The 60,195-nt window shown below is 34.8% G+C and overlaps 2 protein-coding genes across 2 annotated transcripts; one reads left to right on the forward strand and one right to left on the reverse strand.

Annotated features, from left to right (window-relative positions):
- The first annotated feature begins 291 nt into the window (after window positions 1-291).
- LOC138334584 (protein mono-ADP-ribosyltransferase PARP14-like) lies at window positions 292-24,940 on the forward strand. Its single transcript, XM_069283235.1, has 20 exons — window positions 292-1,561; window positions 2,453-2,614; window positions 3,601-3,828; window positions 4,735-4,971; window positions 5,335-7,056; window positions 7,411-7,893; window positions 8,383-8,576; window positions 9,594-9,827; window positions 10,891-11,112; window positions 11,573-11,630; window positions 12,849-12,971; window positions 13,161-13,226; window positions 14,432-14,611; window positions 14,996-15,206; window positions 16,341-16,357; window positions 16,748-16,962; window positions 17,518-17,932; window positions 18,221-18,354; window positions 18,822-18,990; window positions 19,735-24,940. The coding sequence occupies exons 1-20, from the start codon at window positions 292-294 to the stop codon at window positions 20,013-20,015; spliced, it is 6,621 nt and encodes a 2,206-aa protein (XP_069139336.1). The 3' UTR covers window positions 20,016-24,940.
- A 4,549-nt stretch (window positions 24,941-29,489) lies between these two features.
- On the reverse strand, window positions 29,490-54,855 carry LOC138335380 (terepressin/terephysin-like). The gene is made up of 3 exons (XM_069284438.1): window positions 54,454-54,855; window positions 30,540-30,744; window positions 29,490-30,066 (listed from the first exon to the last, which is right to left on the reverse strand). The coding sequence occupies exons 1-3, from the start codon at window positions 54,601-54,603 to the stop codon at window positions 29,957-29,959; spliced, it is 465 nt and encodes a 154-aa protein (XP_069140539.1). The 5' UTR covers window positions 54,604-54,855; the 3' UTR covers window positions 29,490-29,956.
- Between the last annotated feature and the right edge of the window lie 5,340 nt (window positions 54,856-60,195).

Below are 60,195 nucleotides of genomic sequence, written 5' to 3' on the forward strand. Positions count from 1 at the left end.
GGCCAGATCATAGGTCCTGATCATCTGCATGTTCAATATGGGAATTTCCCTCAAGGTATTCCAGGGACTGCTGAACGGGGTCAGAGCTCACAACATGGTACACCCTCATGGCAAGGTCCACAATATTATCCACCCTCACAACAAATTGGTCCATCTTCACAACAAGGCCCAGAGTCACTACAGGATCCGCAGTCACTACATGGTCTACCCACACAACAAGTTCCAATCTCACAACCTGGTTCACTCACACAACATGGTCCATCAGTCACAAAGAAGTTCACACTTCACAACATGGATCCACAACCACAACATGGTCCACAACCACAACATGTTCCAACTTCACAACATGGTCAATCTGCACAGCATGGTCCACCATGCACAATTTGGTCCACCGTACAACAAGTTCCACCTTTACAACATGGTCCACCCTTACAACATGGTCCACCTTCACAACATGGTCCCACCTGCACAATATGGTCCACCTCACAACATGGTCCACCCTCACAACATGGTTCACAGCCACATCATGGTCCACAGCCACAACATGGTCCAACCTCATACCAATGTCCACCCTTACAACATAGTCCAACTTCACGACAAGACCCAAAATATTATCTCCCCTCACAATCAGTTCCAACCTCACAACATGGTCCACCCTCAGAACATGGTCTATTCTCACAACATGGTCCACAGCCACAACATGGTCCACCCTCACATCACCAAGTTCCAACCTCACAACATGATACACCCTCACAACATGGTCCACAGCCACAATATGGTCCACAGTTCACAACAGGTCCAAACACAGAACATTACAGTTCACCCTCACAACATGGTCCACCCGTCCACCACCACAACAAGGTCCAACCACAGAACATAGTCCACAGTCACAACATGGTCCACCTTCATATACAGGTCCAACCCAGAACATCGGGTCCACCCTCACAGCATGGTCCACCTTCACGACAAGGTCCAACCTCAGAACACGGTCCAACCTCACAGCATGGTCCAACCTCATATTACAGTTCACCCTCACAGCGTGGTTTTCCGACACATTTAAGCAGGGTTCCAACTTATGATTTACCCTTACAACCTAGTGCACCCCCAATGTATGATCAACCTTCATTCCGTAACTACAACCAATTCTCTAGGATGCCCGGCCCTAGGTTTTGTCAACTACCTTTTCATCAAGCTGACAAATCGTATGACAGCACATCCCCAAAGAATGATCAAACTGTGACACCCCAAGGGAAAAACTACCAAGATGGTGGTAACAAGTTTCAAAGTCAAGGTCAACACTATGAGGGTCCAGGTTACCAAGGTCAAGGCTACCAAGGTCAAGGTCATCTAGGTCAAGAAGTTCCACATCAAGGAATGCACTGGCAAAATATTTGTCAGGCCTGGGGACCAAACCCGCAGTACTCCCAGGAGTATGATTGGCATCAAAAGACAGAAACTACTGCCCCACGTGACACTGCTCAGAAGACAGGAAGTGGAGACACACTCCAGCCGGAAAAGGAAGTACATCAGAAGAGCTCCTCTGAACAGACCAAAGAAAATGGTGAGATATGTTGTTATGGTTCATAGTTGTGAACTTAACTGATGGTATCCTTACTATAACTTTTCTGTGAAAAAATTTGAAGGTTACATCATGTATGATGTTTTAGAATTTGAAAGATGTTCAATGCTTATTTTCATGAAAATTATATATACAAATCTCCTCGTCCTGGTAGATAATCTGATAATTAGATAGATGTAAACAAAAGACTGATTGATGTACCTGTGGGCAATTGTTCACTGTTGTTGTGTGCGGGAATGTGAGGCACTGCTAGGTGTGAAGTCATCAGGTAAATGTGCCCTTGGTTGCAATCAAGGGGTCAATAAATGTTAATCAGTAGTCATTTGGACTATGAGAAGTGGTCGAAATATGGAATAGCAGGGTGGTCGTAATACTGAAATGACCAATACAAAGACATATAGAGAGAAAAATTGGGACTGAAAACAAGTGCCCGTAATAGCGAGTTGGTCATAATATTGAGGTTGTTGTAAGATGAGATTTTGCTTCTCTAAATAAATTTGACTCTAAAAGGTATTTCATCTTTACATATAACAGAGTTACTTCCCTTGTGGTAGGTATTGATTGTGACGTCATGTGTTTGTGGGCATAACGTCATATCTTTCAGAGAAAATGACGTGAGTTTCGCTAACAAAAGAAAAACGTCACCATGGATACCTACCCACAAGGGAGATAACTCTGTAATGTAGTAAAATGGCTGAATACTAATTTCATAGAATAACTGATTTGCTCCAAAATTATATCTGAGTTACAATATCCTACATATGTCATTCTAAAGAGAAAACATTTCATAATCCAAATGACTATGTTACCAGGTAGAATGAGTAAAAAAGTATGAAAATTTTATAAAATATGTCGGCGGAAAATGTCCTTCAGATAAACAGGAAGCCATCCTGGTGACATTTACCAGTATCATTAGTGAAGACACCCTGGATAATTACTTTGAGAATGAGAAACGGTCTGGCGGAGGAGAGATAGACATAATGGACTACAGCGAGGATAGACTGGAGGCCTTCATCACATTTCTGGACAGTACAGGTGAGGTCAAGGTCACATCTAAATGTTAAGGTCATAGGTGAATCAAGGACCCCATGGGGACAAGGACAGATGGATCGAGACTGCATAAATTTACAGTTTTAACTCATTTACCCCTAAAAACCCATTTGAGTTCTTCTAATTCAAAGACCGGAATAGTCCATTATGAGTGTTTAGGGGTGACTGAGTCTTACAGGGTTTGCTTTGGCTGGTGATGATCAAGACTGTAGTATCAAATTATTGTCATAGGTTTCATGTGGTTATGTTTGAAACAAAATGACCACTCTTTTTTACATATATGTTACTGTAAATTGGGATATTTTTGATTTGGTCATGCATATTTTGTCTTATTTGGCAAATTTTGACAATGTCTGTATAAAAAAATTCAAATCCCAGACTCATAGCTTTTGACTCTATATAGGTAGTCTACCTGAAGTGTATTATTCTATCCATCTCTCTATATAATTGTTTTGTTGTTTATTGTTTATTTTTTAAATTATACATAAAAACAAACAGATTGACATTGAAATGCCAAATTTAACCAACCAAATCATACCCAAACTATTTTGGTATAAAAACTCCAAAATATCTTTATTTACAGTATTGTATGAACATATATATTTTGACAGCAGAGTAATATATGAAGATTTTTTTCCTAAACAAGTTTGTCTGTCTTTTCTTTTCATTTTATTTACCTATTACACTCTTGTGAAGCTGACATTGATAATACTTAAAGTTTAGAATAAAATTTGAATAAATTACAGGAAACAATTACCATATTCGACCAAATAAGGGACTATATCCCTATAAGCACCCCTCCCCCATTGAGGCCTCAATTTCAATTTGCTCGGGCATAAATAAAGACCAAAGCTATATAGGTTTGCAATGATTCGGTCTTAGGAAGAACCTTTTCATTTTATTCAATTTTTTATACACCCTGGGCGCTTATTTGGTCGAATACGGTAATGTTTTTTTATCTCAATTTTCAGTGATTAGCCGAGTTCTCGGGAAGGTAAAACATGTGATTGGAGGAAAGAAATTGAAAGTCAGAAGAGTTTTTCTGGAGGCAAATACTTACCTGATAGAGAACATTAGTCATTGTACTGACGACGATAAGCTAATCAGCTTCCTAGAAAATCGCACCAACTGTATGGGTGAGATGGACGTTATTGAGTTCCACACAGGATGTGCCATTGTGAAATTTGAAGACAAAATTGGTATCATTTTTTTATTATTAATATTGCTAATACATTAATTAATTATATCTACTGCAACCAAATTAGAAGAATAATTACTTGACAATGGTTTCCTTGAGTAAATATCATGATGTTTTCTTCATGAAGTTGCAAGTACATGTACATGTAAGTGACACTGTTGCTGGGTCTTCTTGAATTTATTATATAAAATTATCTCTGTTTACTTTTACATGTTTGTTGAATCAGTTTTGACTTGTTGATAAATAATTCTACCTCAAAGTCAGTTTAAATTGGAATTTAAAAGGTAAAAATTAGATATTGAAGGGGAGATAACTCAAATGGTGAAATCTTTTGGGGTTTATTGTAGAAAATTATCTCCCTTTGCTTTAATATTTGATCAGTTTTCACTTTTTGATAAATAATGCCACCTCGAAATCAGTTTAAATTTTACCATTATAGATAAAAATTGGTTATCAAAGGAGAGATAACTCAAATAAATTAATGTGACCTCAAGAAGTGACAAAAATATCTAAAACATAAAATCTATAAATGTAGCATGTCCTTGTATTCATGGCAATAAATAGGCCTATAAAAAACAATTAGTGAAATAAATCTGCACTAAATATTTATTACATATGTAAGTAAAAAAGAACCATGTCCATGTGATGGTTTCCATATATATAAAAAGAAAACACAACTATAAAACAGGGAGGAAAAAACTGTTATATAGTTGTGTTTTCTTTTTATGTATTACATGTATTAAAATTATGGTCATGGGGTTACACAAATATTGCAATATATAGAGTAATACTTTAATTATAATTTGTTATTCATATCTTAAAATTCATGTAGACAAAAGGAATTAATTAATAATATCATAATATGAACAAATTGTTTTTGAATGCATTCATTTTATTTTGAATTAAGATTTGAAAACACTACAAAAAGCATGTGAGAAGAAGATGTTGGATAAGCATCATTTACAAGTATCCAGAGTAGCTGAGACAAGTTGTATGAAAGTCACTGGCCTCTCCGAGTGCCACACTCACGACACACTGGAGATGTTCTTCTCAAATGAGCGGAGATGCGGAGGTGGTGATATTGACGATTTTGAGATGATTGATAGATTCAATTTGTGTATAATCACATACAGTAAACCAGAAGGTAGGTGTAATTTAAGAATTTTATTTGATGGATATGAAACCAAAGATTTTGTTAATTTTTCAAGCCAACATTGCTTATTATATCCCTTGCAACAAAGTTAAGGAGGTATATTGGAATCAGGTTGTCTCTGTCTGTCTGTCCGTAGATACAACTTTGTCTGGCCAACTCCTCCTAAACTACTAGACAGATTTCGATAATATTTGGTACAACGAACCCTTACATCAAGGGGAGTTGAGTAAACTATATAAGGTTCTGCAATGTCCCTTCTGATTAATGGAGTTATTAGTAAATTTTGCAGTGGGGGTATAAGTCTGCCACTCTGGCAACAGTTTAAGTTGATACAAATTTATTTTTCTGTTATAGTGGCCAAGCGTGTCTGCAAAAAGAAACACCAGACTGTTTCGAACCATAAACTGCAAGTGTCTTTATACTATGCTACCATGCGAGATCCAGCCTGGTCAGCTCCACCCACGAAGAAGATTCCCAACCCCATCCAACTGCCAAACATGGAACAATACATACTCCGATTCATCCACAACTCGTCTGTCTATAAATCTAAACTAGAGGCTGAACTTGGTCAAGTAAAAGGTGAAACGGTTTGGAGTAGCTCTGGTGATGAGGTGAATGCACAGGTAAAATGTACTCTGGATTTAGATGATCAGGATTATGATCGTCTAGTTGACAGATGGCAGAAAGATATTGATCAAGTGTCCAGAAAGTTTGCACAGACGATGGATTATCAAATATTGTCGACAGACAATGATACAGAACATTGGGATGTTTTGATGGACAAGTTAATGGATCTTCAGGTGGACAACCATGAACATTTTGCAGTATTGACCAACACAAAATTCCAATTGACAGTAGTTGGGCGACAGGATGTTGTTGAGAATTTGTGTCCAAAACTCAAGAGTATGATTCAGACAGTAAAGGAGGAAAGAGAGAAAGTGGAAGAAGTTTTTGATAAAAATCCAACAAAAGTTTACCTGCTTGTCAAGATGGGCATCAAGGATGAGATAGAAAATACCACTGATGGAATATCTGTTTCCATGGATACAAGAAGTGGGCAGATAACTCTAAACGGTAGAAAAGATGATTTACTTAAAGCAAAGGCAACCATAATGGAAATGATTGGATCCATGGAAATCCAGGAATTGGACCTTCAGCCTGGAATATTTAAAATGATGTCAAAAGAAGAAGCTTTGGATGACCTTTACAGACAAATTGAGAATATCGGGGAATGTGTTGTCATAGAAACCACAGGGGGAAAATGTAAAATCTTCGGAACGGACGAAACAGACTTTTTAAAGGTGAAAGATTTGATAAAGGAATATTTGATGGAAGAGGAAGTTACCTTGGAAGAGATATTTGATCAATGGTGTGACTCAGGAGAATACAAGGAATGCTGTCAAAACCTGGAAGAGCAGTTTTCCTGGAAATTCCACTTGGAAGTGGAAAGAGCACGTCGGAAATTAATTATCACAGCAACCAGTGATATCTTCAAAGAGGCTGTTACCATGGTGACCAGGAATACAGACATGTTTCAAGAAAAACATGGAGTACAGGTGAAATTTGTAGAAGCTGATGAGGCAACGATTGAGTTTATAAAAAGTTACTTGATGGAAGCCTTAGGAGACATACAAGGAAAGAATGTTAGTATCAGGGCAATTCAGCGTGGAAACGCACCTGGATATGAAATACGAGGGAACAAAGAAGCAGTGAAGAAATGCAAGGAAGACCTCAGATTATTAATTAAACACGACATTTATGAGGAAACACATAAAGTTGCTAAACCTGGTATCAAGCGTTTCTTTAAGTCAATGGATGGAAAAAAGAAACTAAAAGATGTTGAAAAACTTCAAAAATGTATTATTCAAGTGGAGGGAGAGGCAACTTCTATAGGACATACGGGTCAGAGACCAGGAAAGACAAAGCTTTTAAAAAAGGCGTCCTGTAATATTGATGGCGTGAAGCTGAAGGTTTTCCAAGGGGACATAACTAAGCTGAAGGTGGCAGCACTAGTCAACTGTGGGAATCCTGGTATGAAACACAAAGCAGGCCTTGCCAAGGCTGTTGTCGAAGCAGGTTAGTTAATGTAGGGATATCAAGTCTGTACGTTGATGAGGAATACCAAATGCAAGTCAGGGCTGAAACACTCGAGTTGTAATATATATGTACCACCGTCGTCACAAGAGTACAAGACATTGATTGATGTGGTGCTCTTGATATATTATAAAACTTGTATTGAAAAATTCATTTCAAATCTAGCATTTTTTTCTATCACATTGTAAAATTAATTTCATATTTCAGTGTTATTAATAAATACACAATACAGATTAAGTTTCTTTTTACATTCCAATTTGTGAGGAAAGTAAAGGCAAAATATTGCCTGAAGTTGGTGAAATGTATTATAATTAAAATGGTTCTTGTTTTTCCTAGGCGGTCAAACAATTCAGACACAGTGTGACCAGCATGTCCGTAAACATGGTGATGTGAAATCTGGTCATGTGATAACAACGTCTGGAGGTGATCTTGATTGCAAAATTGTACTACATGCTGCATTGACAGCCTGGAAGGGAGATAACCAAGGTGACCTTGACACCATAGAAACAGCTGTTGTGGAATGCCTTAAAGAAGCTGCACAAGGTTCCCACAACTCTATAGCTTTCCCAGCATTAGGTTGTGGCAGAATATTTAAGTATCCAACACAGAAAGCAACATGTATGGTTGTCACAACTTTAAAGGAACATCTATTTGGCTGTAAGAGGAACTCTCCAATCAAGGAGGTATATTTATGTGATGTAACTGATGATGCAATTCAAGGTTTCATAAAAGCTTTAACCAGCGAGTGGGGTTCAAAATATGTTAAGGTATTCGATGACCAGGATAATGTAGAGAGCGGAGGACATCATGGAAGACCAGGTATATTTGTACCTTATTTTCCTATTATTAATATTTTATTGGCTCAAACATAAATATTAAATTATTATTTCATTACCATGGTAGCAAAGTATTTCAAAACTGTCACTATCCTATTTGACATACCTCATATCTCATATAATGTATGTAACAATTAAATTATAAGATGTTTTGGTCTTTGCTTACCAATTAAGCTTTATACATACATACGTATATATACATTTTTTTCAGATGGTCCAAAGACCATTAAAATGTCTGTTTCAAAGTTTAGATAAAATACAGATGCTTTCAGATATGTGAGAATAAATAATGATATTCGAATGGCAATCCAATGACAGATGTTATTAAAATACATTTGGAAATCAAATATGAAGATACCAAATAAACCTAGGTCATCGCCAATGAAAGGGTCAGAAATGCATATGTCGAAGAGTATGGTTAAGAACAATCCTTGAAATAAAACCAGTGTTTCAAATTTTCTGTATTTTTAAGCCCAAAGGGGAACTACAAGACATGCACAAGATGACACTGAAGATGATACTCACAGCCCCCAAGGGGCTACAGCAGCGCCTCCAAAGAGGAAAGGATGGGGAGTCGTGAGACCTTCAGCTCAAGGTCAATCAGTTCAATCCAAAAGCCATGGTCATCCAATCCGTTTGGAGATAGGGGACTTAACAAAAATGAAAGTAAGACATTTTAAAACATTTTGATTGAAGTGAGAATATTTGAATCAATTAATTGTTTGAGTTCATCTGACCCGAAGGAACAGGATGACCTATAACCATTGTATTTCGTCCGTCGTGATGCGCTGTGCACCATGCATAGACTTTTCACATTTTGAACTTGATTTTTCTAAAGTTCTACTTGTACGATTTGGCTGAGACTTGCTTAAAATGATCTGGATATGGTCCAGACCAAATGTTGTTATTTTTCGGGTCAATCCAAAATCTAAGATGGCCACTACAGCTGCCATCTTGAAAACGCATTTAAACTTCTTCTTTAAGTTCTACCAGTGCGATTTGGCTGCAAATTGCCTAAACTGATACTGAAACATGTATGGTTCTGACTAAGTGTTCCCAAAACCAATGTTGCCACCATATCTAATTAATTTCCTATAAGACTGTTGCCTAGGTTGTCAGATGACCGTTGATGCCCTTGGGTGTTTTGTTCATTCTTAGAAATATGACATAACTAGGTGGAAATTTTACTCGACATGCAATTGTATCAACACAGATTGTTCATCAGTTACTTGACCTCTTTTGTTTAATTTATGCAATATGTAAGTTTAGATGGAAACATCCATGCAAAGCTCACATTACAATTACTTGCAATATTTGCAATGAAATTGTAGACCACAACTTGGTTTCATGTTCTAACCGTATTCATTTCACTGCACTGAAAAATGTAAATTTAATTGTTTTTGTCAGTACTGTACTGCCAAAATTTCATCACCAGCTCTTATCTGTCTGTGTAAAATAAAAACCTGTGCATTGTAATCTGGTAATGTGGGGGGATAGCCTAGAAATAACTCTCAATTGTAAAAGATAATCATTGTCTCTAATTTTCCAACATCAATTCATCGTTCCACTGTTCTTCATTGTAACTGTGTGAATTGTACGAATATCGCTTTCTGTTATCATTGGATACGTAAATGCATCGTTGCACAAATTCACAATGAAGTGACAAAACCTTTGATGTTGTAGGTTGATGTTATTGTGGATTGTGTCATCCCGACGCTTGACCTTGATGCCACTCTCATGTCCAAGAGTCTTTCTCAAGCTGCTGGACAGTCCATGCAGCAGGAGTGCGCTGATAAATACCAAAGCGGGATTAAGACCGGAGAGGTAGCGGTTACTACTGGTGGTCAACTCAACTGTAAACGTGTTTATCACGTGACAGTTCCAAAATGGGATGGAGTAGCAGGAAATGCACTTAAGGTCAGTCAAAGTCAAATTTTTAATTATTGATTGTAAATTCTTATGAACTTTCAGCGTGGTTACAGCATGCAGTATGAATATAGCATGAAAATGCAGCATGAACACAGCATGGATAAAGCATGCTGCCTATTTTCTTACAATATATATTCTTATTAGCAACAACACGCTGGGATCATGTTTGCATCATGCTTTAGACCATGCTTGGTATCATGCTGCAAACCAAGCTGTCCTGAAGCCTAAGTGCAGGCATGAATGGTACCCTAACTATAGTTACTGTGCATGCTTCGACCATGCTGCTGCTGGTAAGAATATATAGATGAAGACATTGAGCAGCATGCTTCATCCATGCTGTGTTTATGCTTGCTGCATTTTCATGCGGTATTCACACTGCATTTATGTTGTTACCAAGCTGAATACACATTAGTGAATACTCAACCTCATGTGAAATAAATGCATGCAGGTAATCTAAATCATCACTCTAGATATATAGCTAAAGATATTTTCTTTAAACTTGAATATCGATAACAAAAAGGTCACACTAATTAAATATTCAGTTCATTGGAAGGAATTCTGAGTACCGTGTTGGACTCTTTTTACGTATACAATTGAAGAAGAACAGGGAAAATACAAATATAATTCCTGTCGAGTGCCCCGACTAGGAATCCAACCTGGGTGTCCGGTGTGAAAAAGAAGCATGCTTCGTCAGCTGAGTGACTGAGACCGTATTTAACATTACGTACTAACCACACTGACCTGCTCTTTTACACTACTCCTCCTGTTTTCTGGAGATTTCCTAAATCTCAATCCGAGACTCTCTAATCACATTCCATGGGTTATGTAGCTGGGCGCCAATATAGAAGATCAGGAAAAATACACATTTCTGTCGAGTGCCTCGAGCAGGAAGCGAATCCGGTCCCCGATGTGAAGAACTAAGGCTCTGCTGACTGAGCCAAAGAAGCATGCCCCGTCAGCTGAGTGACAGAGGCCGTATTTAACACTATGTACAAACCGCACCAACCCGCTCTTTTTGTTACACAATAAAGAGATACTTTGCATTTTTCAGAGCATTGATGATATTGTTACTAAGTGTTTGACGATGGCGAATAAGTATCAATGCGTATCCATAGCGATACCTGCTATGGGGACAGGGAGGCTACACTATCCTGCAGACCAGGTTGCCACGACGATGTATGGATGTGTAGATAAGTTCTTTCAGAATACCCAGAATCCCTCACTACAGGAAGTACATCTGGTAGTGTTCCATAAAGACTCAGCTACTATTAAGGTACAGTAGCCCTAGTTTGCTAAATATATACATTTTAGTAAAAATGTAGCAATTCCTTGTAATGGTTAACAAAAATTAAGAAAACACAATAAGCGCTTTCGCGGCTTTTGCCATTTTTACTACAGGATTTCAGGGAAAATCCCCTGAAGAACGGCAAGAGCCGCGAAAGCATCTGGGAGAACTTAATCTGTTATATTGTTGTGTTTTTTTTAAAATATATATAACGAGATAGGTAGTTTGTAGTCCTAGAGTAAATAAAAGAATTGGAATTAAAAAAGAGGCTTTATCTAAACTAAAAGTCGGATACAGTTGAAATAATAATAGTATTCATTGTATCTTGAAAGACAGTAGAACGAGGGGGCTAATTGTAGGAAATGAAAGCGGTAACGTCAATAATATATGAACATGCTTTAAAGGTTTTATTTGCTTATTCCGTTATTATTTTTTTTATCCAAACCAGGCTTTCCAGCATGTATCTAACAGATACAAAGTCTCTGGTACAGCTGCAGTAACATCAGGTGAGTTTCCCTTCATCATTAAAAGTCACATTGCTACTGCTATGTAGTTATCATCATCACAGAGTGAATGATTCAATTCAGTTTAATTCAATTGTACTTTTAAATAATATATTTACATGATCATCAGCATCATTTGTCAGTAATATGGAGCAATTTGGCAAGGAGTAAATGTTGATGCTGACACCCTTGTCCATTACGTTTATGGTGAAAATGTTGATTTTGATACCATTTTCCAGTAAATTGATGATGTAAATGTTGATTCTGACACCCTTATCCAGTGTATTGAATGGTGTAAATGTTGAATCAATTGACACCCTTGTCCAGTAAATTGATATTATAAATGTTGATTCGGACACACTTGGCCTGTAAATTGATAATGTAAATGTTGATTCTGACATCATTGTCCATGGAATTGATAGTGTAAATGTTGATTTTGACACCCTTGTCCAGGTATGTTATTAGTGTAAATGTTGATTCTGACATCATTGTCCATGAAATAGATAGTGTAAATGTTGATTCTGACAACCTCGTCCAGTAAATTGATAGTGTAAATGTTGATTCTGATACCTTTGTCCAGGTAAATTGATAGTGTAAATGTTGATTTTGACACCCTTGTCCTGTAAATTGATAATGTAAATGTTGATTCTGACATCATTGTCCATGAAATTGATAGTGTAAATGTTGATTCTGACAACCTCGTCCAGTGTATTGAATTGTGTAAATGTTGATTTTGACACCCTTGTCCAGGTATGTTATTAGTGTAAATGTTGATTCTGACATCATTGTCCATGAAATAGATAGTGTAAATGTTGATTCTGACAACCTCGTCCAGTAAATTGATAGTGTAAATGTTGATTCTGATACCTTTGTCTAGTAAATTGATAGTGTAAATGTTGATTGCGACGCCCTTGCCCAGGAAATTGATAGTGTAAATGTTGATTCTGACACCCTGATCCAGTAAATTAAAAGTGTAGGGTGTCCAGGTGGGCACTACATGTCTGATTGGCTTGTTGTTTTTCTGTGATGAGAAAATATTACCAAAATCATAACTGGTCTGGTCTTGGCAGGTATATATTATTTGATACATCTTTTATATTCTTTATTTACTTTATTTAATGTTTTTGAAGACTAAATCATGTCAAATATAGCAAATACTACTTACGTTTCAGGGTAATTAGTAACTAATCAATCATTGAATATTTTGTCATCTGAATATAGGCAGTGCTGATATACAAGAGAAGTTTGGTAAGGTCAAGGTCACAGTCTCACATGGCGACATCACCAAGGAGACAACAGACGTTATTGTCAACAGTGTTGATGAGAGTTTTGATTTTCGTAAAGGTAAGGGCACCTTATATATTGTATTTGTCTGTGTTTATTGAAACACATAATGAAATGGATGGATAAACAAATGTCAGTAACATTATTTCTTCAAATTTTACAGTTTTAATAAATAAAGTATAAATCAATACATCAACATGATCATATATCATGAACAATATCGTATTAGGATCAATCCTTTTGTTTAAGGACAACTGTCGAAGGCTGTGTTAGCTGCTGCTGGGGATGGTATACTCGATGAATGTAATGATAAAAGTAAGTCACAAACTTATATCTACTTTTTATCATTGTCAGATCTTGCCCTCTTCTCATCATTATATGGCCTATGACTATCATTTTTTTCACAAACTTATTTATAATATGCATGTATATACATGACGTTTTCATGACAAGAGTGATTTGTACAATAAGACAAATGCGGATATACATACGGATAATCTAAAATGTAGTAAAAACCCGAGGCTTGCCGATATCCCTATCCTTCAAATTCACATGTGAAAGAGTATTTTTCTCTCCTACCTCGACGTTTTGATTTAGATTTAACAAATATGGTATTCCGCCATTTTGCAAAAAGTTCGAAGAAAACCGTACCTGGACGTCATTTTCCGTATTGTATGATGTCTTTAACATATATCCTTTTGTTTGTGAACTTAAGAGTAAAACCAGCCCGAAATTCATGTTAAAATTGTACCGTGAAAATAGTAATTTTGTCGACACAGTGACGTTACGAGGTTGTAGTTCATGAGTAGCTATATGATAAAGCCACAGATGTCACGAGTGTATTGCATGTGATGAACCAATATTCTATCCATAGAGAAAATCTCATTAGACATATTATCAGGCAAAGGTGTAAAATTTGTATGAATTTACTTGAAAATGAAATTCGAAGATCGACTCATTTCAGTCCATTAACTGTGACATAGAATTGTATTTCTCGGTGTTTCCGAACAGAAACATGCTATCTTATTATTTTATGACCTCACCGTGTCCTACTTCATTCATTGTGGACCCATATCGAGATGTGAGAGCGCTATGGTTTTTCTTGCCTAGGTCCGTCCCTCCCTCTTCAGTTTTCTTTTTTAGTGCAATTGCTCAAGGATATAAGGTATTTTGTTCTCAAATTTGGTGGAATGATACACCATGCTATCTAGATCTGTTATGGAACATGTTTCGTTATTTGATTTTCAAATGAATTCCCAGCTGCAGTCATATTGCATTTTAGCAATGATATTAACTTGCTACAAACAGTGAGAATTATTTGAAAATAATAAAGCTAATTGATCAAGTTTGAAACGAGACTTTGACGATACTGTAAGCTTTTGATAATAATAGAGAAGATTATTAAAGCAAATGAATTGAACATCACAAAACAACTTGTTGATCAAGTTTCAAAAGAGACTTTAACGATACTGTAATTTCACCAGATTATATCCTTAAATGGATTCATTTTGTTTCTACAGAATATGATATGTACCATGAAGGATTTGTGCGTTCAACACCTGGTCGCCTTAGTTGCAAGGCCATTTTCCACATTAAGACAGAGAAAAATCCTGATGCCTGGGAGACTTCCGTCTCCAAGTGCTTGGAGGAGGCAGAGGAACAGAACTTTACTTCAATAGCATTTCCTGCTCTTGGAACAGGTACATGCATATACAATTAATTGATGGTGAATTCTATATAACATTCATTGATGGTGATTTCTACATATTTGCATTAAATTTTCATTCTTTGTAAACTAAATTTACAATTTTTCATATCTTGTCTGGATTGCATATTTTCATTGATTAAATATATACTGAATTGGTAACGTAGCATTAAATATTTTGAATTAGTACTTGTAAGTAAGTGTTAACCAATTATTTGTTTTTATTTAATATTGGTTTCTAAATACTCTGAGATAATACTTATACTTTGATATAAATGCAAAGCTAGCAAAATCCTTAACATAGAATCTTTCTGTTCTGTTTATTATTATCTCGTCAGTGACATTTTTGTTATTGATATCATACCTCCTATATTGTCAGGACTCCAGCACTGCCCTCCTGCGCATGTCGCTGTTGCTATGATCAAGGCCATCAAGACGTTTTCCTCCAGTGCAAACTATGTACAGGAAGTGAGGATAGTCGTGTTTCAGAAGGGAATGCTCCCTAACTTCCAGTCTGCATTAAAACAGAATTCAGGGTCGGGTGGATTCGGCATCCCAAATTTTATTAAGCGTCTCGAAGCGTCTCCCAGGTAAACTTATTTTTTTGAGTTAATTTCGAAGTCGAAATGATTTATAAATACACACTTTAATGTTTTACTTTCAATTAAGAATATGGTAGGTAGGTGCTTGTTGTGGAGAAAATAACTGACGTATTAAAGTTTTATGTGCCGTATTTTTCATACTCACGAATCAAGATGAGCTTTTAATATGCTATTAATCACCAAAAATTACCAACTTTTTGAAAATTACAGTACTTTCAATGCATAGGTTATAATTTTACATGTACAAATAAGAGCTGAAAATGATTTTTGGCAATTTACATCAATAGTGAAGTAAAATGAGTACATACGGTGAGACCATGAAGCCAACTTGTGGTCTACAATTTCATGTTACATTTTTACAATGTTATTAGTAATTGTAAAGTGATTTCTGCAGGAAAGTTTCCATCTAAATATACATATGGCATAAAAAACAACAATTTTACAGTACAAAATTTCTGTGTTATAACTAACGTTTATCAGTCATATCTGAAACCATTTGAATGATTTTTTACAGCTTTGTTCATCAAACCTTATGGTTTTTAATAGATTAACGATGAAAAAATAGAATGTCAAAATTTTCGCCCAGTAACGGCACATATAACTTTAAGTATATGACTAGTGCCTGGCGAGCCTACATGTAGATGTTCACAACTTTTTAATATCCATTTAACACTTCACTACTCAGCCAATATATGTTTTGTCGATTTGTTCAAATGATATTATCATAAAACAGCAGGATTAATGATTTAAATAAAGTCATCAACATGAACATTTATGATGTAATTTCGAAAAATGTGTATATTGTAATTTACAAAAAAATACACTTTTTTGTGTCGCTTGCAACGCAAGGGCGACACATAGGTATCACTATGTCGGCGTCGTCGATGTCGACGTCGGCGTCGGTGTCCTGAAAACAGTTTCCGCTCGATAACCTTAGTATTTATAGTCCAATTTCAACCAAATTTGGTATATTGCTTTATATCAATAAAATCTAGGATGGAGTGGATACTGGTCAGAATCCGTTTATATTGGCAAGAGTTACGGGACTTGATAACTTCACCCAATTGTTAACAATATTTTTAGCTATAACTACTTTTTGTGATGTTTTAAAATGTTTTGCAGGCGACACATTGACTTCCGTTGAATTCTTGTATGAATATACATGTATATAGAAAAATCGTTTATCCTACTCCCAAATTCTGCCTTATCAGACATAGATTCATGGTGGCCTGCCAACATATTAATTTGCTTTAAAGTTGGCGTCTAAATCATATATATATCCACGTTCATAGTATACTGTAATTGCTAGTACAGACATATCAGACTTCCTATATTTCCGATGAACTTAATTCACAGTCTCCCATTAGCGTTATCATGTATTAATTGGGTGATGTATCTAATTAATGTTTATCTTGATAACATGTAAATGTTCAAACAATATAACATTTATAAACTATAGATCAGCTCATATCATGTCATTATTAAGATGGCCTTGAAAATCAGATTAAATTGTGGGATTTGATTTTTAGGGTTCGGTAGTAAAAAAGAAGAAGACTCACCAGAGATGGTTCCTCAAATAGGCGCACCTTCCCAACAAGACAGCGTGACCTTTTGTATTCTGGCTCGATCCAAGTATACAGCTAAAAATATTAAAAAAGAGCTTGACACTATGTGTGATAAACTATTTAGGACTACAGTCGTGAATACATCACCAGAACCCATCCAAAATCTCTCCCAGAAACAGGTAAGATCATAACCTAAATATTCTTATTTATTTCTAGGTCCAGATTAATTATGCTGTAAGATTTTTCTTTGTTGATTTTCTTGATTTATGTGCCCATCTCTGCATAGTAGAGTGAACTCCCTTGATGGTTAATTGGTATCCATTCTGACGTCATTATTTTGTGTACACAATTCACGTCATTGTCATGACAATTATGACATTGCACGCCAAAACACTTGACGTCACACTCTATATAAACACAGAATAATGTTAAATAATTATGTTCAATCATATCCGTCTTGTCCTGTTCCGTTTTCACCTGGTGGCGCGGTGTTTATGTCTAAAAAGCATGACGAGATCTAAAATAAATTGTGATAATTTTCCCCCTCGCCTGATCGCAAAAATGTATATCGAGAACAATATAAGATTTTGAACCAATGGTACTCATTAATGTTTCACGTGATAGCCTATAACGTTTGTGCGAGACTAGTATCTCCAGTGGAGATGGAAAGTAACTCTTTTTAATCTTTGTGACCGATTACGAATTTACAATTTCTAAATTATCTATTTTAACAGCTGGAATATTTGAAAAAATGTGTTGGTAACGATGTGGAGATAAAAATAGACACAAGGAAAGGAGTGATAAATCTTCAAGGATCTTCTGAGGATACTGCAAATGCAAAAGTAAAAGTTCTGGAATATCTGCACAGCTCTGAAAGAGACAAACTGAAAAAAGACAAAGCTATGATGCTAGCTATGTACGTTCAATGGAGCTATATTGTTAAGGGAAAGAAAAGAGATTTCTACCCAACCACAAATGACGAATTGGAACAGGCTTACAAGGCAAAGAAAGGAGGCGTGGAAATTAAGGACAGAAAAGGAGAAAAATACAATGTAGACTTCCGGAAAATGGAGGAACACTCGGTTAGTAACCCGTCTGAAACTTTCAAAGTTGAGAGAGCTGGTAAGGCTGAAGGCCGTGGTGACAAAGGTAGGTAAAATATGTAGAATAGTAACAAATACACAGACCACTCTGGGTTGGATTACTATTGATCATACCCATATTTAATGTATTGTCTACATGGCTTTACAATTACAAAACAATATTTTCTTACTTCTAAGGAATCAGTAATAAAAAATAACTCGTCAAAATATCTCTTGTTTCTATATCAAAATGATGTGGTCGCAAAAATATGTTCTAACATTTGTTTCCAAAATTAGATTATAGAATACCCACTCACAATTTTTTGATCAGTAAAATATCATTGATATGTTTCAGTCCCAGATACTTGGAAGTCGATGAGTCAGGGCCAACTAGTTGTATTTGTGCCACTACCCACCACAGACAAGGAATACATCCGGGTCAAAGGTGAATTCACCAAGTCGGCTGGGAGATCCGTCAACATCATCAACGTAATTGACTCCTAACGTTATTCTTGTTCTGATCATATGTATAGTGGGGACGTTTGCGGGGTTTTATTTAACTATATTCGCGGGTTTTCCTGAAATCCGTGAATTCAAAACAATTCAAAAAAAAATATTTTGGATTTCACTACTGTGTATTGAAGTGCTAATATTGCATAATTATAATGGGATCGGTGTACCGCGAAATAAAACCCCGCAAATATATATTCCGTTAATGAAATCGCAAAATATACGCTCTTCAAATTTTAATCGCTATATATATCAAATAACAAATTATATTTTTTGCAAGTTGTATTCGTTTGTTTTCTTAAAAGTGTGATATTACTTACAGAATGATATAAAAATTATCACTAATAAGTAGCTGAACTGTATTTACGTTAAATGGATATTTGATTAACTTGTTTGTCCACGTTACATATATTCAAATAATGGCTTTACATATAATTTTATTACAGATACACCGGGTACAGAACAAAACGCTGTACACTCAGTTTGCTGCCAAGAAAAGAGAAATTACCACTAAGAACAAAAAGGACCCAGAGAAGTGGCTATGGCATGGTACAAGTGTAGATGTTATCAAGAAAATCATTAATAATGGTTTTAACAGAAGTTACAGCAAAATGTGTAAGTACAATGCAACTAGTTGTTGTTTAAGGCTGAAGACCCCGTTTAAATTAGTGATTTTTGTATGCATATATATATTAAATATTGGGGTCTTAAACTTAAACGTAAAATTCATCACCAATACAAAATGTAAATGAAAAAATACATGATATAAAGATACCCTCTGAACATACAAGCAATATAAAACATACCTCACCATGCTAGTTAAGGATTTTTTTTTTAAATGAAGAAACAAATCTGTAAAAAATGATAGGGTTTCTAAAATATTTACGCAATAAAATACCAATAATATTATTGACCAGAGAACATTTAACAATGCTTTAACAAACAGTTTTATTGTAAAAAAACAACCATTTTTTCTAAAACATTGTCATTTCAAAACAAAATATTCTAACATAGGAAAAGTAGTGTGCCGCCAGCCGGGATCGAACCCGCGACTACGGACTTAGTAGTCCGCCGCTCTACTAAAGGGATGTTCCCCCTAACGTGAAGACAGAATGTGACTATATCACTATTTACAATTATTTATTTCAAGGGAGGTCACTCTATACATTAAAAGTAACCGTGAGATAAGAACTCACGTTACCCTGAAGTGTAACTGCAATGGACCATTCCTCTACTCTACTGAACAAACCTAGCTAGGAGAACCAGATTTCTAAATTATGAATAAATTAGGGACCGTAACATAGTTTCATAACATCAAAATCGACTGAATGTAAGTCATTACCATATGTATTATTACAGGTTCCATAGGGAATGGTGTTTACTTTGCCGTGAATGCTTCCTATTCCCTGGGCGGATACTGCAAACCGGATAGTAACGGTGTCAACCACATCCTTCTCTCACAGGTTCTAACTGGGGAGACCTGCCAGGGCCAATCAGGGATCATGGTGGCGCCCTCTAAAGGCGGAACTAACTCTGTCGATAGTTATGATTCTGTGACGGACAATCCAGGAAGTCCGGGTATGTTTGTGATATTTCATGACAGTCAGGCATATCCTACTTACCATATCGAGTTCAAGTGACCATCAGGATCGCCAGGCCTATCCTATTTACCATATCGAGTTCAAGTGACCATCGTGATCGCCATGATTAGGGCAAAAATAGCTACACGAGTATGCGTTGTCATGTTTATTGTAATTTACTTTATATGTCTCGATATTACCACAAGCCCTCCAACACTGGCTCAAGTGTTCGAATCCCACGTGGGGCAGTTGGTAGATAATGTGGTTTTCCTCCGGGTACTCCGGCTTTCGTCCACCAACACATCTTGCACGTCCTTACATGGCCCCAGTTGTTAATAGGACGTTAAAGTAGTAAAACCCATAAATGTCATATGTAAACTATTATCTGGTAAGTTTAACTCGTATATGCAGTTGCATATTTGATGTGATGAAATGTAATTAGAATTTGTTTTGTGTGCGCATCAGGTGGCATTGATCTTTTAATATGCAATTTGAAATGCAGGACTCTATATCGGTGCTATGGTAATTTAAATTGCCATTGTTTTCTGTTAAATCTTAATAGGTATGCCTTACGTTATTATAATACTTTTAATCTATATAACACGTCTACGTGTTGTAGTCATATTTGCACACGACCATTGCTCGTTGCATAGTTCTTGTGGCAGTGATATGGTTGTGCTTAATTACTTTAACATATATGGGTTCTAATCAGACGATTCTGTTGCTCTTGGGTGACTGTACTCCTTTTTTTAATGTATTTGGATTTTTATGTCATTTGATGCATCCGTATGTATCCAACATTGTGAGGCATGTTAAGTCAAATTTATTATGTTTATTCCTGATTTATAATCCTATTAAGAATGTTAGTGATTTTCCTGAATGTTATTTGAACACTTCAGTCTACAGATGTCAAATTTATGTCTGTGATCTCATTTCGAATATAACTGTACAGGCGATGTCGGTATATATAACAGTTTTGTTTTGTTTCCGACCAAAATGTTTACTTGTGCATTCTGTTCGAGTTATGTGTTCGTGCTTAAAGAGGTTTTACTGGACAATTTACACAGAAAGCTGTTAAGAAGAAATATCTTATCGTTTAGGATTGATATTTATTTCAGCGTATTTAAAAAAATCGTCCTAACAGACTTCGTAACATTCGAATATAACTGTCAGTACATCGTACAATCCAAATTTGAAGAAATATTTGGATAAAAAAATTGCAAATTAATAATAAGATACATTGTAAAAATGTAAAATGATTTCAGGTAGTAGCGCATATACTGTGAAATCATTATTTTCGTGAGGGTTTTAATTTTCGTGGATTTCTATATAAAACAATCGCAGAATCACTGTTAATATTTGCGGGAATACCGAAACTAAGTTAAAGTTATTACCGTTACACATTCACGTATTAAGGTCTTCTGAGATATATTCTTCCTCTGAAACATATCTCAGAAATGTTCTGTATTAGAAACCAAAGTATCGCTAACATTTTTTAGCAAAGAAAGGAATGGATTGACTCAGAGTATGATTTCTAGTATTTTCTTAAGCCCCTTGTTACTTCTCAGCGAAATCTTGGTTCGTGCTTTTTTCATTTTAGAGAAATTGTTTGCAATATGTTTTTGGTTGTTAAGTTGGTTTAACGGTAATTTATTTATATATTAATATCTATTCACATATTAATTGATTTATAATTACAAATAATACATGTGATGAATATAAATTTATTGTTTAACTGGACATTGTGAACTTTTCCATGTGTTTATCACTGTGTATATGTTAATGGATTCATATGATGTATATACGATTTGTACATAGTGATCAGTACGTATTACATCGTAGATCTTTAACGAGATAAAGTGATAGCTTTTCCATAAATGTACATTAAAGCTTTGTACATGTACATTTATTACTTATATATATTAACGAATTCACGCGACTGTTCAAGTCATTTATCATATTTAACAAGACATCAAATGATACTGAGGTACTTCGTCTTTCTGAACAATCGATAAAAATAATTAGCCACATCCATTGTATGGTTTAAAATTCATAATTATTATCTCATTCTGACTTTGAAACATTAAAATAGACCTCCCCTGCAAGTAGGGCGTTACAAAGCGACTGAATGGAGACTTATCTTACCCAAAACGGGCTCTCTTCTGTTTAACGTCTCCCTTGACACCGCTTCGCTTTTGGCCATTGAGTTAAACGTTCGCCCATGTAAGGTATGCTTTTGGGTCTGTGCCTTGGTCGTTTCACACCATAATTTATCAAAATATTAGTCTCTGTCATTGTTTAGTGTTCAACATAAACTGAGTGAGACTATCGGTTTTCCCGTTGTCGATATAATTTGACCAGGGCGTTCTTATTTTGTGTCAATGGCAGTGTGATTTAGTGAGATAGAACTATGAGTCGCAACATGAACAAAATGCAGTCTTCAAAAACGTTCACGCAAAACATCGCATACACACGTACCGCGGCCTCATATGTCCACGAATGTTAATACTACATTAATGTAATCACACACAACGAATATAGGCATTATTGTTATGTGGTTGATTTTGTTTCATATTGAACAAAGGTGAAGTTAGTGTCGCGTCTGTCTTTGAAATCAGATTTTTTCGTCAGTTACATCAGTATGAAGTAGAACGTTATATTGTTTTAGAGTTAAAAAATCTTGATATTTGGGAATCTGAAAACAAATAATATAGAAAAAATCAATAGAGTGATTATATGGAAGATCTTCATTCCCTTTGTTACCGTGTTAGAAAGAATTTTGCTCCGACCACATTCTTGAATGTTCCATATCGATCGTATTTAATCATAAATGTTTACTTTTATAATCTAGCATTGCTTATTTGTACTTTACGTGTACATAATTTACTAAGCTATTGATGGAGCGCCAGCTGTCAATCACAGTACACGTAACTTTGCATTTTGCATTGTGTATGCTACGTTGTTTGCTTCGACATTGAATAGGCATACGTGCACGTGCCTATAAGGGCACGAGGCGGCGCAATGTTACACCTGACGATCGGTCGAATCGGTGAATTTCTCTATAAGTAGTTATTTTCGTGTTCGAATATTGTCGTTAAGTCAGTTTTAAACTGTTTGTGATGGGGTAATTCCCCCGCTGTACATGTGCTTCTCTAGTCTAATTATTCCTATGTCAAAATGTGCAATCGGTGTAAACAATTCTACTCCGCCAATAATTCTACTTTGTGTTCTGTAGTCGGATGTTTGCTATTTTAATCGCCCCTTTCACAGGCCACGGCATAGCTTAAAACAAGCAATACACGTGTATTTATTGGAGTGCGTTTCACGAGTGTATTTGTCATAAATTCACTGAATATTTAACATTGATTTGTTTGAGTGGCTTTGTCGATATATCAAAATGTGTGAGAATAAATTTCTAGCAATCTGATCCAAATCCTATGTTTATAATTTTCATTATCACCTTGATATGTCAGTACAAAGTACTATAAATCAATTTCTTTCGTGTGATATATTTCCGCGAATTTCACGATCCAAGGTAAATTCCTTACACAATTCTTGCACAATTCAATTCAAATATATCTTCATTCAATTTTAAATCCGCGAAACTTATTTTCCACGACAATATTTTGAAATTGAATCAGCGAAAATTATTAGTGGCGAAATAAAGTTGATTTACAGTACATGCAGCTTATGATTTCAATGAGATCAAAGCTTCTATATATAATGTTTTCGTGTTATGGCTTGTAGGGATATTTAAGTCGACGTCAGTATCATAATTAACAGGAAAATGAAATTGAATGATATATTAATTTCAGTGTTAACTAATGTATCCATGTAGACATATTTGAACTCTCCTGATTAAATGGTTGGAACAGCTTAATATATTTTTCCAGGGTTGAATGAGTTCAATGTTAAACATTTATCCCCGAAGACATATTTGAACTCTCCCGGTTCAAACGTTGGAACATCTTATTTTGAGGGGTTTAACCAGGGTAAAGTATCATGTCTGTAATTTTATGATATTAAAGTTGAGACATTTTGTTATTTTTTTTATTGTTACAATAATATAATGTTTGTTGCAATATCACATGTTACTACAAAGTAATAATACATGTTGATAAAGTGTATGTTATATAAAGAGAGTCTAATGCAGTTTTTTTTTTTTTTTTTGAGAAAGTTAGACTATACCTGTAGTCCCCCATCTTCTGAGTCACTGTATGTAGAAGAATTTGGTGTCGAAGTATAATTGAAGGCAGTTTTGGAGAAAAAATCTGAATAAATCACAGCCTGCAAAGACTTCATTTGACGACTACAGAGAGAGCGACACCTAACGTCAAAGCCACACAGTCAACCACATTGTACTGTTTTCCGATTATTTTGATTACATCAAATGACTAAATTAACTGTTCTGTTCTGTCGCCTCAATTTGTATAATGATATAGTCCAGTGATGGATATAACGACAGTAATAGTAACCCCTGGAGTATCGAGGATGTATCAAGGATAGGTTTTCATTATAGTGTAGACTGAAACAGTACGAGTTGTGCCCCTTATAACACTGTCAGATAAAGCATTATGTATGGACATCTTTAATTATCGATACATTTAATTGCTCTGTTACCTTGAGATTTATTGGCAATTATGTAATCTGTGAATTAAATCTGAGGGATGCCACATCATCTCTTGTCAATGCTCTGTACGTATGTGCTTTTCGGATGACATTCTTACATGTTTTATTTGTTCAATAAATGCCAATTACGATGACAGTTATGATATGTTTGTTATTAAGATCCATTAGAATCGTTTTAATGATGTTAATATTTCTTTAGATAAAGTGTTATTTACATTTGTATCCTTCAAACGTTCTTCTCGTGGCGTTGAATAACGAGACCGTTGTGATAGATTTGTTATTTTAGTAGTTCTTAGCTTGATAGGTTTATTACTGTTATGATTTTCGTTATTAGAATAAAAGATTTATTTCATGGATTTAATTCGTTGTAAATTTACTCACTTGAGAACCCTAATACGCTGTTTGAGCTGAATTTATACATGAAGGTATTTGCATCAAAACGGCATTCGATACAATGGGAGGTTTTGAGAGTCTTCGTTTTGGTTTGAAATAATTATCCTTATGGAAAACGTCTATAGAAAGGATACGAGAAACGAAACGTATTTTCTCGCTACCTAATTTCGTGCTCTTAATGACAAACAACTTTTTACTGCGATTACAGTAATAAAGTACTTGTAATTAGATCGTGGTGATTTATTTTTGCGAAATCTGAACGCCCCGCGAAATTGAACCGCTCGCGAAAAGAAGTTGGTGTAAAAAACGGCGTTTAGAAGTTCAATGATCTTGCAATTTCTCCCGAAAGTTAGAAACTTTCATTGAAAGGCTATTTATTTGACTACAGTGGATTCTGTTTTGAGAATATTTTGTATGGTGTTAGTATTATGATAAATGCAATGATCATTTGAATCTTGAACTATCGATACAGGTATTCAAATTTACTGGTACATGATTCAATTCATATGATGTTATGGAAGTATGAAGTTAGTGTATAAAATGACGATATATCATTCATGTACATATGTAATATATGGAAGTATGAGAGCTTTGACGGAATTAAAAAATGACGATATATCATACATATTTATGATATATATGGAAGTATGAAGTTACGGTTAAAATGACGATATATCATACATATATCATATGTATGGAAGTATGAGAGTTACGGTTAAAAATGACGATATATCATACATATATCATATGTATGGAAGTATGAGAGTTACGGTTAAAAATGACGATATATCATACATATATTCATATGTATGGAAGTATGAGAGTTACGGTTAAAAATGACGATATATCATAACATGTATCATATGTATGGAACGTATGAGAGTTACGGTTAAAAATGACGATATATCATACATATATCATATGTATGGAACTATGAGAGTTACGGTTAAAAATGACGATATATCATACATATATCATATGTATGGAACTATGAGAGTTACGGTTAAAAATGACGATATATCATACATGTATCATATGTATGGAAGTATGAGAGTTACGGTTTAAAAATGACGATATATCATCATAATATCTATGTATGGAATATGAGAGTTATAAAAACGATATATCATACATATCAACATGTATGGAACTATGAGAGTTACGGTTAAAAATGACGATATATCATACATATATCATATGTATGGAACGTATGAGAGTTTCGGTTAAAAAATGACGATATATCATACATGTATCATATGTATATATGGAAGTATGAGAGTTACGGTTAAAAATGACGATATATCATACATGTATCATATGTATGGAAGTATGAGAGTTACGGTTAAAAATGACGATATATCATACATATATCATATGTATATATGGAAGTATGAGAGTTACGGTTAAAAATGACGATATATCATACATATATCATATGTATGGAACTATGAGAGTTACGGTTAAAAATGACGATATATCATACATATATCATATGTATGGAACTATGAGAGTTACGGTTAAAAATGACGATATATCATACATATATCATATGTATGGAACTATGAGAGTTACGGTTAAAAATGACGATATATCATACATATATCATATGTATGGAACTATGAGAGTTACGGTTAAAAAATGACGATATATCATACATGTATCATATGTATATATGGAAGTATGAGAGTTACGGTTAAAAATGACGATATATCATACATGTATCATATGTATGGACGTATGAGAGTTACGGTTAAAAAATGACGATATATCATACATGTATCATATGTATGGAACTATGAGAGTAACGGTTAAAAATGACGATATATCATACATATATCATATGTATGGAACTATGAGAGTTTCGGTTAAAAATGACGATATATCATACATATATCATATGTATGGAAGTATGAGAGTAACGGTTAAAAATGACGATATATCATACATGTATCATATGTATGGAAGTATGAGAGTAACGGTTAAAAATGACGATATATCATACATGTATCATATGTATGGAAGTATGAGAGTAACGGTTAAAAATGACGATATATCATACATATATCATATGTATGGAAGTATGAGAGTAACGGTTAAAAATGACGATATATCATACATGTATCATATGTATGGAAGTATGAGAGTAACGGTTAAAAATGACGATATATCATACATGTATCATATGTATGGAAGTATGAGAGTAACGGTTAAAAATGACGATATATCATACATGTATCATATGTATGGAAGTATGAGAGTAACGGTTAAAAATGACGATATATCATACATGTATCATATGTATGGAAGTATGAGAGTAACGGTTAAAAATGACGATATATCATACATGTATCATATGTATGGAAGTATGAGAGTAACGGTTAAAAATGACGATATATCATACATGTATCATATGTATGGACGTATGAGAGTTACGGTTAAAAAATGACGATATATCATACATGTATCATATGTATGGAAGTATGAGAGTTACGGTTAAAAATGACGATATATCATACATGTATCATATGTATGGAAGTATGAGAGTTACGGTTAAAAATGACGATATATCATACATATATCATATGTATGGAAGTATGAGAGTTACGGTTAAAAATGACGATATATCATACATGTATCATATGTATGGACGTATGAGAGTTACGGTTAAAATGACGATATATCATACATGTATCATATGTATGGAACTATGAGAGTTACGGTTAAAAATGACGATATATCATACATATATCATATGTATGGACGTATGAGAGTTACGGTTAAAAATGACGATATATCATACATGTATCATATGTATGGAAGTATGAGAGTTACGGTTAAAAATGACGATATATCATACATGTATCATATGTATATATGGAAGTATGAGAGTTACGGTTAAAAATGACGATATATCATACATGTATCATATGTATATATGGAAGTATGAGAGTTACGGTTAAAAATGACGATATATCATACATATATCATATGTATATATGGAAGTATGAGAGTTACGGTTAAAAATGACGATATATCATACATGTATTATATGTATGGAAGTATGAGAGTTACGGTTAAAAATGACGATATATCATACATATATCATATGTATATATGGAAGTATGAGAGTTACGGTTAAAAATGACGATATATCATACATGTATCATATGTATGGAAGTATGAGAGTTACGGTTAAAAAATGACGATATATCATACATGTATCATATGTATATATGGAAGTATGAGAGTTACGGTTAAAAATGACGATATATCATACATATATCATATGTATATATGGAAGTATGAGAGTTACGGTTAAAAATGACGATATATCATACATGTATCATATGTATATATGGAAGTATGAATGTTACAGTTAAAAATGACGATATATCATACATATATCATATGTATGGAACTATGAGAGTTACGGTTAAAAATGACGATAAATCATGAATCATATGTATAGAAGTATTACGGATGGGAGTGTATACACTACAAGTGTATAGAGATATATTACATATTATGGGAAAATGATATATACATAGATTTATAAGTGAGAAATGACTGGAAACGTATAAAAAAACACCGAAAAGTTTGCCCGAGTGATTCATTGCGGCAGTGCTCCACAAGCACAAGGGGGCCATTTCGTACCTGGCTGGAAAGCATAATTAGGCCGGATGCGTATATTTGTTCTAACTTTGCGAAGATAGTTTGATAAGTTAGCAGGTTATCTAGGATGTGTAAATTTGATTTTCACTTCATAGATTTTTTTTTCTCTTTGTGAATATAACTGACGTGATAAATCAGTATGAAACTTACACTGTGAAATCACGTACCTCAATAATATCGCGATCAACAGTTGTAGAGAATTAAAGCCAAGAATGTTAACCTTCTAGTTGCCAGTGTAACTCGTGCGAATGGAAGCAGAATTCGTCCTTGGATGGAGAGGGAACTTTTAATGTACAATTGGTAAACTTGTTTCACCAAAAATGTAGATGTTGGTACATGTTAAGTCCAAAAATAAAATGAAACGAAATGGAACAAAACAAAATCAAACAGCATTACACAACAGATTCAAACGAAATATTTATAACATGAATGTTTTTGAAATACTTACGCGGCATTATAAGTGACTATACTTTGTATTTCTTAAGATTCGTTCTTCTCATAAGTTGATTGTTGTAATCATTGGCGTATGCATTCACGCAAGTATAGTAACATCTAGGTTCTTAAGCATTTGTTCTTGACCTGACATAGATTTATGTAGCTCATGTACACCGTGCATGATAATGAACTGACATGAACAACTTGTGAAAACGCTCGAGATCGAAGATGTCGGACAATGGAGCCGATAAAATAGTATGACCAGGTTAGGGGGTATAGAGTAGCATGGAGCCAATGTGACTAAATGTTTGCGTTTAGAAAATATGGCCTAGTAATACAGACATGTATCGTCTGTAATTTTAGGGCAATAAATACCTACCCATACAGTGAAAAAAAACACCTAACTGTTGAGATTCAGTTTTATTTATGTTGCAGCTGCACATTTACAGATGGACATAAATTATATCAAAACTAGATGTAAAATTCATTGAAAATAAAAAAGACCGCTTCGTTCTGAAAACTTCTCCTCATAATGTATTCTTTGGTAGCTAAATATAGCCGCGTTGTTGAGAAAACACATCCTCTTATTTTTATGTTCATAAAGTCATATTTGGTAACCAAATATGACCGAGTTACACTCTTTTTATCCAAAGTTTTTGTTTGGACGCCCGCAATATAAACCCTCAAGTTATTTAATGGGATTACGTTGAAAATGCTCGTTTTTCTGTGTGTTTGATGCTTAAAGTGGTATTCATGTGACTTGCCGTTGCTAGGAGAGTTAGAGAGTACTTAAAATATCGTTGCTAAGAGGGTTAGAGGGTACTCAAAATGGCGACTTGTTGATGGTTGTATCAATAGAGGCGTTGGATGGCTCAGTCGGTGTAATCACCCGTATGTAGTAAACGGTTGAGAAGGGACAAGATCTGTTGGTCTTCCTCTTTTCCGGAGTTTACACGACACTTGCTGTTATAGGAACAGGCATCTGAAAACAAAGTGATAGGTACACTCATCAGTCAGGTGAAGTATATGGTACAACGAGTAAACAGATCGGGAGAGGAAATACCAGGTGCGTCGGGCTATCGTTAATACTATACATGGTAAAAATGTGGCGGAGATAGGAAGTATTGTGCGCTAGGCTCTTTAAATATCACCATCCCGCTTTTTAGCACCTTCAAATGCACATTTGCAAAAATTTCCTTACACATATTAACTTCGTTACACGCTAAAGTTTACTTTAATCACATTTTTAATGATGCTAGATACATTTGTATCAATAGAAGGGTGATTCGATAGATTTTTACCGATTTTTTTATCCAGTCTAACAATGGTCTATGGGCTCTCTGGTGGGTTCAAATAGATAGAAACTGAAAGTAATTCCAGTTCCTTGTGATCAGAGTGGAAGTAAATTTCCCTTATTTATTTATCCCTTATTTAGAGGTTAGAAATGAAACTCACATGCGTCACAACAAAGGCCTTCTGCCACACAGTTACCCTGCCCCATTGTGCCACAGGACTTCCCTCGTATTAAACATGGCTCCGTATCATCGTCTTCTTTCGTACATGCTCGGGAGTCTTCTGTTCCCATCAAACACCCGAAGTCACCACAGCATGTACTCGGGCCAACACACTGTCCACGCATGCCTGGTCCACATGAGGCACACTGAAAAATACGGAGAATGGGGATTTATAAGTCATAAGGCAAAAATAGTCGGTTATTTCCGGTAATGAAAGTGCAAATTTTAGCAAGGTGCATTATTGTCGCACTGTCGCAATGTGACACAGTAATATGACCGAAATCAGTCATATACAAGTTATACAACTTATACAAATAATTTTCGATAGCCCGGGTCTTAGAGTGTGAGGAAACCGCGGGAGTGCCCGGAGAAAACCCATGTGATCGAGTAGGCGACTCCTGAGCTTTTCGCACGATGTCTGGATAAAGTGCAAATTGAACATTAAAACATATATGAAATTATATATTCACATAGTACTAAGTTGCCATAAGGGCTCAAGTTCCAGTGACCTTTTGGATTGGCCAATCATAAAGATGAAATGAAATATCGTCCAGAGCTAACATTATCTTTTTGTATATGTAGTCATTTCTCCCGAACAGCATATGTATGATGTGGCGAAATGGTTTGTTCATCTGATAGTATATCCAGCTAAAGAATACGCATCTCAACCGAGATAAGTGTACACGTTTATGTACTCCGGCGGATCTTTAAGTTTTATTGTAGTTTCTATGACGCTGCAAAGCTTCAAGTTTTTAATGTAGATACTCTAAATAAGGCATGCTAATAATGAATTTTTATGCATTCTGAGATGACCCCTCAAACCAACGAAGTCGTCCTCCGAGTCTGTGTCTCTGTTGATTTTAGAACAAAAAATTTGAGATGATCCCTGAGATGATAACCCGTGGCGCCATCTGGTCAGAATTACTAAACCTTACATGGGTCCAATTAACACTTCTGTGTTTTCTTTTCTTAGCGATGAATGTGTGCTTTAGAACTATGATATTTTTCATAATATGTATGAAACACACCATATTTCTGCCTTCGTTTCAGTTTGTCGAAATTTAAAACACACGTTGTACCTTTTCTTGGTATAACCACACGTTCATAGACTTCTTATCACATACTTGTTTACGATATCCGGAAATATATAAAAATCATTTTAGATGGGATAGATAGGGTACAATCGGTACGTGTCAAAACAGGAAATGAATTTTAATCTAAATTTTGCTTTTATGCATGTTTCGTTAATACTGTTGAAACATCTGTATCAAACTGTCTGTATCAAATACCATCATGCACATTAAAGTACGATTTTAATCAGCAAAAAATTAATGCTAAAACTAAATGTTCTACCTACAAATTTAATTCCTTCAACAGATTAGCATAAAGGCGTTCGCACGAAGTTTATGTGTCGTAAACAACATTGAAATGATGACATTAATCTTTTAAAAACGCCAACAGCTGATTATTTGGTGATTAATTATGTCTTATCGATTTTACGAATAATTTAGTTTTATCGAGTTTTGATTATCATTAAAAGATGGATTATGATCGGGTATGATTTATAATGTACGGGAAATGCCTTTGTTAGGAGGCGTACAGCGCATACGTCGGGCACGTGTGTAATTAGGTGCTGGTAGACCCCTCGGCCGATTCCGGTAGATGCCGGAATCGGCCGAGATTTGCCGAATGGGTAGATGTAATCCAGAGAGTTATTCCCTAACGAAAACACATGCTATTGGAGAAAGCCATGCGTCAGTCTGCCCATGTTGGTTTCCAGATTATCTTCAACCCTTAAAGACCCACTATTTTTCCGAAATGGCTTTTAATTTTTAAAATGGGAATGTTACACGAGATCGATAACTTTGTAGAGTCGCAAAAAAAATCAAAGCGGGTCGTCTTATGTTTGCAGCAATTGTCCTACTATTACTGCGCGATGAAGTTAGATTAAGCAGGAAACCTTGTAACCTCATCTTAGGCCATCAATAATTTTCTCTTATGTTATTAATGTTTTTAAGAAAATTTCATTGTCATTCATTTTTTGTGTTTAAATAGACACTAAACAACGATCAAATTAAGAGATGATAAATACTCCGGTATTCTGGAAGTTGTGTCCTGCCATTCATCGGATTATATTTGCCCTATTTTTCATAGAAGAACATGCAAGGTAAGTCAACACAAGACATTTAGATGTTACAAGGATTCGCTCGGGGGTCGACTTACCGCCCCAAACGGTAATCAAACCCCACAGAAGAACTTGTAAAGGCTTCGATTTTATGTACGCCATCTTGGTTACTACAATTCATTCCACAAACACTGAAGACTGCTATCCGTAAGACTATACCTAGTCAAATGCATTTGTAAGTAAGATAATTGTGTTTTCGAATTGGTATGATAATGTATTTTGCAGCCATTACGAAAGTTTTTATAACGGACCAAAAGGTAATATATCATTTTATGGAAGGCCAAACATTGATGACAAATGTGTTTCTCCCCTTTTTTGCGTAAAATTCGTGTTTGATAAACCTGGAAGGCTATGTAATATGTTTTTGTATTAAATCGTCATAACGTTCTGACAAGCAGTGAAATAAGTACCCCAAGGGATTCATAGCAGTTAACACGGGCAAAATATTAGTCTTTTGGGACCAGTAGAGCTTGTCTGGAGGTCTTTCATTCCCGTTTAGACGCAATAGAAACGCCAATGGAAGCATAAACTACCTTAAAACCAAGTATATCTGGCAATTTGATGCTTTCATATGTGTTCTAGAGAAAATACGGCATCTACCGGCGAACTCATTGTACTGTTCGTGCATGCGTGTGCGTACGTGTTACTCTTAGATCGTTAGGTTATTAATTACATGATTTGTAACATCTACCGTTTGCGGCATGTTAGATCAAGATCATTGCCATTGTTACTAAACCATTAACAGCATATGGTATCAGTTTTACTTAGATGTCCTGTGTCACTGGGCGCAGGTCGGCGTATGGAATCCGGCAAAGCCTCATCTATACTTATATAAAATTATAGGCTAAACACGAAAACTGGGCTAAATTACAATAAACCAGTGCCCTTCTTTACCCTACAGGCCCGTTTAACAAGTTGTTATACCGACGTCGAAACCGTCGAAATGTTTTGTAATTGCACATAAATCCTACGTCCAGCTAACACGTTAAAGTTTAGTTAGATGGTAACTCTTTTCTATTCATATATGTATATGAAATATTCACATGTGTATAAGGTATTCACATGTGTATGAGATGATCTTCTTCAAAATCAGTATCGAAGGAGCAGACTTGTATTAACGCCAACAGAGCGAAACATGAACATTATCGCCTATGGAAACATTTGGTTCTGCAGTAAATGTAAATCTTAGAACCAAACATTCTCGATACTGCAGAGGTTACTATCACTGACGTTATATCCATAGTAAAACTTGGGGCAACAGAACAGAACAATTAATTTAGTCCATCAAAAGAGCCAAATAACGGTACACTGCATGTGGTTGACTTTGTGGCTTTGAATTTTGGCGTTACCCTCTCTCTAATCTTCAAAGGAAGTCTTTGCAGACCTATGATTGGTCGGATTTAGATAATCTTTGTCATGTGTGGATATTCTGTATTTGCATATTACAGAGTTATCTGCCCTTGCGGGTAGGTATTGATTATGACGTCATGTGTTTGCGATCGTAACGTCATGCATTTCGGAGAAAACGACGTGAATTGCGCTCACATAATAATGACGTAACAATCGATACCTACCCGCAAGGGAGCTAACTCTGTAATATGCAAAGACGGAATAACATCAGTGATAGTAATCCCTGGAGTATCGAGGATGAAAACTAACCTGCCTTGACAAACGAGTTGTTACGGACAGCTGGGCTTCAAATTTGTCATGCCGTAGTCAAAGGACGGGCAAAAACCAATCATAGTGTATCCTCGAAATTCCAGGGGTTCCTATCACTTGCGATCTCTACACCCCTGGACTATTTCATAGTAAATTTGGAGGCAACAGAACAGAACAGGTAATTTATTCCTTTGATGTACATCAAAAGTGTCGTATAACGGTACAGTGTGGTTGACTTTGTGGCTTTGAATTTGGGTATCACTCTCTTTGTAATCTCCAAAGGAAGTCTTCGCTGGCCTGTAATTGGTCAGTTATAGATTATCCAGGCGTGGATATAACGTCAGTGATAGTAACCCCTGGAGTATAGAAGATGAAAACTAACCTACCCTGACAAACGAATTGTTACGGACAGCTGGGCTCCAAATTTGCTATGCCATAGTCAAAGAACGGGTAAACCGATCATTTTGATGGGTGATCACGAATCCCTGGGTGACCGCAGATTTATTTTTCCTTGTTAGAAAACTTACATTGTTACACATAACTGGACCAGACATCGAAAACTTTGCATTCTCTTTTTAGCAAATGTTTCTACTTTGTCTCACTTTGAGATTGCTTCACCGACACAAATATTGACAGATAAGTTTTCTAGTTGAATCATGGGGGTACGGAGAAAACGGTCAGACGACATTAAATTGATCATACATTCATGATGTATCACTGTACCATGAGGCGATGATCTTTTAACTTCCTTACGTAATCATGTTTGTTTTACTTATATGTGTAACCGACTGTTTGTTTTAGAGTAGGCCCTTAAATAGCACAGTGATCTATTAGATCAAATTTCAGCGACAGCCATGGGAAACGGAACACGCACCATTTGATATAATTTCCTCTATGCCTTTTCTGCTCTAAAAATCACCATTGATTTTTCTCTGCTGTTAGTAATTTCAAACTAGATTTAACAAATTTGAAAGTGTTGTATTTTTGTAGAGTTAAGAAATTTTATAAAAACCTTAATTAAGCATCCTATAGATAATTACATATGCTACACTGCCTACGAATGGTAAACATTTCATCTATTAAAAAGAGGAGCAGACGAATTAGCATTTTTCTTCAAATACAAAAGTTGTTTATTTTACACTATTTCCATGATTCGAAAATTTGAGCTTCCTTTTTTATTTCAAAATAAAAAGTATTTAAAAATTAGTAATTGTATCCCGAAAAATTCCATGACGCTATGTCCTATATAGAATGAGGTACCAGCTTACAACAAACGCAAAACAAATTGTTTTATATGTGTTTTTGTGTTAATTAGGCATATATGTTTACGCGATTAAACGCACATTATTGTCCAAATGATAAGTATTGTTTATGCTCTGTCGGCGGTGGAGCATCTTAAACAGTAATATAATGACTTAAAAAAAGTTGTTTCTACAGATAATAGTTTTATTATATATCTTTTCTATGATGCAAATAATCCGTGCGCATACTAAGGAATTTCATTTTAAAAAAGTGTTACCAGATCCAATTTAGCAACGGTGTTCTTGGAAACCAATTCATGATATGGAAACAAAATCACACATTTTCTGAAACAAAAAAAATCCAAACGAACACTATCGTAAAATCAATTTCCATACTAAGTTGAACACATGATGACCATTTAAATTGTACGTAAGATATGAAGCATACTCAGGGGAATCTGTTTTTGGATCCTACATGTTGGATTAAGTCACTATTTCAGATATTGAGGTAAATTGATACTTAAAGATACTCCACCGCCGACAGAGCATAAATGATATTTATCAATTGAACAATAATTGGTGTTTAATCGTGTACATATATGCTTAATTAACACAAAAACTAACATAAGATAATTTATTTCGCCTTTGATGCATGCACAATCATTATACTTCATTCAACATAATATATAGTGCCACGGATTTTTTTCGGGATGCATTGATGTGATATAACATTTGGGATTGATAATATGTTCACAATTTTTTTTACTTTATTCCCATTACAGTAAAATGAAGCATTTTATTTCACTTTTTTTTTGCCCTCAATACCTAAAATGTATACATGGTAGATATTTGACTATCCAGAGTATGTAAGTGATATAAGATAAACTGTATATTATGCGAAATGTAGCCATTGAAGTCCAATATATCACTTAATAGACAGTTTGTGGCTTATATCCTACTTTAAAACACAATTGTGATATCCATTATCCAACAGAAACCACAGACCTCACCTGCCACCGTCCAATACGTTACCTTTAGCAGTCCATTATTTACCTGTAGCTTTCCACTAAGTTTGAAATTATTGTACAGCTAAAGGTTTATAATGGACTGTCAAAGGTAACGTATTGGTCAGCACCAGGTGAAGGTTTAGTAGACAGGTGATTTAAATAAACAATAAATAATGTTTACGGAAATTCAAAATCCATGTTTTTCTTAAATATACAAATGGATATGTAAATTCCAATGACCGTATTTTCCGCATACAGGTAATAATTCAAAATGATGACGTATCAAAATATTTATCCAACCATTTTACTATAACAGACACATTCCAGCACGAAATATCTATTGGATCTATATAATTTTGGTAATAAGTCTTCTTGAATGACAGTATTTATGCACTTAAAGAACTTTTTGATTTTGTTTCCTTAGTAGATTGATAATACAAAATATACTACTCCATTCCGGATTTTGCACATCATTGTATATGATACACGCAGTACTTTAATCGTTCCTCTACTTTTGAATGTATGATTTACATATATAAGTGAAGTCTGTATTTCTAATATATATTTATATTTTCACTGCAGTCTCATTTTTTGTAACCTTACCAAACGCAGTTGGCAGTCATATAGACAATTAACTTCAAGCTAATATTATGACGTCATTATCATTGTGACGTCACAATTATCGTGCCAGCGATCACGGAAGACGGCTGTTCAAAAGGCTGTTCCATCCATGACGATAACGAATGATTATTTCATTATAGATGCAAAATTCCTTGGAATTTCATCATAAAACTGTAACCAAATGTAAATATACAGATGCGAATTCAACATGAAAGCTTCATGGAATTTGCCTTTGTTTAGTTTGCATTCATATTGGTTATGAATTCCAAATGAAAGACGTTCAATGCTTAAATTAATCACATTAACTAGTATCTAACAGCACCCTTTGGTAGTAGCCATCATTGGATAGGGAAACAATCTGATCTCCCGTCAAAATAGGTTAACATTCACAGGTTGTATCTCTAGTAGAATGCCTTGTCAATGATAATAGGATAGCGGACAATTCATGTTACTAACGAAACACTATTTAGACCAAACTATCAAAAGTAAAATAAATAATTAAATATTATTGTAAGTTAACGATATATAAAGGTCAAACAATTAGAATAATCTACTGAAGGGTCATCAGAATGTGTTAATAGCAGAGGATTTTTTAAAGTAGAAATATGAACAGGTATTGTCTATTATGCAATTATCATCATAATGCAATCTTTCACTCTCAACCGGCAGACTTACCGTCTTATCTAAAATTTTCAGTTATCAATACTATTTAACTATTTCAAACCGGATATATATTATCCTATTTCATGCTTACAAAGTCAACTTATGGTTTCAATTTGGTCTAAAAAAAACGATATTTTGCAGCATTTACATCGATCCATTCCTAATCAGGGCCCGCTGCCTAATAGAAGCTTAAATATGCTCTACCGCCGACAGAGCATACATGACATTCATCATTTGAACAATAATTGGTGTTCAATCGTATATATATATGTCTAAATAACACAAAAAAATATAATGAAATAATTTATTTTGCCTTTGATGCATGCGCAATCAGTATGTCATTCCATATAGGGAATAGTGACACGAAATTTTTTCAGGATGCACTTAATTATATCTTTATATTTTTAACTTAAAGTAAAATTAGAAGCTCAAACTTTTCATTGGTGGTAATGGTGTAAAGTAAGTAACTTTTGTAACTGAAGAACTATACTAAATCGTTTGCGCATGTTTTTGATAGTGAAAAAATACCATTTGTCATCGGTTGAGCATCTTCAACAGCTGTATAGCCGATATTGGTACTAACTGCCACGCACCTGCATTCTAAATCTATATTTCATAGTTTAATCTAATATCCCACGATGACCTGCCGGTGTATTGGGGTTATATGAGACACTAGAGAGCGCATTTCATGTGAAGTATGTATTTGTGCTTAGGTTACACATACTCCGACACATGTTTGCACTGTCTAGTGATGACCCTTGACCTTCCTATGACCTTGAGTTGAATTTATTGAGTGCGATATGGAGTCATCAAATTAATTGATATTTTACATGACAGTGTGTTTTCGAAATGCTTGAGTCGGTGATGTTACCAGTAATAAGATTAAAGATTTAATGATACAAAGGCTATTTGCTATAATTCCAGAAGAAAAAAAACATAAATTTACATGTCGTTTTGTCATTTCACGAATCACATTAACAAGTGAACAATCAACTAAAACGGAAACGAGGCTAACTATTATCTCCTTTTTCAAGATGCCAAGGATTGGCCACGTGACATGTAGCTGATATGGAAACAGATTAGAATAGGACAATACATAATGTTGTATATAGTACACAGTGGTTTACGCGTTTCATGGGGCAGGCATGACGTCAAGACTGTTTAATAAAAAAAATTAAAAAAAAACAGGTCACAGTTCTTTAGGTCAATTATTGTGCGCATATAAGTTTAGGCAATGCCAAGAAACTATAAGCTTTGCTGATTTTTTCAGATTCTTGAAATTACATGAACAAAAATAGCTATACAGAATGTGTTTGTTATAAAACTCAGATGAACGATATACAGGGACCCGCTTACATATACACGAGCTTTGCATTGGTTAGAGACCGAGAGTTCATAAACTGGTCGGAATGACAGTACAAATGGAGTTAGCTCTCGTCTCACTTGGTGGTGTGGGCACCGCTATTGTAGATCGAATATCACGTGATTTCGAACCGATTTAAACTGCTTCGTGCACTGTCGTCGATATTCTGTCATTAGATTCTATGAATTTAAAAGTACAACTATCTGTAAGTGTGTGTTTAAAGAATTTTCGCTACTTAAACCAAGTTATTCGACTCTAAAAAGTACTTGAGGACGAACCAGCCAGCATCGCGATTGATGATGTCTCGTGGGGACATTTTGACCTGTCAATCATACAACAGACTGGCAGGAAACATTGCTCGTGCAGGCTATCGTGTCAATGGACCAATAGTGGACCATTTTGTCACGTTCATGTTCATACGAACCTCTTTTGTTAGAATGTCTTTGTAAGAAATGGTACTTAGATAAATTCTCCCCGGAAAATACTATACGTATTTGTCTGTGACATTTCACTTTTGTGAAGTTGACATTTAGAATAGATTTCTCTATCATGCGATAGGGATTTTATGAAATAGAAAATTGGATAATCAAGGTCTTTTATACTCTTTAAATTTTAACAGTTGTAATAGATCATAATGACATAAGATATATATCTTAGTAAAACATTCATGTGTCAAACACATCCTATTTATTACTCCGGGTTATGAAATTCACATCTGTCATAAGATAGTGAATCTTTGAAGAGTATACTTGAGGGTTTTGTTTAGTCTATTTGGCCCCGCCCAAAGAACCCTCCAAAAGCGAGCCATTTTTTTTACAATTTTATAAGCTTTAGCATATAGAAGGTTTCTGCAAAATTCAAATGAACTTTGCTTTTAAAGGACTTATTTTGGAGAAGACATTAAATATGTAGATTGTTGACGACAAACGACGGACAAAATGCAATTTGATAGGTCACTTGATCGTAACAGACTTAAAGAAGGTACACCACTTACGAATTCACTATCAAAAACAGGAGCATACGATTTTGTGTATACTTGACACCATTACCGCCATTAGATAGATTACGTCATATGCATTTTTCTGTTAAGTAGACACAAGTATACACGATTTAACATCAGTTATCGTTCAATTGATGAGTATCGTTTTTGCTCTGTCGTCTGTGGATCATCTTTAAAAAAGCGTTATTCTTGAAAGCAAAATGAACGTTTAAATTATCATCAATAACTAAAAAGAAGCTATTTTTTCTCATTGAACATTGTTACTGTTCTTAGTCACAGTTCTCTTACCATTATGTGTCATTTTATTAAGAAGAAAAATACTTAACTACTTCATAACATCGAAAAACGTGATCTTATAATTTGGGTCTTGGAAAGATAGTAATTACGAAATTATCTAAATATGGATGTTTCGACAATCATAATGTCACGTATTTTGTTTAATCAGTTGTCATGTTAATTCAGTTCGTGTTCTGTCGATTGATGATAGAAATATAGTCCATCCACACGACCTGCAATGTATAGGTGTAGATTGGCAGAGTAGGATTTCTCATTCTATGCATGTGTTGATCAAATATCGGACATGTGGGTTCTAAATATGAATCTGATGTATTTTGTCTGTCAATCCCCTACCCCCCAGAGAGGATAGCGTGTACCGCTCCAGGCATCGCTATGACTTGTCCAACACACAATATCACATTTCTAACTGAAGGTAATTAATGTTTTGGGCGACAAATGACACGATTTTTTCACTCTATATTCGATTTGGATGGCGTTATCTGGTTGCAATTTATATAATTTGGGGACTTGTTTAACATGGAGATAGAGGGGAGTCCCCATAATAGGTTTGGACATGAGCACGTGTATTGTAATTCTATGCAATAACTGTATTGTAATTACATGAAATTACAACATGTAATTACTTAATAATATCAGCTGACTTATTGTACCTTGTTCAATTCAGTTCATTTTATTCCAGTGGACCTTACCATAAGTGCAAAATACAACATATGAAATACACAAAATGCTGTTAAGACATTTACCAGTATTGTAATTCTTTAACGTTGTTAACGCTTAACAATTTCACTAATAATTTGAACAATAAAACACTTAGTCGCGATAATATTCTTCTATAAAAATTATACTTCTTTTTTAAATATACGGTGGTCTTAATTTTGGTGTAAATCTACATAATATGGAGTCAAATTCATCTAAAGTCATTTAAATCACAACATGTACACAATATATTCGTTCTTCGGTATTGACAATAGAGTCCCATGTATATAAAGGCGTTGCTACAACAATTAACGTTATTCAAGAGAATGTTGTTAATTGATAAGTAATTATATGTAAACAAATATACAAAAAGCAAGGTATTGACAAATGAGTTTCATGAGTTCTTTTGTGTATTCAGATAGCATGTGTGACATTTATATAATATATAACGTCCATGTTATGGTAATAGTTAGTGGGATTGTAAATATATATACAGAGCTGTTCCATCTACGTAAATTTCGAATGTGGCGTATTCACCTTACCTATATTCTAAGTAATCAGTTATTATTTAATGTGAAAAAAGGAAGATATTTTTTTTATTCATTTTCTATTCATTCATATCGTATTACATGTTCAGTCAGCGGGTATTTGTTTTCTGCTACATACTGCGAGTCTGAGTTAACGAATCCATGTCTCATCTTAAATTACTCCTAATTAGGTTAGATGTTTCATAAAATCATTAATGGTCTCAATATTCCGAATAAAAGTTACTAATTATTAATAAATCTGATAAGGATAGCTATCTAATATCTTATAATTAATTTGTGCGATAACATTATATGCCAATTTTCCAACAATACATTCTAAGAAACGTGTAAAATTAATTATTGATGTTTCATCTTAAAGGTTGTGTTTATACCTTTAGACAAGTAACAAGTATTCATTTTAAAGTTTTATGTGCCATAACCCTGCGAACATATTGGTTTTATTTCGGTAATCTAATGAAATCTATACGATTTGATGATGTAACTTGTGATAATTATTCAACGACACAGACAAAAATGTATGTATGTAATGTTATTAAACAAAATTATATCTTTAATCTATAATTATATTTATGTTGTATATATATTTTAGTCTATTTTAATGTATATGAGGCATTGATTATTCGTGCGAGTGTATTCTATATTGTTTGTTCGGGGTTTTTTGGTGTGTGTTTTTTTTTCAAAATATATTTTTAATCTATGCCATTTTACGCATTCTCGTTAGTGTTTTTCTTAAAGCGATAAGAATTTAATTGATTTTTGGTACCGATACTCTATCGATTTATAGACCGAATAATCGGCGACTCGACTTCGCCTTCGGCCAATCGTTTGACCTAATTGTTGTTACTCATATGGTATCATCGTCGTCTGGACTGTATCGCTACTGTATCAATTATACTGTAGATGTCAAATGAAGAATTCATCTTTTTAGAGCATCGGTAGATAAAGGACACTCGTCAAGGTTTACTAGAGAGAGTGACATCAAGGAGGTCGTCATCTACGTCCTGGTTAACAGAACAAACTTAACACAATTGTGTATCTCATCTATTTTACCTGTTGACTGAAGTGTATGGTTTAAACAACAGGGGCCGCGGTGGCCGAGTGGGTAAGATGTCCCAACATAATACCACAAGCCCTCCACCTCTGGGATGCGGGATCGAATCCCAAGTGGGGCAGTTGCCAGGTACTGACCGCTGGTCGGTGGTTTTTCTCCGAGTACTCCGGCTTTCCTCCACCAACAAACCTGGCACGTCCTTGCATGACTATGGCTGTTAATAGGACGTTAAACTAAAGCCAAACCCTGTATTGTTTAAACAAATGTAGTCTTTAGCAATACTCCTGGCCTGTGATCTCTCTTTAATTCAATACCCGTATAACAGACTTCCTCTTCGGTCGTAATAACTGCCGATAACTCGTAGGATAATATCGTTAAAGTAGATATCTTGTGATGTGATTAACGTCAACCAAACCTCTCAGTGTGTTATTGTGGATAAGTTATGAAGAAATCATGTTTGTGACATAATGTATAGTACTGTATGATGTGTAATATAAAAACACGACAGCTATTTTAACCGTAAATATATACGGGAATCAGCATTGTGTTACAAACCTTCAGTACAGCTTTATACTTGTCTGTGCTATTGCATGAGACCCAGAAGGATCAAAACGATAGACCTGTACTTGTTGTAGCATTGAGCTATTGTTGCGATAGTCTTTTGTGATCTTCGAAATGTGAAAATAAATATATACATATGAGAAAGTGAGGGTAATAAATAAAAGGAATACAACCAGTTACGTGTCAGTGAACGGTTCATGTTTTTGATAAAGGTTGTTTTGGCTAGAGGCTAAAAATAGGAATCACTTGACGTATATAGATATAGAAGAATAAATGAACTAGCATATATTTGTTAAGGTTGAAGAATGAGGGGAAGGATGGATAAAAGGATCTACGAATAAATTAATAAATGAAGGACGGAACGATTAAAACCAAAAGAGTAGATGAAGTCAATCAGCTTTAATAATGGGTCAATATCTCGTAAACATCTCCTTTTACAACGACATAATTGAGTAAATGATAAGAGCCGCAAGACTCACAAGAAAATGCAAAAGGTGACAAGGTATCAAGAAAAAGTAAAATGTAACAAGGTCTGTCTCTAAAACAGTAACAAGATCTGAAGAATTGGTGAGAAGTAACAAGGTGCCCTTTTTGCTCTCCGGACACACATACTATAGGTCACCACTGATATTCAAATTTTTATATTTTTATATTCTTATCATCATTCCCTGAATCATACACCAAACATTAATATTTGTTACCGTCCATTATCATATAGAGCCTTTAACTGTTGATGAGCCATAGAGAATACCAAACCGTTTCCGAAGAGTTATGCATATGCGTTTCGTACTTCGCTGCCAATGTGATCATGGTTAAATATATTCTCATGTTGAGTTTGAAAAGGTTGTTATAGACAAGTTGGAATCTGACACCATAACGGGCTCCAGGCCGAGTTAATGAGCCGTATATATGCCAACTAGCCATTAAACAATGCTCTAGCAGAAAGCGACACCTACCGTTTCACTCCCGAACTAATTATGAGGTGATCATGTATCTGAATATGACGGAACGCATATATCAAAACATATCTCGTATTCTGAAAGCATCCATCATCACCAAATCAGATACGTGTTTTATTAACCATTGGCATATATACGGGGAATCCATGATGGTAACTTTGGACAACTATAATTACCTTATGTACCATATCAAAATAATCAGATAGAAATGCTACACCATATGTTAAAGATTATTTTGATTTCACATAACCAAAATCCGGTGACATGATATTCCAATTGTCCAAATTTGAAATAGGCCTAGTGGATATCCGACGATAAGTGAGATGATGTTGGCGGCAATTCTCAATACAAATCGAAGTGACTATATCTTTGGACATTATTTTGATAGGATCGCGTTTCTCGATTATAATTATAAATATATTAATTAGTGACAGAAGCTAAAAAGTTACATATTGGTTTACTGGTTTTGACGTTCAGCCGGTACCAGTGTTTTGATTTAAGTGCTAGTATACATACACTTTTGCGTGTGAATATTACTTTAAAATCATTTTTGAATTTCTCCCAACGCTCCGTTATCTGTTTTTGAGATACAATGTCATGGCAACCAGCTATATGATAATACAATATTTAGAAGAGGTGTAGTGGTGAAGCCACTCGCCTTTCATGAAGCCGATCGCGGTTTGATCCCCGGCACGGACTCGAACGGGTCAGGGGTCAACTACGCGATCAAGCGGATTTCATCCGCACTCGAGCGCTTACATCTGGGCCATGGGAAGTGGTTTGTATAAGTTGTTTCGCCACCGCCGTAAATGAATTCAGTTTATTATTACAACGGGTTTCAAGTAACAATTAGTTTAACATCGAGCTAGGGAATGAATGGATTTCAAGTAAAAATTTGTTTTTCAATATCGAGCGAGGGCAATAAGTAGTTTAAAGGAACAACTCTTTGACATCGTGCGAGGTAAAGAAGGAGTTTGAAGTCAGAACTGTTTTAATATCGTGTGGAGGAAAGATGGGGCTTCGAGCCACGCCTTTTTAACATCTAGCGAAAGAATGAAAGAAGCAGTTTGAAGTCAGATAATTTTATATTGAGCGAGGGAAAGAAGGAGTTTGAAGTCAGATCTTTTTAATATTGAGCGAGGGAAAGAAGGAGTTTGAAGTCAGATATGTTTATGTTGAGCGAAGGAAAGAAGGAGTTTAAAGTCAGATCTTTTTAAAATCGAGCGAGGGGAAAAGTAGACCAAAGCAAAAACATTTTACCAGGAAACGCGACAATTCAAGTAATAGCATTAACGAGCTCTAAAATGTATTATCTCCTGTGATTCAAAGTAATATGTGTCTTCAGTATACCCACACTAAACAAAGACGTGTATCTTTTTCATTTTTTTGTCAATAACAAAGAAGATGATAGCATGGTAGTGGGCATTAAAGTATCCTAGAAATCAGAAATGATACGTACTTGAATTGTTGTATTATAAAAACAACCCATCAAGCCTTGTGGTAATAGAAGCAGTCAGACTGATACATTTAAATTGTGTTTTGTTATTTCGTCCTATTACAAGTTACGTAATGAAAGTCAATTATATGGCAATTAAACGTCGGGATTTCACTGTACACGACAAATATTAATAGTGTGAAGTCGAGCTTCAGTTGCTAATTAGTACAACAATGTATTGTTTGTCATACTGAAGCTAATAACAATGTCATTTTTATATACAATATAATAATACAGATAAGAAAATCTGTGAAATAAATTTCATCTGGAAAACAAATCCCAAATATACGCATAAATTTAACAAAACAAAACAAAATAAATAAACAATTATGAACGTTGATGCAATTTCGCACGTAATATACAGGTTTATATTTTATATGCTTTGCGAGGCCCTTATCCAAACATGGTTTTGTGTATCAAAAAGAATAAAGAAAATACATAAATTCCAAACGTAATTCATACGTAGGTGTTCGGAAGTATCATAAATCTCAAAAACAATAAAACCATCATGGGGATTTTATGCGAAAGCATCTTAGTAGAAAAACAGCGATATTTGACTGATGTGGATTTCATGGAATTTCTTTCAAAAATCGTTGGTTACCTGATGTATGTTTCAAGAACTATCATTTAAATGGTGACAAATATCGATAATTGACTGATGTGAGTTTAAAGGACTATCATTTGATTGGTATCAAACATCGATATTTGACTGATGTGAGTTTCAAAGACTATCATTTAAATGGCGACAAACATCGATATTTGACTGATGTGGTGTCAAGGACTATCATTTGAATGGACACAAACATCGATAATTGACTGATGTGAGTTTCAAGGACTATCATTTGATTGGTATCAAACATCGATATTTGACTGATGTGAGTTTCAAGGACTATCATTTAAATGGTGACAAACATCGATATTTGACTGATGTGGTGTCAAGGACTATCATTTAAATGGCGACAAACAATGATAATTGACTGATGTGCTTCAAGGACTATCATTTGATTGGTATTAAACAATCGACATTTGACTGATGTGAGTTTCAAGGACTATCATTTAAATGGCGACAAACATCGATATTTGACTGATGTGGTGTCAAGGACTATCATTTGAATGGACACAAACATCGATAATTGACTGATGTGAGTTTCAAGGACTATCATTTGATTGGTATCAAACATCGATATTTGACTGATGTGAGTTTCAAGGACTATCATTTAAATGGTGACAAACATCGATATTTGACTGATGTGGTGTCAAGGACTATCATTTAAATGGCGACAAACAATGATAATTGACTGATGTGCTTCAAGGACTATCATTTGATTGGTATTAAACAATGATATTTGACTGATGTGAGTTTCAAGGACTATCATTTAAATGGTGACAAACATCGATATTTGACTGATGTGGTGTCAAGGACTATCATTTAAATGGTATCAAACAGTGATATTTGACGGATGTGAGTTTCAAGGACTATCATTTAAATAGTACCAAACAATGATATTTGACTGATGTCAAGAACTGTTCACACATGTAGCAGTAAGATACATGACCACTGACTGATAAACATGTAAGTTGCTAAAGCGATAGCATCATCGATACTCCAGGGGTTATTATGACTGGTGTTATATCCAACCATGAGCTACCTCATAGTAAAACAGAAGTCTATTCAGAAGAAAAATAAACTGATAAATCATAGACCTGCAGAAATTTCCTTTGAAGACTACAAAGAGAGCAACACCTAACTTCAAGCCACATTTTCAACCACAGAGTACCGGTATTCGTTTGGTTTGATGGACATCAAAGGATCAAATTACCTGCTTTTTCTGCTGCCTTCGGTTTCACTATGAGATAGTTCAGGGGTGTATGTAACGTCAGTGACACTAACTAACACCTGGAGTATCGAGGATGAACCAACAGAGGGAACTGATAAAAACATATCTTTGTGGTGGTATTAACACTATCGAGCAGCCCTATGATACCGAATATAACTGTATATTATTTTCAATGAGAGGGAGAAATTGTGCCAAACTATTTTGTACTGTGTGATACCACACCGAAGATATGATAAACATACTGCTGCAATCACATATTAAACTCACTTATGATATACATTGAAGGTATTCAATTTTCAGAAAAATAAAAATCTTCAGGGGATGAAGTGCTTACCATAATTCAGAAAATAAACACATGTGATCCTTAATATGGCCTAAAGAAATATCACGTATTTATTATTGGTTATAAGAACTAGTACAAATAGTCCAAAATAATCCACCAAATCTTATGATTATTATTTATCTATAAATCAACTTACATCAACCCTTCTCCTTCTGAATAAAAGACAAGCGAACCCATGGTTGATAATGAATTAGAGGACGAAATACAATGCTTGTTCAGTGGTGCGCCAATCAGTGAAACAAATTCCACTTGTACATATCCATGGCGCGAATCTTAACGAGAATCCTTATAAACGATTTTAAATTTCATTTTCGACCGGGTCTTTTTCGATTTTTCTCTTTTCACTGAGTCGTGTTGTTTTTATTGGGTCATGTGTTTGTGGTATATCCTGTATCCCACAAGTTACATCCAACAAGTCAAAATGTGAAAATGAATCCATAGATAACAACACGACATCTCACTAACATTGATTCGTTAAGCAGTCATAGGTCTAGTTCAGAAAGCAATACAAGAACGCGTGTGACGTTCTTCAAAGCAAAGAGTGTGACAAGTATTGCATACGTGATAGACTGAATCGACACAATAAATTGCTCATTTTTTTCTGATTGTTCATATTATCCTATATTTCCAATATCCACTATATTTTCATTCCATTTCATCTTTCTTGTAACAAGCAAACCAAACCATGACGACACTCTTTATAACGTCGCATGTGATTGGTTGATATTGCGGCGTAGTAATTTCTCAGAGAAAAGAGTTCATCAATTAAAGCGGAATTACACATTAAAAGATTAAATGATAAGAATTAACTTGAATCGCTTTAAGTGGAGATATAACATAAAAATCTCAGTGTACTCTCATCATAAATCGCGTTTATTTAGAGTACATGTACATACATCTACATGTATTGTTTTGTGTAAATCTTTAAACATATAAAGTATATTAAAATTAATCCTTAACCAACGTCCCATAGATTTTTCTGTTTCTTCCATTGTTTTGTTCTGTTTTGTTGCTTTTATCGTCTTAGTTATAATTTTAAATTTGTGTGATATTTCCTGTATCTAGATCACTTCGGGAAACGGGTTAGATTAGGAAATTGCAACACTTTCAGAACAAAACAATGTTAAGGTCATTAATTATCTGCTCTTCAGTGGATTTCGTTACAAGATGTGTATTGGATAGTTACAATGTCATGGTATGGGTATAATGTATGGATATGAGAGGTCGAAGGTCAATCACAATCATCATCTGCTGTTATTGTCGTAATATTCGAAAAAATTGTTTTTCATTTTTTTTTTGTTAATTTTACTTAGAATTTTTAGTTATCTGTTGGGTCCGCCTTAGCTTTAAGATTCCTAATATTTCCAGTTCGAATCGGACGTGGAGTTCTTTTTGGGTACTAACTGGAAAATCGGAGGTTTTCGTCGAGAATTCAGACTTTCACATCATAAACCTGGCCCTGAATGTAAACAAGAGTTCAAGCTTACAAACAAAACCAACCTCCATTTGTTACCAAAGTTCACGAACAAGTCAGAAAAACGTCTTTGTCATTACAAAATATAATATGAATAGATCGTTTAATGCAAGTTCGTATCTACACCATTAGGTTTAATTCCTATAAATAACAATATTATTTCAGCATGAGAAATGAACCGAAAATAGTGTCAATTTACTCCGGATATTGCCACTACATGACTTAAAAGAACGTGCCGAGTTGTCAAGGTCGACATTCGATTTCAATTCCGGTGATCCAGTAGTGTAATTAGATATTCATCATGCTTTGATCATGTGCTATTGGACATGCGCGTTCAATTATCGTGAAGGCGGATATGTGGGAAAAATGGCGTAGTTAATTACCTCTCTTTTGTTCATAAAAAAAATAATCTAGAAATTGCAGGTGGGTGTGTATGTTTGTCATTTATTGCTGTAAAATTAATATTAATCATAAGATGGCAGTTCATATGTGGTTTTACAATGATTACAAACATATTAACATACATTCTTGTGGAATTGCATTTTTAAAGCAATTAAAAACCTTACATTCTACGACCTAAGCAAAATTCAGACAAAAATAGACGTTTCACGTGGTCGAATAATTAGTGTCTCGTGAAGTTTAATAGATAATAATATTTTGCATGTCCCACTAAACGACAAGTGTCATTCATTTAAATCTTATCTTTTTAGCATAACTGGATTGTTCAGCCCCGTCATACGGCCAAATCATACATATTGTAATATACATGTCTTATCTTTATGACGTCATAATAAATCTATGACGTCGCATGATTGTCTCGGTAGACGGAAACGTCACATCTAAGCCGGATTTTGTCTGCCTCATATAAAAATGAAATTAAAAGATGTTCCTATATTTCTAGTAAATCAAATATTAGTTATGTGATAAATGTGATCTTACACTCGTAGCTACGTAATATCAAACTCGTTAAATAATTTGACGCGTTGGATTTTTTTTTATATTATCCAGCCACTTGTATAGAATACTATTTAAAAATGCTCCACCGCCGACAGAGCATCCTCGATACTCCAGGGGTTCCGATCATTTACGATCTCTACACCCCTGGACCATTTCATAGTAACACTGGAGGCAACAGAATAGAACAGATAATTTAGTCATACGATGTACATCAAAAGAGCCGTATAACAGTACACTGTGGTTGACTGTGTGGCTTTGATGTTAGACGTCGCTCTCTTTGTAGTCTTCAAAGGAAATCTTTGCTAGGCTGTGATTGGTCAAATTTTTTCCGCTGAGCTGCTTCAATTTCACTATGAGATAGTCCATGGGTGTAGAGATCGTAAGTGAACGGAACCCCTGGAATATCTAGGATGCCGACAGAGCAAAATAATATTAATCATTTAGTCAATAATGGGTGTTTATTTATGTATATTTATATAAAAAAGTTTATAAAGAATAATTTGTTTTAATTTTGTTTCCATGCAATCGGTACGTCATTCCATGTAAGACCTAGTGTCATGATTTTGTTCGGGATGCAATTAATGCCTTGATCTTGAGGTAATAAATGATAAGCTCAAACTTTTTCAATTCTAGTAATAGTGTAAAGTAAGTAACTTTTGTTACCGAAGAAAAATACTAATTCATCCGCTCCTTTTTTATATATAAAAATTATCGTTTATCGGTCATATTTAAACATCGTAGACCTATATGCATTTCAAAGTTCGAATGTAAGGAAAACGTCTTATTATCAGAATTATTTGTTCCGCCATGAAATACGTTTGCGAGTAATATCTTTTGAACACTATACGGCTACGTATGGGTGTCACGTGACATGCAGACCTTTTGTCAAATATCGGTAATATCTATTAAACTCTATACGGGTACGTGTAAGATACTTTAAAAAGGTGTAAAAACATTTATACCATAACTATGGATGTTTTACATATGAAAAATCATGTGACAAACTCCAAAGCAGTTGGTTATCGTTTATGTTTACACACCGCAATGTGTACATCTCCAACCTGTCTTAATTCCAATGGACATTCAACTTTGCACTTCTTTTTATAGCGCATTTCAATATTGCATTTACATTGTAACAGGTAGTTGATTACTCAAAGTAAGTATTAAATACAAGAATATAGGCTTTCTAGTTATGCACTATACTTGATGGCGGAAAGATATTATAATTATAACGCAGTTTATGATGGCAAGCTTCCCTGAATGTAGAGTTAAAGTTATTGGATAAACAAGTTCCCGAACGCGTAACTGTCATTTATCATGGTAATCTAATTTCTTATTAGTTCATTTTCAAAATTTGGAATGGCGCTCGCTAAAGCTCGTCTCTTTTAAAAATTTGGAAATAACTAACTTGAGTTTGATAACATGGTAAACAGCAGTCACTTGTTCGAAAACCTATATTTCCTAACGCATAACTCTTACTTGCTTCATCTAAACTGTCGTTAGTTCAAGCTCGTGTCTGATCAAAATATGAAGCTCGAGTTTGATCAACATTATAAGAAATGTTGAGGAGCTACTAACTCAATTAAAAAAACTTTCTGTAATATAAATTTCAGTTATTACCCTCGTTGAGATTTTTTACTATTATTGACATTAATATATTTTCTGATGTAAGTGTCCTACTGATATCGACGACATGGACAAAAACACAAATTTTCTGTGTCCTTGATTGCTTTATTCCCAAGGACCGTTATACAGGGCGCAGGGGATAGTCTTGTGGTCACTAATAGTAGTATCAGCCTCGATATGGCTGGACATGTTTTATTTATACATATTTTATATTTGTGTATAATGATTATGTATATTTATGATGAACAATGTTTACGACACTTGGAAACAATACATTATTATACCATTGTTACCTTTGGCTGAACACCATTGTTAAAAATATTCGCTAATTCCGGCGCGTTGTGATTATTTAAATTCAAAATTTGTGGCTGTGCAGCGTCATAAAAACTGTGATGAAATTTGAATGAGGAACTGTCAATAGCTTTTGAGACGATATTTAAAACAGTTAAGGGTAGGTGACTCTATTATTAATTCTAATAGGAGTACCTTTACTGGTATCGTTGATGTCATATGAGGCTAAACTCTATTAATTTACATAATAAGACTGATTTGTATTTGTATCTTACAAGGTTTAACATTAAATAAGGGAACATGTTTCGTCTTCCAATTCACCTGTTATCTTAATGTTATCAAAACAAAACGGAGTCAAACGCCTTTCCATATCTGTCAAGTTCTTATCGAAGCACTTGACATGTGCGCGGCTGCAATACGAGGCTAGATTTTACCCCGCCAACAAATCCTCCTTCGCGTATTTATAAGGCTTTGTAGCTGCTGTATGGGGGTACTCAGCGGACATAACGATGCGACCATGTTGGTGATCATTGGGATGCCGTATTTACTTTACACTTGAAAACAACAGGTAGTTTAAACCTCTCAAATCTTTGTCAGCACAGGTCGGGCAGGTTTGAACTATTATCGGTTAGAAATATCGATCGTGACTACAAAATAAGATATATTAGTATATTTCAAAATCCCGTATAGTGATATTCCATTTTTTTCGTAACGGAATGTGAATATTTGATCAACAGTCAGGGTCATATAAAATTTTATTGATCAAAGGCAACAATATTATGGTCTAACTCTTAAAACATGTTAAGGTAAAAAGTAGTCACGTGCAATACTAAAATCAATCGATTTCACTATAGGCGTTTAAAAGGTTGTGAATGATAAAAATGCTTTTCAGTTAAAACAAATCGCTACCTCGTGAGAAATGTTTACTGTAAGATGGTAAAAAAGAGACAACGAAGAAGAAGATACGGAATAAAATGTTAAAATGGTAAAAAATTAGACCAAGAGTTTAGAACAACAAAAATGGAAAAACATGGAATGAATGCATGAACCGAATATATTTCAATCTCGAAATACCTACTTGGCATATGCCATTGATCGTTATTACTTGGATTTTTCGCATTTATTTCAAATATAAAATGAAATAACATTCCCGTTTTTATCCAAAAACTGGTAATATTTTGGCCAATCATCGAATGCCCTGATTATCAGTATCTTTAAATTTTATCGTAAGTTTCAAATGTGAACATTTTCATTCAAACTCTTTCTGATTTTGATGGATTGATGCACGTAGAATAAAAACATAGTTGGATATTAACAAACGTAAATAAATAAAAGCGATAGCCGTTTTATTCTACACTTTCTCGTATAATTTCCAACAGATTCTAAAAACTAGTCTCGTTAAAATCAAACGATAGCATAAATCATATTTGATTTTCTTTTTAAGTATCGTCTAGATCTTTTTGTAGAATATTCATTGCGATATACGAAAGAATCGCCATTTCAAGATAACAATGAAAGAAAAACTCCCCTATATCAACTGATATTGGAAGTGTATCAGGGTATATCATTGTATACACTTTTCTTAATGGCCCACTACCTTTCCAGAAACAAACAAACAAACACCAAACAAATGTAAGATTACCTGCGTAATATGTGATAAATGTCGAGATCCACTTTGGTGATTTGCCGTCTGGCGCTGTAATAATCAACTACACTGTACCGTGCGGTATTTCGGACGACGGCGGGAAACATAAGGCGACCGGTGTTATGAAAATTAACATTTTATCTATTTTAATTAAACTTTTTTTCGACGATGATGATGAGTGTAGTATTAACGGTAAGTTAATAACTTTTGCAACTCTACAAAATTATTGATCAAGTTTTACATCCCCTTTTAAAAAATTAAAGCCGTTTCGGAAAGGTAGTGGGCCTTTCAGGAACATTTTTGTTTTATCCCGAAAGCTTCCCAGCGTTTCTTACCTCGTGTGTTGCACGCGACATAATGCCCATACTCCTTTTTCCTCCCGGGGGACAGTTCCTGATGAAGCAGCCTCTACTGTCTATAACCAGTCCACACAATAAAACACAGGCAAAACACAGGCGACCAGACAAGTATATATTCCATTCCATATTTGTAGTTTGCGAAAGTTATATGAGAAATACAAATTAGAATATTATAATAAATGTTTTAAAGAAAATACGAGAACAACAGCAATATCCCCCAAAAGTCTAATGTATACTTTTGCACCACTTTTGGTAATCCCAGGCGTTCTACCTGCGTTGATTGATCTAAGTTTACCTTGTAAATGATATCCTCTGTTCTTGTCTGCCTTTTAACGAAGATACGGTGCGAACAGAGAAGCGGCGGACGATAGCTAGTAGGCACGGTATTTCGGGGTATATGTAGTATAGCTAGAGGCTTCGGATCGATAGGCCTACCTTATTTCTGACGCCTCCAATAGTTTTAGGTACGTGTGGGAAGTGTCACGTGGCATACAGACCTTTCGTCAAATAGGGACAATGGGATGGGTCCTAGATAGAACCATAAGGGCTCTGTTATTGGTCAAGCACGCCATTTATGAACTCTTCTGGTGTTAAACGAATGATGAAATCACGTGGAAGTGACGAAATTACATTTATTGTGGATTGAATTACGTTTACTGAAAATATATTTTTATTTTTACAAGCAACAACTGAGCAATTATCGTGTGTCATTTTTAATGAATATATCATACTATCTAATTCTTTCCCAGATTGTGTTTAGTTCTCTCCATATATACTACTTGTGTTATCTGAATGGTGACCAGAAGGTTCTTTCCAGAAGGTACAATCAATATTGTAGTAATTCCTTGTTGGTATAATAGTAGTGGCTCCCTGTTTTGTACTTAAATGACGTTCGCTGTTGACATTATGCAAATTAAAATAACTTCTAAGCTTCACAGAACATCACGTATCGTGATGCCGACCAAATTTTTAACTAAACACTTGCAAGCTGCAGATCTTTAAAGACGCTCCACAGCTGACCAATGGTATTTTTCTCTATCAAAAACAGGAGCTGTCGTATTAGTGTTTTAATTTCTTCAGTTATAAAAATTACTTACTTTACACCATTACCACGATTGAAAAGTTTGGGTTTCTAATTTCACTTTAAGATAAAGATATTGAAAATAATAAATTTACTGTTGAGCATACACAATGTCTGAACACGAATAAACACCGTTATTGTTCAAATGATTGGTATAGTTTATGCTCTATCGGCGGAGGGGCATCTTTAAGACATGAAAGCATATAGCTCTATTGCATTCCCTACTCTTCTTATCCAAATATTTGTTTCATAAGCCCGGTATTAAATCTAAGATTGTAGTCCCTCTAATACTGTTACTTGCGTATTGTATTTCATTTGTTCGTTATAAGAGTATTTGACAAAGCTGAAGAAATATTAAATTATTTAACGAGTTTGATAAATTTCATATTACATATTTACGAGTGTAACATTGTAATTATCACAACTTTTATTAATAGAAATACAAGTAAAACTTTAAATTTCGTCTCTATATAAAACAGTAGAAATCCAGCTCGGATGTGACGTTTCCGTTGTTACTGTGACAATCATGCGACGTCATGTATAGATTATGACGTGAAAACTACACGTGACGTCATAATGTACGTCTTGCTATATTTATGACGTTGTCGTATACATGGCAGTTATGTGATAAATATATTTTTAAATATCAAATTATATGTACACAAGCTATTATCCAATGTACTAAAGTTTAGACACTTCAGAGACTAAACGTTAAGTTGTATACTTAGAAAACGGATGATTACAACGGCATGTTTGGTGATAAAGAAGATGTTGCTAAGTTATCTTATCTAAAAATTGTCGTTTTCTTTATCTTTCTTTTTAATTTTTCTCTGAGAAAATGCTTTACATGAGAGCAAAATGGAATGCATTTGAAGGATTATCAATACCTGTCGGTATTTGGCATGATGTCATTTCTAAAACGCTCCTAACACCGTGGAGAGATAACACATGTAAATGTTTATTTTTAGCCAACGTCTCAATTTTGATGAATAACATGAAATATCGTGAAATGACTAAAGTAGTTTTGAATATAATATATCACCAGGTAGTACATTTGTTTACTGCTGCTGTCATAACGATTACGCAATCCTGATGGTATGATAAGATATCATACCTCCGTGATGTTGCTTTAGTGCTACAAGGATGGGCTATGTTTGCTGTCATAGTACAAATCAAACATCAACCCTTCAATCTTTACACATCGTGAGATATGGAAACTAAATCTAGGCCGGGCGGACATCTATTTCACAATTATAAAAGGTTAGTAATAGGCATTTCATTCTACTGTTGTGTCATGGCACAGCTTACCAAAAACCAGCTTCCGTACTAGTCCGCTAAACCTGCCTTTATTATTAGGCTTCTTATATTTATTTTGCCTAATATATACTCTTAAAAATGTGAAACCGTAGGACAGATTTGGCCTACGCTACGTCAGCGGCATATTTCTAATATATTGTCCATGCAATGCCGAGAAAACGTACACATACCTATATATTGGTATCTTATGTACTCCATTGCCCCCATGTTACATCCCATTTATGAAATTAAACTACTCTGCATAATGAAATACTTCCGAGACCCTTCTATTTCACACATTTGTAATGGCCGCCGTATACACATTTAGTAGAACAAACGGCAGCCAATCAACGTCGCTTCCGGTTTATTTTTAAAAAACCACGTGTAGTTGAAAGATAAACAAAATGCTTGCCAGTTAGAGTTCTATATCGTCCACCCATCATGCACATTGTCCGCCAAACTGTGCGATGTGCAATACAGACCGCAATTTTTTGCGATTCGTATCATTTTGGAATGTTGGATTGATTAATATTACGAAATTATTATCTTGCGTAATGTCTTCTCGTAATTGAATCACTTTAAGTAGGGAATCAAGTAGATTATTAATTCTTGTTTTATTTCACATAATATATTGCTTGCATTATATTCATAACTGATGTTTAATTGGTGTTTAACTACATACGGTGACGAATGTTTAGAAGTGCAGGCGTAAATATATGTACGTATGTGCATAAAATTATACTGAACGGACAAAAGTTTGTCTGGATATATGATATTGTAAACTTTGAATAAAACCCAACTAAAATATGTTTATATCCAACCTAGATTGTTAAAAGATGTTGAAATTATATATGTACAAGTATATAAGATGGCGAGGACGTGACCTAAAGGTACATCCGGGCGCTAAAAGGTATAAGTCTATATTTGGGTGATTTTACGACATTATACCAAATCATAAAAATACCTCGAAAAAAAGTTTAAAGGCTCACTACCTTTCCGAAACGGCTTTTAGTTTCTAAAATGGGAAAGTAAAACGAGATCGATATTTTTGTATAGTCGCTAAAGTTATTAAGTTACCGTTAATACTACACGTGTCATCACATTCTAAACAATTTGATTAAAATAAATAAAATGTTAATTTTCATAACGCGGGTCGTCTTATGTTTCCCGCCGTCGTCCTAAATACCGCGCGGTAGTTGACTATCACTGCGCCAGACGGCAAAACAGCGAAATAACTCTCCACTGTTATCAAACATTACGCGGGAAATCTTGCATATGTTTGGTGTTGTAACCTCATCTTAGGCCATTGGTATATATTTTTCTGATGTTATTAATGTTTTTAAGAAACCTTTATGTTTTCCTCCAGAAAGGTAGTGTGCCTTTAAATAACTGTTTATAATGTATTTCGGTATTTTATTTCCATTCCCAGTATTTTTCTCGCAAAAGGAATGCGAGTAGATTTTGTGAGTATTATCTTTGAAAAATTTATCAGAATCGCACCGTATGTTTTATATCGGTCGATGATGCATACTTATACGCCAACTACAACGTTACCGCTATCGCAGAAATCTTGTCCTGGGCGCACGATACATACCGACATCGCACACCGTGCGTACATATCACATGTATCGTGCGCACACCACACATCGCGTAACGTGACGTGTTCCTACGAGTAGCAACAGAAATATATTTCAATCTGCTTGTAACGAGGAATTTCATTTATCATCTCATACCGAAAAAAATGATGATGCCGTTTGTAACGCCGTATCTGATTGGTTGAAACAATAGCTCAATGATTTTACAGAAAAAAATTGAAACTTTATGGGTATTGATTGAATTGTAAGATTTACCCTCGCATTTTATGATGATATTACATTCCGATTTTTGTGTTGTATATGGTGGCTGGTTTCATCCGTGTCGCATTCGCGACCTCGCCATGCGACAATGTGACAATGTGACATGCTTACTTGTCAAGAAATTTTGACCCGAAATTCACCTGAATTTGGCTAGTTCAAAATTTCTTGACTTGAATTTCTGGTCAATTTCTGGTCATTTCAAGATAAAGATTTCTCGACATGAATTTCTAGTTAAATTGCAGGAGAAATTCTGGTAAATTCAGATGAAATTCAGGTTAGTTTTTTAAGCTGATATTGACTTTTCTCCTCGTTTCAAGTCATTTTAAGGTCAGAATTACAGTATTTTAACCTGAAATTCTGGTCAATTTCAGGTAAGGCATTTTAACTCATATCAGTACCAGAACAATACCGTGATTAAGCCAACTCAGCAACTTAATTTTGAGTTTTTATGTCAAACAACATTTCGTAGATATTTGACGTATCATAACTGTTATGATTTATCATCCTACCTTACATGTGGTCAGAACATTTTATTGGCAATATATTTTCGCTGTGTCTTAATCCGTGTGACCTTGTATGAAAATTCAAAGTATTTCATTTAGGCAAACTTGATAGCATTTCATCCCATTTCATCCCAGCTATGTTGTTTTTTAAACTCGTCTCAACATTGGCGCACTGCATCGTTCAAATTTTATCCTAGTTTTTATGACGCAGCGGAACCACCAATTTTAATCAAAATGCTCCACTATTAGCGAATAGCTAGCAATGGCGTCAAGACAAAGGTAACAAGGGTAACAAAAAGCGAATAAAGTTTGAAGTTGAAGTTGAATATGGTGACGTTTTTATGAATCAGGTTTTGTCACCGTTGTACTTTTCACTGTGAGACTCTGTGACTCAACAAGTGGTAGCAGTCATCACTTTGTATTACTGTAAATGGCATTGCTTATAGCACCTCCTCTGTCAGTAGTCTAACGAAAGACACTCAAGTGGGGGGTATATTTTGAACTTTAAACTATATTAAATGTCTTATATACCATCAAAGTTCCCGTGATAGTTGATTACAAAATTACAATACCTATTCCGAATTTGCATATTACAGAGTTATCTGCACTTGCGGGTAGGTATTTATTGCTACGTCATGTGTTTGCGAGCGTAACGTCATACGTTTCGGAGAAAACGACGTGAATAGCGCTCACAAAATAATGACGTACCAATCGATACCTTCCCGCAAGGGAGCTAACCTTGTAATATGCATAGACGGAATATCCAACGTCGCCAAATACGAGTTTAAAATGAATTGTGTCCGTTAGAACACTTCGATATTGACATAATTCTGGTAAGACAGGAATAGGCCATAATGCAATTTTGGTAACAATATACAGATTTTATGTGACAACTTCATTAAAATCTCTTTTGAAAATGGTTTTTCAATATATAGGATGCAACAAGCCGATAACGTCACTTCGCAGTCTGTAAAATTGTAAA

This window comes from Argopecten irradians, chromosome 11 (genome assembly GCF_041381155.1).
Source record: "Argopecten irradians isolate NY chromosome 11, Ai_NY, whole genome shotgun sequence".
Classification (NCBI taxonomy): domain Eukaryota; kingdom Metazoa; phylum Mollusca; class Bivalvia; order Pectinida; family Pectinidae; genus Argopecten; species Argopecten irradians.

Excerpts from the sequence above, each read along its gene's own strand:
- LOC138334584 (XM_069283235.1), top strand. The coding sequence starts at position 292 with ATGGATCCACAACCACAACATGGTCCACAACCACAACATGTTCCAACT. Across the intron at positions 7,894-8,382 it reads AGGACATCATGGAAGACCAG|CCCAAAGGGGAACTACAAGA; the intron begins GTATATTTGTAC and ends TGTATTTTTAAG. Across the intron at positions 18,991-19,734 it reads CAGAAGTTACAGCAAAATGT|GTTCCATAGGGAATGGTGTT; the intron begins GTAAGTACAATG and ends GTATTATTACAG.
- LOC138335380 (XM_069284438.1), bottom strand. The coding sequence starts at position 54,603 with ATGGAATGGAATATATACTTGTCTGGTCGCCTGTGTTTTGCCTGTGTT. Across the intron at positions 30,745-54,453 it reads TGTCGCGTGCAACACACGAG|TGTGCCTCATGTGGACCAGG; the intron begins GTAAGAAACGCT and ends CGTATTTTTCAG. Across the intron at positions 30,067-30,539 it reads AGGCCTTTGTTGTGACGCAT|ATGCCTGTTCCTATAACAGC; the intron begins GTGAGTTTCATT and ends CTTTGTTTTCAG.